At 44.4% G+C, this 72,089-nt stretch overlaps 1 protein-coding gene across 2 annotated transcripts; it reads right to left on the reverse strand.

Annotated features, from left to right (window-relative positions):
- Positions 1–9,708: 9,708 nt before the first annotated feature.
- Nlrp4 (NLR family pyrin domain containing 4) lies at positions 9,709–35,636 on the reverse strand. Of its 2 annotated transcripts, XM_052713664.1 has the most exons (9): positions 35,360–35,636; positions 30,108–31,680; positions 26,843–27,001; positions 26,288–26,455; positions 23,081–23,248; positions 20,187–20,357; positions 16,245–16,415; positions 14,639–14,809; positions 9,709–9,802 (listed from the first exon to the last, which is right to left on the reverse strand). In XM_052713664.1, exons 1-9 carry the CDS (start codon positions 35,634–35,636, stop codon positions 9,709–9,711), a joined length of 2,952 nt encoding a protein of 983 aa, XP_052569624.1. The 2 variants fall into 2 exon arrangements, with proteins under 2 accessions (XP_052569624.1, XP_052569625.1); XM_052713665.1 differs by lacking the exons at positions 16,245–16,415; positions 23,081–23,248 and having other exon boundaries at positions 30,120–31,680.
- Positions 35,637–72,089: the final 36,453 nt, after the last annotated feature.

Consider the following 72,089-nt stretch of genomic DNA (forward strand, 5'->3'; position numbering starts at 1 on the left):
GCCTGGCCTCTATGGTTAACTCGTGGCTAGCTCCGCCCTCTGAGCTCCAGGCAAGCTTTATTTGTCAGAACACAAACAAAACAGCATATAACATGTCCTCCATCGGTTTTCCAACTGCTCAGTTTTCTCCCCTCCAAGAATCTTTCTACTTTAACACCATATACGTATTTTTTCTCCCCTTGAGGCTCTTTCCATAAAGCTCTGGATGGCCTTGAACTCACAGCAATCCTCCTGCCCCAGTATCCACAGTGCTGCGATTATAGGCATGTACCACCATTGCCTGGTTTCATATATGTCTTTAGTCCACACGGGAGAGGAAATGTGTGCTCTCTGTGGAGTTTTTATGTTCCCATTACCTTCTCCTGTTACATCCTCCTCTGTAACAGTCCCCCTTCCTTCTCCTGTCATGACGTCTACAGCTATGTGTACCTCTGTCATCTGTCTATCTCCCCACCTGTTTATCCATCCCATATCTATTTATCCATCACCTATCATCCATGATCTATCATCTGTGCACCTATCATCTATCTCTATCACTTATATCAACCCAACTGTTATTTATCTACCAATTTTCTATAATCTATTGTCTGACATCTTCATCTAGCATTCATCTATCAACCATCTATTGAGTATATATATCATCTATTACCTACCTACCATCAATCAATCATATTTATTTATCTACATAGTGCCTACTTACCCGTCATTTATTTACTTATCATCAATCTATCATTTATTTATCTACTTATTACCTACCCATTAGCTATATATCTACCTACCTACTTCTCTATTTACTAATCCTGTATATCTGTCATCTCTATTTCTATCATTTATTATTTATCTACCATCTATCTAGATCTATTTATCAACTATTACCTTTTATTATCTATGTATATCATCCATATCTAGCTGTCTTTCTATTCATTATATGAACAGCCCATCATATATTATCTATCTGTCTAGATTCTGCATATGATAGAAAATGTGGTTATTTGTGTTTCTGAGTCAGATTTCTTTCACATAGCATTCAGAACGGTTTTGACTTTCAGCTGAGTGGTTAGGAGCAGCAGCTGAAGCCTGGCTAATGCCTAAAGGCTGAGCCTCAGAGGGGAACTAATGCTTTCCTTCACTAAGGAGGAATAGGTGTAGGGAGGTGGTATGAAAGCTAGCCGTTCTCAAGCCTCTGCTTCCTGCTCTTTGCCTCATTCCTGGCCTGTCTGATTTTTCTTTTTTCTTTTCTTTTCTTTTTTTTTTTGTTTTTTTTGTTTTTTTTTTTTGTTTTTCGAGACAGGGTTTCTCTGTGTAGCTTTGCGCCTTTCCTGGAACTCGCTTTGCAGACCAGGCTGGCCTCGAACTCACAGAGATCCGCCTGCCTCTGCCTCCCGAGCTGTTTGATTTTTTTTTTAACACATGTGCCAGTGGTTAACCTGGACCTCTGAGCATGAGAGAAGACGGCCTCTTCTGGGTCTTTAGGGGTTTGCCAGCTTTGGCCAGTCTCTTGGTGCCCAGGCTCTCAGAACTGGAATTTAGGACATGATGTCAGAAACTGGGATATATGGGGAGGTCAGTAAGCATTTTATTGGCGAGAACTCTCCAGTTCAGGGCTAGCTCTCAGGGCTATGTTTTGTATTTTCAACAGGGGTGGGTAAACTCCCTGTCAGTAGAACAAAAAAGTTGAGACAATGAGAAAGATTTGAACACTCACCCCTGAAATGGATCAGACTTCTAGGCTCCTTCTCACAAAACACATCTTCCCCACAGCAGACAGAACAAACCTTTCTTGGCTCCTCCCCAATCCTTTATAGGCTCTGGGTGCCCAAGCCGAAGGCATCCTCCCTTCCCGTTGGCTGGGGCAGGCTCAACATCCTCTTCCACATAGCACCGATTGGTAAGCATTTAGTATATCACACCCCAAACCCGCCCCCGCCAAGTTAACTGTCTTCAAGGTTTGCTCTTACAGGTGCGTCCAATGGGAGGCAGGACGTCTCCCCAACCACTCACGCAGGGGAACAAGCCGTACAAAATTAGCTCCTTGGAGAACTTCATCTACCCCAGATGCACTATTTATCCTTGCAGCCATCTTGAGCTATTCTCAAGGTGATCTTCCTTGCTCATTTGTCCTCTGCCTTTACACAAAGTATAACGTATTGAGTGGAAGGAGGGCTTCACAGTTCCCAGGGCTGGCGAGATGGATCCGTAGGTGAGGGCACTTGCTACCAAACCTGGTGACCTGAGTTCGATCCCTGAACGAGAGCACCGACTCCAGGCTGCTGTCCTCTGATGTCCCACCACATGAACACGGAGGCACGCAGTGCCCCCTCCAAACAAATAGGACATAAAACATAATTATAAGCAAGTAGATTGCACTTTGTAATACTCTTGTTTTTTTTTTTCTAACCTTTTCTGATATACTGTTTAAATATAAGGGTCAGTTGGGTGGGTGTAGATAAACGTGGTAGTCATTTGGAGAAATGCGCCTTCCCTCCCAAGAAGTTCACAAGGTGATTGACATTAAGGGTCAAAGAGGAAATACTTTATAAGTCATGTAGTTTTCAGATTCTCCCACCCCCAAATTGAAAGGGATGTTAGGGTGGGTAAGAAAGGATCTGTAAGGAATTAGGGAGGAGGTAATTATGATTGAAGTGCATTATACAAAATTCTCAAAGTACTAATAAAAACGAGAAAAAAAGACAGTAACATTACTCATCCGAAATATGAATATGTGAAATACTGAAATATATGTATTTCTTGGCCAGGAATGGGAAACCATGCCTATGATCCCATCACTTGGGAGGTCGAGGCAGGGGGATCCTGAATTTTGTCCAGCCTGCCTCTGCTTCACAGCAAGACCCTATCTCAAAATAATTCTTGGGCCCGAAAGATAGCTCATTGGTAGTGCTTGCTGGACACGCATGAAGACTTAAGTTTGATCCCCAGAATCCACCTAAAAATCGTGAGTGTATCGGACCATGCTTATAATCCAAGTGCTGGGGAAGCAAAGATGGGTCGATCTGGGGGTGGGGGTGGGGGGGTGGGGAGGGCTGGCTTGCTGGCCAGGGAGCCTAGGTGAATTCCAAGCCAGTGAGATCCCGCCTCAAAACAAACGAAGGGCAGCTGTGGTTGTCTGCACAAGACTGGCACAAGTTGAAGCCAGTCAAATTTCAGCACGGTGGGTGGGGGGCGGGGCTCTGAAAACCTTATCGCTTTAGACAGGGCTCTTGGTGACTGCTGTCTGCAGAGGGAGGGAGGCTCGTTTTGCTTTGGGAACTGGGACTGTCTGTCGGTAGGTTGTTCATACCCTAGTGTATGGCTCCACACTTCTGCACACCTATAGGCACATGGTCAGCACTAACTGGACTCGGGGATTGTTGATAATAACAATAATTTAAAAGGACACGAAGTGGGTCAGCTCAGTCACTCTCTCGGCCATGGCCGGTCGTCTATAGTGGAGATATTTTTGTGGATTTCTGGGGACCTCTCTAGCACTCTGATTCTTCCTATTCCCATGGGGTCTTCATTTGTCATGGTATCTCTTTCCTTGTTCTCCCTCTCTGTTCCTGATCCAGCTGGGATCTCCCGCTCCCCTAAGCTCTCTTTCCCCCGACCTAGGGCCTATGCTGAGACATTTGGCTCAGCCTTGGTGCAGGGGGGAGGGGACTGGAACTGCCTCAGCTGAATGTACCAGGCTGGGCTGACTCCCCAGGGGAGACCTTGCCTTGGAGGAGGTGGGAATGGGTGGTGGATTGCGGGGGAAGGCTGGGGGGTGGGAGGAGGGAGGACAGGGGAATCCGTGGCTGATATGTAAAACGACTAGAAAATATCTTATATAAAACAAAAAAAATTAACAAAAATAAATAAAAGGACACGAAGTCCTGAAGGAGCTGTTATCAATCTCTGTCATTCCATATCCTCCCAAGTGTAGTGCAACACCTCCAATGGGCACACCACTCTGCATTCCTTTTCTGTGGTGTGTGTCTGCATGTGTATGGGGGCGGGGGGGGGGGGGGGAGGTCTGCTCTCGAAGGCCAGAGGAAGATGTTGAGTTTTCTCTTACCACTCTCCTTCATTGCCCTGAGTCAGAATTTCTCTCCAAACGGGAAGTTCACTGTTTCTGCTAGGCTGGATGGCCGGCGAGCTCCTGGTGAAGGGACTCTAGCCCACTCGAGCATGTGGCTCTGGCAGGCTTTGCCCTTCTCCCCCATTCCCTCTGCCTTACTGAAAACTGTTAGATTACATTCCTAAAGCTAGCCACCAAGGTCTATTCCCTTATTTGGTCTCTGCCTCCTCCCGAGGCTGACTACCAAGGTCCAGCTATCAAAGTATTGAAGTCCAACAATCAAAGGCCCCCTTTTGGCTACCCCAATCAACATGCTCAATTAAAATTAAACACCTCATTTTAACATGGGGGTTCCTCTTCTACCTTTATAAACCACCATTTGCCTATGTTCCATGCCTGTCTCCTCTGTCTCCAGAGGCAGTCCTTTGTCCTGGGGGATGAATACCCCTTCTCCCCTTCTCTCTCATTCTGTCTCCTGCGTTTGTCTCTTATTTCCTGCCCTCTGTCCCTCTGGGGCAAATACATCTCCTTTGTGCTGAGAACTTGGTCTTGGGGGTCCTGAGCCAATACTTTTCCTTTCCTTTCACTTGGGAGGTCTTTACAACACTGTACACCATACCACACCCAGATTTTTATGAGAGTGCCAGGGATTTGAACTCACATTCTCTTGTTTTCACACCATGTGCTATATAAAGCACTGAGATGTCTCCCTGGCCCCTACTCCCCTTTCCTATTGACCTCTTCTGCCTTTGGGGTGTAGGTGGGTAGGAATTTGTTACAAGAGATGTTACTGTTTGCTGCTGGGGTTGGAGTGAACACTGCATCAGGCCATCTGCCCATTCTTTCATTTCCCTCTGCCAACCTCTCTCCTTACACTCTAATCTTCTTTGGTTGTTTTGGAAGATGTATCTTTGTGTGTGTGTGTGTGTGTGTGTGTGTGTGTGTGTGTGTGTGTGTGTGTGTGTGTGTATGTGTAAGTGTAATGCTCACGGAAGTCAGAAGATGGTGTCAGATCCATGGAACAGGAGTTACAGGCAGTTGTGAGACCCTTAATGTGGCTGCTGGGAATCAAACCCCCTTCCTCTCTGAGTGGCTGAGTCATTTCTCCAGCCACATTTGCCTGTCTCTGTTACTGAATGGACTCTATTTAAATCTTTAGTTACCTTAGGGAGACTCACATATCAGAAGTTCGTGGGGGCTGTATACTGCAGTGATATGCATAACGCCAAATAGTAGAAATAATCTAACTACTCTGGAAAATAGATATGGAAATCAAGTATCTGTATTCATCTACATTCTACATGTCTGGTTAAAAAGAATGAGGGTTAATACATTAATAATACATTTTCCTCATTTATTAGTTCTTCGAATATTTTATACAATGTATTTTGATCATATTCACCTCTCCCCTGACTCCCCCAGATCCAGCCTTCCCTTCCCCCGCTGTTGTGAAGCAGTTTCCTCTGAGGCTAAAACCTGCCATCTGGGAGAGGAACTTCCTCAGACCCAGGATGTGAAAGTGAGGTGAAAACAGGGTGTTTTAGGACAGGATTTTTACAAGGAAGTGAAACGAGAGAGTGTTGCTAAGAGGAGTTGAAACCTCTCCACCCCAGCAGGAATTCCTCAAGATAGGGAGGGAGTAACTCAAAGTGGCTTCAAAAAGTCCCCGACACTGACCAGATTCATGAGGCCCCTCCCTACCAAAGAGTAAACAGTAGAGACTGTGGGCCACCCCAAGCTTCAGAGATCACACCAGCCCCACCCCTCCAGAAGTTTCAGAGGTCACACCAGCCCTGCCCCTCCTGAGGCTTCAGAGGTCACACCAGCCCTGCCCCTCCTGAGGCTTCAGAGGTCACACCAGCCCCACCCCCAAGAAGCTTCAGAGGTCACACCAGCCCCGCCCCCCAGAAGCTTCAGAGGTCACACCAGCCCCGCCCCTCCTGAGGCTTCAGAGATCACACCAGCCCCGCCCCTCCTGAGGCTTCAGAGATCACACCAGCCCCACCCCTCCAGAAGCTTCAGAGGTCACACCAGCCCTGCCCCTCCTGTGGCTTCAGAGGTCACACCAGCCCCACCCCCCAGAAGCTTCAGAGGTCACACCAGCCCCGCCCCTCCTGAGGCTTCAGAGGTCACACCAGCCCCACCCCCCAGAAGCTTCAGAGGTCACACCAGCCCCGCCCCCAAGAAGCTTCAGAGGTCACACCAGCCCCGCCCCTCCTGAGGCTTCAGAGGTCACACCAGCCCCGCCCCTCCTGAGGCTTCAGAGGTCACACCAGCCCCACCCCCCAGAAGCTTCAGAGGTCACACCAGCCCCGCCCCTCCTGAGGCTTCAGAGGTCACACCAGCCCCGCCCCCCAGAAGCTTCAGAGGTCACACCAGCCCCGCCCCTCCTGAGGCTTCAGAGGTCACACCAGCACCCCCCCCAAGCTTCAGAGATCACACCAGTCCCGCCCCCCAGAAGCTTCAGAGGTCACACCAGCCCCGCCCCTCCTGCAGCTTCAGAAATCACACTAGCAGTTTTAAGTACAGACCAGAAGGACTACCTAAAAGAAATGAAGACCATCTGGCCCCCTTGAAGGGACACTCTCCAACCTGTTGAGCTGCCTGCAGGCTGTGCAGTGTGCTCCAGGGTCTCAGCTTTTGTGAGCGGTCACTGTGCTGGGGTGGGCTTCAGTGATGTTGCAGACTTTGAGTCATTTCTGCTCCTGGTAGGCAACGACAATAAAACTCACTGGATCACCAATGTTGGACTCGAGGGGCACAGACTTGGTTCTATCGTTGGTTCCCTATCTGGGGTGAATAGAACTTGTTCATGTCTCTCTAGGAATAGTGTCCCTCACTTTGCCACTAAACTTGATGTCTTTTTTTTTTTTTTGGTTTTTCGAGACGGAGTTTCTCTGTGTAGCTTTGCACCTTTCCTGGAACTCACTTTGTAGACCAGACTGGCCTGGAACTCACAGAGATCCGCCTGGCTCTGCCTCCCGAGTGCTGGGATTAAAGGCGTGCGCCACCACCGCCTGACAAATGTATAGCCCAGGCTGGCCTTGAACTCGTGATCCTCCTGCCTCTGCCTCCTTCAGCAAATCCTACCGGCGTGCGCCACCACAACCGGCATCCTTTTTCTTTGAATAGCTTGAAGTACAATTTGTTCTGCCCACATCTTTTTGGATGTTTACCCTCCCACTGGAGTGCAAGGCAGCCTCACCAGTGGCCACACCCTTAAAACCGACTCTCTCCCTCAGAAGGTATTTTGCTTGAGTCAGGGTCTCATGTAGCCCAGGCTAGCCTTAAATTTCTTATGCAGTCAAGGATAACCTTGAACTCCTGAGCGGTGTGCCTCTACCTCCAGAGTACTGGGATCACGGATGTGTGACACCACACTTGGTCACATAAACATAGTTTTTGTACATTTATTTTGTATGTCTGTGTGTGGCCAGAGGACAACTTTTTGGGAGTCAGTTTTTTCTGTTCATCTGACAGTTTCAGGGACAGAGCTGAGGTTATCCATCCTGGTGGCAAGAATACCCACTAAGCCATCTCACCAACCCCACATAAACATTTTAAAACATCACTAAAATGGTATTGTGTATACAGATACTTCATATTTACTTTTGCTATACACAGGTATAGCTATATGCACACATGTATACACACATTTAAACGTGTCATCTATTTTTTTCACTCAATCTGTGCTGATAAGCACAAGCAAGTAGCTACAGGGCCAGACTAACAATATTGACAACTTGAAGATGTGGTAACTTCTACATAATGGAAAAAAAAAAACCCTCAATCTTTTAAGTCATTGCAAGACTTGGTTAAGTATATATGGATGATGCTGTAAGGTCATCCACTTGCCTTATGACAGGGTTATTTAGGGAGATGGGAATAAGATAAGGTGTGATTTAAAAGGGCATTTGCCTTTATTTGTAGTGTTAGCTAGATGGATGAATGATTTCTAGAAAAATGTGCTTTTCACATGCAAAAGACCCACGTAAGCTCAAATCAGACCACATGCTAGCACGCAGATTTGGAGTTGGGCATGGAGTTCCCTAGGGGAGTTGCTCCAACTGTTGGCTGCTGGAAGGGTCCGTGTTCTTTAAGAGTGCAGCCCCTGGCCATGCTCCAGTGAATCCAAGAATATCCAAGAATGCTTGGGTAACATTGATGGGAGAGCTGGGAAATGACACAAAGTTGGGAGGAAAGAGAAGAGGGATGGATCTAGGAAGAGTCAGAGGAGGGAGGGTGAATATGATCAAAACGCAGTGTATGAGATCCTCAAAGAATGAATACAACTCTACAAATGTGCCTTTTAAATGTCTTCATCCAGAAAGAGAAGAGGAAAAAATCCTAATTGGATTCCTCGTAGGACTAACAGATCCATTCAGACCAGCCTTTCTCAGGCGCCCCCAGCATGACAATCATCTTTCTAAGGTTAGAGATGGCTCAGCAGCGAAGCTCACGTACTGCTTGTGGTGGCTTGAAAGATAATGGCTCCCAAAGGGAGTGGCACTGCTAGAGTGTGGCCTTGTTGGGGAAAGTGTCACTGTGGAGGTGGGCTTTGAGGTCTCATATATGCTCAAGCCATGTCCAGTGAGACAGACCACTTCCTGTTGCCTGCACAAGATGTGGAACTCTTAGCTACCTCTCTAGCACCATGTCTGCCTGCATGCCACCATAGCCCACTCTGATAATGGACTGAACCTCAGAACTGTAAGCCAACCACCTCAAATATTTTCTTTATAAGAGTTGCCGTGGTCATGGTGTCTCTTCACAGCAACAGAAACCCTAACTAAGACATTGCTCTTACAGAGGACATAAGTTCAGTTCCTAGCACCCATGTTGAACAGCTGGTAACTGTAACTCCAGTTCCAAGGGATCTGATGCCTTCTGGTGGCCTTTGCAGGAACCCACACTCGTGTATACACAACCCACACATACACAAAAGCATACACAACTAAGAAAACGTGCACATTAGGAAACTAGAATATGTAGATTAAATTCAGCTCTCAGCCTGTTTTTGTAAATATTTTTTTATTGCAACACACACAAATATTTGTATAAAAGTAAAAAAAAAAACCTAAGTATGTATTAACATTTGAGACTAGAAGTCAGGAGATTTACAAAATGCCTACATTATTATTTAATGTAATATAAACCACAAAACAACAGTTTCCATTATCTGAGTAGAGTGTCTGGTCTAGGCCCTCTGCTAAAGGTTTCTAATGCATAGCCAATTAAAATTTCTCCAACAACCCTCTAGGGTACCATTATTGCCTATATAACCATTATGGCTCTAGTAATCCACCAACATGCAAATCTCATTTTAAGAGACTGCCAAAGCATTTAAAGGTAAAACACTTTATATGGGGTGCTTAACGTTATCAATGTGGGGAAAATGTCATTACATGGTAGTAATTTTTAGCATGTAGGTCTTTGATTGTCCCGCAAACAAAAAGCCACATCTATCTTATGAAACGTCTGGATGGGGAGGGGGGAGGCAAAGAAATCCTATCTCATTGGAATGTTAGTGATCTGTTAATTTTTGTATACAAGTGGGCCAAAAGAAGGACCCCACTCTTGGAGGTTGTTTGGAGTCAGACTACACTCATATTTCTTGCACTGGAATGTCCACTCTTGTTTTCTGCTCCAGCTTATATACTGCTTAGGATGGTCAAGTAGGGATTTTTCTGCTCCTCGGCAATCAGAAACTCCTGGGTTTCCTTATCATAGTCAGCAATTCGCAGCCTAGAAAGACATACAAACAGAAAGCTCTAATTAATTCACTCTTCAGCTTTATAAGTTTTCTTATTTATGTGTCTGTGTGTGTGTCCCTGTATGAGTTTATGTGCGCCACATGTGTGCAGATACCTGCAGAGGTCAGAAGAGGTCACTGGATCCTCTGGAACAAGGGTTACAGCAGCTGTGAGCTGCCATGGTGGGTGCTGGGGACTGAAGTTGAGACCTCTGGAAGAGCAGCAAAAGCTCTTAACTGAAAAGCCACTTCTCCAGCTCCATCACACTTCCTTTTTGTGCTTTCCAACACTTCCTTTTCCCTCCATAATTTTTGTTTTCCAAGGTCAAGTTCGGGAGACCCCGACGTTGCCTCCAAGTGGGGACATATCCATGCTCTCCTGATTCTTTCACTAAAAACTGATTTGGGGACTGGAGAGATGGCTCAGTGGTTAAGAGCACTGGCTGCTCTTGCAGAGGACCTGGGTTCAGTTCTGCACATGGCAGCTGACAACCATCTGTAACTCCATTTCCAGGGGATCTGACACCATCTTCTAGCCTCCGAGTATACTGCATGCATGTGGCACACAGATATACATTCAGGCAAAACATCCATACACATAAAAATAAAAGACACAAAGGAAAAAATTTTAATTGACTTGTCGGTATTTGGGTGCGTGCATGTCTGCCAGAGGTCAATGCCAGGTTATTGTCCTCAGTTATTGCCCGTTGGATCTTCTTGAGACGGGGTCTCCCATTGAACTTGCCACTAATGAACTGGCTGGCAGCAAACTTTAGAACCCCCTCTCCGTCTCTACCCATGTTTCTTGCACTATGGTTACAGACACACGAGACCACAATCAACTAAAAAAGTTAATTGCTAGAATCTTAGATGGTCTTTTAATAAAAAATCCAGAGCCAGATATCAGGGTGAAAGCTGAAAGATCAGAGAAGCAGAGCAGCCAGCCACTAGTTCTTACCTCTATGAAATCCTCAGTCTAAAGAGAGAGAGTTTCTGTTTTCTCACACCTTATATACCTTTCTCTGCCCTGCCATATGACTTCCTGGGATTAAAAGTGTGTGTGCTTCCTAAGCAAAGGCATGAGATCTCAAGTGCTGGGATTAAAGGTGTGGGCCACCACTGCCTGACCTCTATGTTTAATCTAATAGATGGCTCTGTCCTCTGATCCTCATGCAGTGTATTAGGGCACACAATATATCACCACAAGATCCAAACCCAGGTCCTCACACTTCTGCTGCATGCATGTTACGTGGCTGAGCTTCCCTCCACATCTCTTACTTTGGCCACTTCTGTGGTATGAATTCTGCAACCCAACTGTAGTCTATTACAATGTGATGTCAACACCCAGAACAGTGAGTGGTGTAGGAAGCAATGATCTCATCTAAGCCTTAGGGTTTTGGATAGAAGACATGGAAAAAGGGCTTGAGAGTTTTGTTTTTTCCTTCAAGCCCCAAACAATTCTTTCCAAGATCTGAGTGTCTGGTCTTAGCCCTCTGGCTAACTTTCTCATGCATGTGTATCCACACACATACAATCACAGTCACACACACACACACACACACACACACACACACACACACACACACACACACACACCATGGTTCCGGTCTCCGTTTCAGTTCTGTATTAATTACTTTTCTATTATTGTAATAAAACACCATGACCAAGGCAAGACTTACAGCGGGGAGGGTCAGTTTGGGCTTACAGTTCCAGAGGGATAAGAGTCCATCACCATTGTGGCAGGGAGAGTGGCAGCAGGTGCAGCAGGCTGACGCTGATCTTGGGCCACGGGCATGAAGCTGAGAAAGCACACTAGGGATGGTACAAAGCTTTGCAAGCTCAGAGCCCGGCCCAGTGACATACTTCCTCAAGCAAAGCCACACCTCCTACACCTACCCAAAGAGCACTCTCAACTGGGGACCATGTATTCACACATCTGAGCCTATGGGAGACATTTTCGTTCAAAGCATCACATGTATATTCTTATGTTTCAAGTAGCTTTGTGGGAAGGACCCATGTTCCTGGGGCATATATATATTCATTGCAGCACAAGTCTCTCTGCGACTTTCCATGGTGCTGCAGGAGGGCAAGAAACAACAAGAGCAGCAAAAACTTGCCTGGTTCTGTAATATTTACCACATTATCTGACATCTATTTTTGAACTTCTCCTGTCAAATAGCGACTCCTACTTTGCAGATCAAAGCCTGCAATAGGCACAGCATAAACACGGCGGAGCTGGAATCCAGCGCAGGGCTGGATGGCTCAGGAAATGACAGACAGCTCACCTCTTTCTACCTCATTAGGCATCCACTCCGGCTCGGTACCCTTCTCAACCTCTAGCCAAAACCAAATAAAGAAATCTTGTAGGCACACAACATTTCCAGGGAGTGGAGGGGGGATTTGCAAGAGCAAATCTTCAGGAAGTGAGCCTGTATCTTCACGGGAGAGACAGCTGAAGTATAAACATTTTTTTTTTTCAGATAGGGTTTCTCTGTGTAGTCCTGGCTGTCCTGGAACTCACTCTGTAGACCAGGCTGGCCTCAAACTCAGAGACCCGCCTGCCTCTGCCTCCTGAGTGCTGGGATTAAAGGCATGTGCCACTGTCCAGTTGAGTTATAAACATTTTTTTCTTTTTTAAAGATTTATTTATTTATTATGTATACAGTGTTCTGTTTGCATGTATGCCTGCAGGCCAGAAGAGGGAGCCAGATCTCATTATAGATGGTTGTGAGCCACCATGTGGTTGCTGGGAACTGAACTCAGGACCTCTGGAAGAACAGCCAGTGTTCTTAACCTCTGAGTCATCTCTTCAGACCCCGAGTTATAAACATTTTAACCCAACATCTGGTAGGCATAGTCTACCTGCAGCCCATGGACCACATGCAGCCGAGGACAGCTATGAAAAGGTCTAGCACAAAATTATAAATTTACACAAAACGGTAAGGTTTTTTTTTTTTTGGTTTTTCGAGACAGGGTTTCTCTGTGTAGCTTTGTGCCTTTCCTGGAACTCGCTTTGGAGACCAGGCTGGCCTCGAACTCACAGAGATCCGCCTGGCTCTGCCTCCCGAGTGCTGGGATTAAGGGCGTGCGCCACCACCGCCCGGCCGGTTTGTTTTTTTTTTTTGCACACCAATTGCACAGGTTTTGAGTGTGAACTGTACATGTGTGGCCATGTGGCGATGTCAGGTTGGATACCTCAGAAGGTTTTGATTTTTCTAGAAAAGAGTGGCCTAATAAAGTATCTAAAATGAGCCCGATCTTGGGGTCTGGGGAGATAGCTCTCCCAAAAGAGTGTTTGCCACACACGCTTGAGGACCCGAGGTTAATCCCCAACACCCACATAAAAAGCTGGGGGCAGTGGCACATGCCTGTGGTCTAAGAACCAAGAAGGCAGAGACTGGTAGATTCTACAGAACTGGTTGGCCCCAGGTTCCAGTGAGGGATCCCATCACAAGAAAATAACTGAGCTGGATGGCATCTGATGGTGGATGGCATCTGAGGGTGTCCTCTGGTCTCCACACTCTCCTGTACACAATCCTCCCACGCATGTAGCCTGAACTCACCTATACACTTTCCAAGAGTTACTTTAACCTAGATAGGTTTGAAGACCATGGTGGGGAGGGGAGAGGGAATGAATCACAAAGATAAATGCTGAGGATTATAAAGATAATATATAATACATTCCATATTGATGAATATCTTATGCTGATATAAAGTGGTCTGAACATACTCGTTTGATATATATTTGTTTAGATGCCATATAGTCACGTGACAAATGCATAATATGAAGCTTTATCTAGAAGTGGACCACCCTAGCTCACTTAGTCTATCTTAAATGTTCTCAGAGCACCCCCATTAGTCTCTAGGTGAGCAAAAAAAATCAAATCCCTTAGCACAAAGCCCGTCTTATATTAAAGTGTTGAGTATTCATGCAGTTATTGACTACTGTGTTGGAAGAAAAAAATGAATGGCGGTAAGGCATGCCTTCATATTGTAGAGCTGAACAATCTTATGTCAGGACTGTCTGCATAAACGTAAGTTATATTTACAAGTATATTTATGTACTTTGTTATAGTAATGATAGTACCAAATGTCTCCAGTTCTTGGGCAAGAAAGGGCTTTATGCAATCTAATACTCTTGCAACAACAGCCCCAAGTGAGAGAACATTACCTGAATTTACTTTCAATTCGAATTTTTAAAGTATTTTACAGTGTCCCCTCCCCAAATACCAATTGACTGCCCATAGTCCCTCAGTGAGGGTGGGTTTCATGACAGGGATATGCCCGCTGCTGCAGCAGTCGCAGGATTATTATTGGTGTCACCAGCCACCTTATGACTGAATTATTTACACTTTTGATGTATGTGTGTATGAGCACGCAGAGGAAGAGGTCAACCTCAGGTATCACTCTTGACTTTTGAGATGGGGACTCTCGTTTGGCCTGGAACTCACCAATTTAACTAGACTGGCTGGCCACTGAGCATGAAGGACCCTCCTTCCTGTTTCTACCTCTCCAGTAGACTGACTGGCTGGCCACTGAGCATGAAGGACCCTCCTTCTTGCTTCTACCTCTCATGAAGGACCCTCCTTCCTGTTTCTACCTCTCCAGTACTGAGCAAAACCCATGTGTTTTTTCATGTAGTTTTTGGGGGACCAAACTCTGGTCCTCACACCTGTGTGGCAAGCACTCTATGGACCGAGCCATCTCCCCAGCCCTTATTCCTATCTTCAATTATTATGTTAAGTTATTAGCTGCACATTTCAGATCTCAGTTAATCCCTCCTTGGGCCGAAGGGCTCTTCCCATCAAGGAGGACAGAGGCCGGCTCACCCGAGTACATGCAGAGTACAGTTGTGTTGTTTCAGAGCCTCGCACAGCAGAGCCAACCCACTGCGGTCCAAGGCATTCTGCAGCAGGTTGACTCCCCACAGGGTCTTACTCTGGGTAAAAGTAGAAGCAAGGTCTTCACAACAGGCACTAGTTAGCTCACAGGCTTCCAACCTGCAACAAAAAGAACAGTTCCACGTTAATGGGTGAGCGGCGACTTGGTCATTTGGCCTACACTCACAGCACAGCCTCTCAGGACAGTCTCTTAAAAGCCCAGTGTTCATGACATCACATCCCCTTCTCTGGCAGATGTGACCACAACTGCCCATTCTCTGGATCCGTGCCTGTGGTGAAACGAACAAGTCCATTCCACTAATAGTCTGCTGTCCCAGCCCTTGAACCTGGGGGGAAACTGTACCCGGCACCAGGTAATACCTGGCTCTGAGCCTACACCTCAGGCATCTCGATTCCTTTTGATCTGGACCCCTGAAGATTCATTTTGCTATAAACTAAACTATGTCCCCTCAAAATTTGTATGTCAAAGTTCTAATCCCCAGTGCCTCATGGGACTGGATTTTGAGACAGGGTCTCTACAGAGGAAACTGAGTTATAATGAAGACAACAAGGTGGGATCTAATCTCGTATAACTGTGAAGACACAGGGAGAAGACAGCCATTTTCAGGTCAACGAGAAGAGCCTGGGACGTACTCCCTGTCTTAGCCCTCTAGAGGAACCCTGCGGACAGAACAGCATGATCTCACTTCTAGCCTCTACAGCTGCATTTACCAATAAATCTCTGCTGTAAGAGCCATCCAATCTATGTTTGTCGTGGCAGCCAAAGCAGTCGCCACATCAGTTAGTCCAGACAAATAAGTCAATGAGATGTGGGCTAGGCACATCTGTCATCTCCAGTGGACATCCATCCATGCATCCATCCAGCCATCTATGTACACAGCCATCATCCATATATGCACCCATCTATGTAATAGCTATCTATCCTATACATGCCTCAACTCATGAATACATCTATGCATGCAACCATTATTCATCCATCCACCCACCCACCTACGCATCTATGCATTCATTCAAAAATCTATACACTCATCCAACCAAATATTCAGTCATCCATGCACTCATCCAATAATCTATACACTCATCCAACCAAATATGCATCCATCCATGTAATAACCATCCATCCCATGAATGCAACCATCCCATCATCTACCCATCTACGGCATTCATTCATCCATCCATCCATCTTGGCATCTATCCGTGTATCCCTGCATCTATCTATCCATCTATACATCCATGCATGCACCATCCACCTCTCCTGCCTCTGTTCCCAACAGTGAGGTTGCCCCATATCACAGTCCCCCGGATGATCAAGTTTTACAAGTATGCCCAGTGGAGATAAATCAGACCTGGCTTGACTAGCAATGAGCCAGCATTACAGGCCCACCACTTCCGGTCTTGTGGTTTTGGAGTGGCTTGTTAACACAACCACTGCTAACTGCTACACTGTCCCTGTGAAGTTTTAATTTTTCTTTCTGCACACTAACCTCCCACCTCTGTCACCCTCAAGGACACAGCCATGACCTTGGTGACCCACCCGAGATTCTCCAAGTGACAGCCGGGTTGTTTGATAGCATCGCACAGAATCTTCACCCCAGTGTCTTCGATCTTGTTGTTGGAAAGCTGCAGACTTCTCAGGTTCTCGTTGCTGATGAGGACTTCAGCCAGGTGTTGGCAGCCGCTAGTGGTAATGAGACAACACCTCAAACTGCAAGGGAAAGATCACAGCACAGTGGTTATTCCCTGGCCCAAAGGGGAAGTGTTTCACAAGACTCAGCGATGCCGGAGACTGCAGACAGGACCGAGCCTTTCAGAGAACTTCATCTTCTCAGTGGCCCACAGAAGACAATGAGGTAAGCCAGGCACACCGAGATATTAATGATGGTGAAGCAGGTCCAACACAGTACAGTGTTATAAAGTTAAAACGGAACGGGGAGATGGCTCCGAGGCTGAGAGCACACTGCTCCTGCAGAGGACCCACGTTTGGTTGCCAGAACCCATGTCAGGCAGCTCACAGCCACCTGTAACTCCCGTTCCAGGGGATCTGATTCTCTCTTCCAGCCTCCTTGGGTACTTGCAGGCACGCGGTGCACACACATACACTCAGAAGCACACACGCATACAATAGGAGGTAAGTAAATATTTTTAAACATCAGAACAATATCCTATTAAATAATACTTTTGAGCAACTATTGACTATGGGTGACCCACATGAAAATGGAGTGGGAACACTATGGGTAACCCAAACCATTGCTAAAGCAGGAGTGGGAGGGGCTACTGTGCCACTTTCACGGTTTCTACACTTTGCATCAAGGGATGAAAGACAGTGGTGTTACAGCCTCCGCCACCCACACGGGAGGGTAGATGACTGGGAACACTTGTTGAAGTCTGCTCTTTTCCTGAACTATCTTACATCCACCTGCTTTTTATGAGCACCAGTGGACGAGATTGTTTCTGAGGAGCCCATTTCTGATTTACCAAGTACCTGTGTGAATCTAACACCGCTTTAAAAAAAAAATGTCTCCTTGTGTGTGTGCCTGCCACATGTCAGGAGGTGCCCTCGGAGGCCAGAGGAGACATTCAGATCTCCTGGAGCTGGAGTTACAGATGGCTGTGAACCACTGACTTAGGTGTTGGGAACCAAACTCAGATTCCCTTCAAGAGAGGCAAGTGTTCTGAAGTGCTGAGCCGTCTCCCCAGCTCCGCACACAACTAATCTGTGAAAGTATTTCAAGTGACGTTTTCTACCTCCCATTCTTCAGGTGTTTATATTTTTGGCTTTTTCAAAGTGCCATATGCTTTTTACTTACTCTTTTTTATTTATCTTTTTTTTTTTGAGGTAGGGTCTCATTCTAGCCCAGGTTGGCCTTCAGTTCCCAGAGAGTCTGCTAAGACCATCTCCCAAGTGCTGGGGTTACAGGTGCGAGCCACCATAAAAAGCTCCATATATTTTACAGTTTATTCTCCGAGGACGACAACCCGAATAAACCAGTGTATTTCTACTAGTGTTTCATTGAAACCCCAGTCCGTTTATGGAGATCAGACTTTCTAAAGACTACTTCAGCATTTGAACATGGATTTTTTTTCACCATTTACACTGATTTGATAATATTGCAGACAAAAGTCTCACCTGTTGTGACAGTCATATTTCTTCTAAGCAATTGAATTTGGATATTATATACTTAATTCTATCAGCTGATTTCTTGTTGACATATCGTATTGGTGGTTTGAAGGAGAAATGTCTCCCATGGCCTCAGGTATTTGAACACTTGTTTCCTAGCTGGTGGCACCGTTTGGAGAGATTTAGGTGGCATGCCTGTGCCGGAGGAAGTGCCTGTATATTTTTTTGGATTATGTATATTATATTATGAATATTATATATATTCATTCGTATCATCTACATAAAGTGATTTCCTCCTTTGTTGTTCTCTTCAGAATGGCTTCAGGAATTCCTTCCCACCTACCCGCCTGCCTAAAGAAACCTCTGGTAGGACTGCCAGGACTCTCCAATGGAAGGGTCTCCAGGCAATCTCATTTGGAAATGGAGTGGAAATTTCATCTCTGTCGTAAAATGTTTCACTTCAACTTTTTTTTTTAATTTTAGTATTTGGGATTGAAGGTGGGACCTGGTGCATGAAGGGCAAGCACTCTGCCAGTGAACTATTTCCCTAGGCCTCTTGTTCCTTTTGAGCTGGAGACGGGGTTCACTAATATATTACAGTTTTTTAGTCTCATGAATTTTTACGAATTCTTATAAATTCTTCTCTTCTCACAGTGTCTTCTGATCCACTGTGACCCATCTTCGGCTTTGCTGACACTTAAAGTATTTTTTTCTAACTTGCCAACCCATGCCATTAGGGTTTTAATAATGACATTTATATATTTCTACATGTTCTCTCTTATTCTTTTTTAATGATGTTGGGATTTATTGAAGATGTATTTTTAAAGATTTTATTTTTAATTATGTGTGTCTGTGGGGATAGGAACACGTGAGTGTGGGTGGGTGCCTGTGAAGTCCGGATGAGGGTGTCAGATCCCTCCCATGGAGCTGCAGTTAGTGGTTGTGAGCCAGCCACCTGACATTCCATGTCATTCCATTGGGGAAAACCGATTTTCCCTCTCCCAACCAACTTTTAATTAAGCATTCAGTATTTTCAGAGACCTCAAGTGGTTTATACTTTTTAAAATACTTTTTGTTCCTTCTTTATAATGCTGGGAAAATCGTAAGATACAATATATTTTAAGAGCATTAAAAGTATCTGATATTTTCAGTGGTTTTTAGTTCCTAAAAATAGCCAAAGCCATCATTAGAGGGGGAAAAAAACACATTGTGTTTTCATTTTGTTCCTTAATCCCTTCTAGGGAGGATAAAAATGTCGTGACTTTGAGGTTTCACAACAGATGACGTAAAATTGTCCTCCTAAGTCCCAGACATCTGGATTTCTTACAGAAAGTCATTTGATCGTGGAATACTAATCTACTCGGCATGGTCAAAACAACAACCACACTAAATTACCCAGACACCTCTCAATTTTATAATCTGTAATTAAGAGTCTTGTCATTTCTGTTCCCATTACAGTTAATTTCCCCCTACGTAGAATTTTCATGCATATTAACAGAGTTTCTTTGTGTAGTTTTGGTGCCTGTCCTGGATCTCGCTCTGTAGCCCAGGCTGGCCTTGAACTCACAGAGATGCGCCTGGCTCTGCCTCCCGAGTGCTGGGATTAAAGGTGTGCGCCGCCACCGCCCGGCCACACCTGTGTTTTGGGGCCCCTCTTCTATGTCTTACTCTTTCTCTGGGTTTGAAAAGTCTCCCTGTAGGCTCCTGTGTTCCAACACTTGCCCCACATGGGGGCGCTGTTTTGGGAGGTTGCGGTCCCTCTGGTATGCTGGGGTCTGACAGGCAGACACGGGCCACTGGGTGTGGGCTTAAGGGTTCTTCTATCCTTACCCCCACTCTCGGTTCCACTCTTGGCTTCCTGATGCACAAAGATGTGAAGAATTTTTACGCACACTCCTGCCACCATGAGGCCACTCTACCACGCTTTTTCTCCACCAGGAGAGATTAGAGCATTCCATACCATAACCCACAATGAACCCTGACTCCCTTAAGTCCCTTCTGCCAGGTATTCATCACCTACGATGAGAAAAATCACAAATACACCCTTCTATATCCAGAATTTAGGGTCCAGTTTTTCATGTGATGCCATCCATTCATCTTCTAGCACCCACTCCAAACATCTTAACCATCTCTTGTACCGAAGTCACAATTCCTTCCTTCCTCTCAGCCCCTTGTGTCTGTATTCTGAGTGGCTGTCCGTCGCATACCAGAACGGTGACACAGAAGTCAAGGTACAGCTCTGTCCCGGGGAGAGGCTCATCGGGAAGCTGAGGTGGGCCACTGTAACCTTCCTCCTCTTAGGCATAGATGTCAGGATTCCTAGACAGGATCTCCACTGCCAAGCTCGAAGGAACCTACCAGAGCGACTTCAGGACACTGTCCGGGAGACTCAGAGCCTTACAGAGAACCTTCAGTCCGTTGTCCTTCAGGTTGTTGGTGCCAATGTCTAGGTGGCTCAGGGTTTTGTTCCGCCTAAGAACGTCAGAAAGGTAATCCCAACACTGCTCACTGAGGAAGCAGTTGGCCAACCTGTGGGAGGGGAAGATGGGCACATGAATGGGGCGGGAGATGTAACATTTCCACAACTTTACACACAGTAACAAAATATTCAAGCAAGACAAGGAACTTCTGGCTTATCGTTTCTTCTGACGCACATCAGATCTAGTATCAAAGCAGAGTAAAATTCACTGAAAATGCTTACGTTTGGAAGACCTTCTCCAATGTTAACCTAAATCCTTTGTTAACAATGCCTACCTGGACTGAGTCTACCAGGTTGACCTCAGTCTGTGGGGAAGGCTTTGCCCTGGAGGAGATGGGAATGGGGGGGGGGTTGGGGGGAAGGTGAGGGGGACGGGAGGGGGGAGAACAAGGGAATCCGTGGCTGATATGTAGAACTGAATTGTATTGCAAAATAAATTAAAAAACAAACAAACAAAAAAAAAACAGAAAGCAAAAAAAAAAAAAAACACAAAACAATGCCTCAATCACCTGGCTTTAATGATACTTTTTATGGCTACATGATTATTGTAATATAGGCAACTACATCCATGTTGTCTTATATAATAATATGAAAAATATGCAATATGTTTTAGTTTCATGTCTGTTGCTGTGACAAAAATATCCTTACAAAAAGCACCTTTGGGGACAGGGGTTTTATTTTAACTCAGTATTCCAGATTGCAGTCCCTTATTATGGGAAGTCGAGGGGAGCAGGAAGTTGGAACAGCTGGTCACACCACATCCAGAGTCAAGGCCAGAGAGAATTAATACATGCATGCCTACTGCTCAGTTCAAGTGTCCCACTCTTAGGTAATCCAGGACCTAAACCCAGGGAATGGTGCCGCCCATAGTGGGCTGGGTCTTCCCACATCAATGAACATAATCAAGACAATCCTTCACAGACAAGCTCATGGGCCCACCTGATCTACACAATCCTTCACTGAGACTCAGGTGAGTCTACATTGTGCCAAGTTGACCATTAACACTATCCCAGTATGAAATATACAGGAATATATGATATGAAAAATTTTAATCACTTGGTCTCCTCCAAGGCACCAACCCATCTGTCTTTCTCCTCTGTATTCTAAAGACCCTAATCTTCTTCCATGTTAGCCTTCTCACTTACTCTATCCACAATGACATCAGAGGACCATTCAGTATGAAATGAGGTCAAGGGGCTCGCAAGCATTCTCCTGACTGTCCCAGCTTACAGCCCACTCTGCACGTCAGAAACAAGTTATTGACACAGGTCTATGTGTCTGTTTTAGAGACTGTAATCTGATCTAGCATCTTTTGAAGCCTAGTAATCAATCCTTTGGGTAGCAGGGGTGTGTATGGGGGGCAGGGAGGCAGATTCACTGTGGATGCAAAATTACACAGGTGCTCAAGAGCTGTATGTACAATGGTTCAGTGTGTGTCCAGAACCTGTCCACACTCTCCCATATACTAGCTCCAACCTCCTCCAGACTCCTTATAATACGCAATACAATTTAAACACCAACTCACTGCTGTGCCATACTGGTTAGGGAATAACTAGAAAAATAAATCGGCAGTTGTTCAGTTCAAAGCCAATTAAAAAATTTAAGTATTATTGTGTGTATGTGTCTTTGATGTGTGCAGGTGCGTACCACAGTATAGAGAATAGATTTATGGAGTTGATTCTCTCCTCCCACCTTTACGTAGGCTGTTTCGAAGGTTGACCTTGAACTTGCAATCCTCCTGTCTCAGCCTCTTGAGCAGCTAAAACCACAGGGATGTGCCACGGAGTGTGTTTTAAAGATTTTTATTTTTAATTATGTATATTCATGTGTGTCATGAGTGGGTGTGTCTGTATGAGTGAGGGTACCTGCGGAAGCCAGCAGAGGTTGATTCCTCGGGCCTAGAGCTACAAGCAGCTGTTAAAGTTGCCTGACCTTGGTGCTAGGAAACAAATGGGTCCTCTGCAAGAGCAGTGTGTGTGTGTGTGTGTGTGTGTGTGTGTGTGTGTGTGTGTGTGTGTGTGTGTGTGTGTTCTTAACCACCGAGCCACCTCTCCAAACCCCCTCAGCTTGTCTGCGATTCTTAGGTGTAGGCTTTGAAATTTCTGCTCTGGGCTCTTTCAATGGGCAAATATCAGAACTAATTAATTTCTCTGTGTGGTGTGTGACAGAATGCCTCGGTCACCGGACAGGATTCCTACAAATACCTCACTCTGGTACATGGGTAAGCACAGAATGGTATGACAGTTCAAGGAAAGAATGTGGAACTGTCCAAGCACCCTATGGCTGCATCCTAAGCCCAAGGTACAGTCTTAGCCCAATATGGATGCCAACAACACCCTCACTCCACCCCTATGAAGACTCACAGCTACCCACACAGGTGCCCCTTTCTTTTCCCACAGGAGGCTGACTGTCCTCTGCCGGTTTGGAATAAACAGGCCAGCCTGTCTCTTTTCCCACTGTCTGTCTTGCTATGTGGCCTCAGAAATCTAACAGCGTGTATTATGCTGTGTGTGCGCCCCTGTGGAGGAGGCCAGAGGCTGTCTCTGTGTCTTCCTCAGTTGCTCCCTGCCTCGTTTTGAGACCGGAGCTCACCAATACGGCACCACCTTGAGCATTAGGACCCACCTATCTTCGCCCCTCTGCTCCGGTTACAGAGAGTGTCACGCACTCACCCACTCACCGTCAAGCACCGCGGTGAGTGCTCTCACCCACCGAGCCATCTCCCCGGCCGGCTGCAGGTCTCCGCAGCGCCCCTCCCACCACGGCCACTTACACTAAGTGCTTCAAAACACAGTCCGGGTGGCACAGAGCCTTGCACACTGAGTATATCCCTTTGTCCAGGTTGTTGGATGCGACGTTAAGATGCCTCAGTGTCTTGCTGCTGATCAGGATGGAGGCAAAGATCTTGCAGTCATCGGGCGAAAGCTGACAGTCTGCCACCCTAGGGGGTGGGGAGAGAAGAATGTCATATTCTTCTCTGGCTTCACAACAATTTCCCTGGCTATCCCCGTGAAGGTTTGGGACCTCGCAGAACTTGACACTGTTCTTAAAAAAATAAAGGTATTTTTAATGTGTGTGTTTGCCTGCATGTATGTATGCACATCACATGTGTGCCTGGTACCTGTAGAGGCCAGAAGGGGGCATCATACCCACTAGAACTACAGGTGGTTGTAAGCCATTCAGTGCGGTTGCTGGGACTTAAACCTGGGTCCTCTGCATGAGCAGCAAGTGCTCTTAACTGCTGAGCCATCTTTCCAGCCCAGTATTTTTAAAATTAGATTTATTTATTGAAGAGAGAGTGTGTGTGTGTGTGTGTGTGTGTGTGTGTGTGTGTGTGTGTATGTGTGTGTGTGTGTGTGTGTTTAATGCCCTTGAGTTACCAGCTGTAATGTACACTACACTGGTAAATTGTGATGTGCTGTTTAAGCTTGTTGAAACTGGACTCTGGGAGTGAGGGGGTTTTCCCGCCCCAGACTCCAGTGTGTTTATTGCAAATGTCCCCTAAGACTTCTTGTCCAGGGAGGGGCTGGCCCCTCTGGGTCTGTAACAGAGACAGGAGAGAGCACCCATGGTGTGAAAACACTGTGTTCCTGGGAAGGTAGGCCAGTGTCAACAAGGTTACTATTGTTTACTGTTTAATGCTAATGGCCTGCAGTGGGAAAGGAGGGTCGAAGGGGGAGGGACTCACGGGTGGAGAGGACGCTTTACTCTGCCTAGAACTCTGTCTCCACCGGCAACTCCTATGGGGCTGTTTTAGGCTTCCCCGGTCATTTCTGCTGGACGAGCATAAGCACCTGTCTCGCTCATGTTATTTTCAGACATTATCTATCTGCTATCATTTCTTCTTTTACTTGGGGGCCCCAAAGGAATTCCCTCTGACCGCTTCAGTGAGGTTTCCCCAGTCAATTTCTGCTGGATGTTTGCTGGTCCCGACTGGATGCTATCTTTAGTTTTTTCTCTCACTGGGCTAGCCTTGTCTCTGAGAGACGTGTTGGTGCCTGATCTGACGATAATTTGCTAGTTTTCTGTGCCTTCTTTCTGCTGCTTGCTACGGATTTTTTGTTTTAGTTTTTCGTGCTATATATTCAATAAACTCAATTATTCAAAAGCAGAAGCCTGGCTACCATAGAACCATACAGAACACCAGTATCCAGGGCAGAAAAATAGGCCAAGGACTGCACATATCAGGAACTGTACTCCTCCATATTCATCCCCTGTCCCCTTTTCCGTCACTAGCCCCAAACAAGGAACCACTGTTCTCACCTCTAATACCACACAGTCTTGTCCATCTTTGAACGTTATATGTGAACCACAGGATAGGCTTTTGAATCCAATTCATTCCACAACAGTACCTGAGATCCATCTAGATCTGATCAATAGCCATGGAGTTTCTCATCTAGCTTCCTGCCCGTCAGAATGTCAACTTTTCAGGTATGAACACCTGCCATGCATGGTTCTGCATGACATCTTCCAGCAAATGGAGTCACGCAACCATCGAACGTACACTTAGCAATCAGTGAGCGCTCTGAGTTTTAAGGCATGTCAGAATCCACGGAAGCTGGGCAGAGGCAATGGTTTCCTAAGTGGCTGTAGCTATCTAGAAATCAACTTTCACATCCCATAATCAGTTTAATTAAAAAAAGGTTTAAAAGTAGACTTATGCATTTATTTCACGTGTTTTTGCCTGCATGTGTCTGTGCGTCACACGCATACTTGGTGCCTGCAGAGGTCAGAAGAAGGCACAGATCCCCTGGAACTAGAGCTACTGATGGCTGTGAGCCACCACGTTGGGTGCAGAGAATTGAACTCGGATCTTCTGGGAGAGCAACAAGTGCTCCTAACAGCCCAGTGTTTTAATTTTTTAAAAATGATATTTACTAATTTATATGCCTGTGGAGCAAAAGAGGACAACTTGTGGAAGTCGGTTCTTTCCTTTCTCCACGTGGGTCCTGGGGACAGAACCCGGGTTGTAGCTTTGGCAGCAGGTGCCTTAACCCACCGATCCATCTCACCGGCTAGTGTCGTCAGTTTTTAAGGTGACTAAGTTTGCACATGAACGGTAGAAAAACAGGGCCGGTTGTGGTGGTGCACGCTGGTAGAATTTGCTGAAGGAGGCGGAGGCAGGAGGATCACGAGTTTGAGGCCAGCCTGGGCTACACATTTTAGTCAGGTGGTGGTGGCACATGCCTTAAATCCCAGCATTCAGGAAGCAGAGCCAGGTGGAGCTCTGTGAGTTCGAGGCCAACCTGGTCTACAGAGCGAGTTCCAGGACAGCTACTGGACTGTTACACAGAGAAACCCTGTCTCAAGCAACAACAAAACAAAACTGTAGTCCTCCTGTGGTTTTGACTGTCAGCTTGACACAATCTACAGTCACCTAGAAAGGGAGTCTCAATGAGGAATTCTCTAGATAGGGATGACCTGTGGGCATGTCTAGGGTGATTTCTTTCTTTCTTTTTTTTTTTTTTTTAAGATTTGTTTATTATGCATACAGTACTCTGTCTGCATGCATGCCTACATGCCAGAAGAGGGCACCAGCTCTCATTACAGATGGTTGTGAGCCATCATGTGGTTGCTGGGAATTGAACTCAGGACCTCTGGAAGAGCAGCCAGTGCCCTCAACCCTATGGGCGATTTCCTGATGAAGTCAACTAAGGTTACGGTAAGACCCACCCACCGTGGGTGGCGCCCTTCCTCAGGAAGGAGGATCCTGAACTGTACATAATGGAGAAGGTTGGCTGAGCACTAGCATGCAGACATTCATCTACTGCTCTTTGCTCTGGACTGCGATACGGCTATCTGCTTGGAGTTTCCGCTACCCTGACTTCCACCAGCGGTGGCCCCATGAGCTGGAATTCTGAATTCAATGAACCCCCTTTACTCTAACGGTGCTTCTGCGGGGGTGTTTTTTGTTTGTTTGTTTGTTTGTTTAAATCACAGCCAGGAGACGCCGGCGAGCCAGGCAGACGCCGAGACTTACAGCAGCTTTTCTATGTTGCACTCCGTCTGGCTCAAGACGTCGCAGAGCAGTTTCACGTCGCTGTGGGAGAGGAACGTGAGGCTGAGGTTCAAGTGCTGCAAGTTATGGTTGTGGGTCAACAGGTCGAAGAAGAGGTGGTTGTCGCACAGGAAGGACACGTTATTCACCCTGCGGAACAAAGAGATCCGTCAGTCCCCATCCAGCCCGCGCTCCGTCTCTGACCGTCTATGTCCCATAATGACCCAGCGATCACAGCTCACTGGTTGTCAAGGGGGGTGATTTTTCTCTTCTACGTGGAACTCTGAGCGATGTCTGGAGGCAAGGTTGGCTGCCACAAGAGGAAGCGGCCAGCAAGCAACTAGAAAGAGGAGCCCGCACGCGCTCTTCTCATCCTACAATTCACGGGACAGCCCCCAGTGAAGAATGGTCGGCAGCGGCCGCTAGCGGTGCCACGCCGGCCAGACTGTAAGCCTCCATTTACGCAGTTAGCTGAAAGGTAGTGGGGGCTTAGTTACTTCCGTGATATGACCGAATCAAAGTTGACCTTTAACTTACTCAAGAACTTGAGGGGCACAGCTCGGATGCTTCAGATGATTATACAAAACCAAAAAGGCTGACTCGTCGAGGTTGGTGTCTTTCACCTGGAGTATCTGGATGTGGTTACTCCTTACGAGCACGGAGCACACCTCTTGCCAGCAGACGAGTAGCTTTTCCCTGGAACGGAGGAGAAAGGAAGACATTCCGTTGTTGAGAAGTTAATTCACGGGGCTAGAGAGATAGCTCACTGGATCAGAGCATCTGCTGTTCTTGCAGAAGACCCGAGTTCAGTTTCCAGCCCTGACATGGTGGCTTACAACCATCCTTAACTCCAACTCCAGGGCAATGACATCCTCCTTCTGGCCACCACAGGCACCGTATGCACACGATGTGCATGTAGGCAAAACATTCATACACGCCAAACAAAAATAAATGATAAAAGTCTGCCAGTGCTTTCAAATCCCACTCATTTACAAAAACAGTTAAGTCAATCCATTCACAGCGCATGAGTGTAGCAAACTGACTCCCCAAGTTAGGGTAGCCACCTAAGTTCAGGCTCGAAGTTCTTAGCCAGACACGGGGCAAGGTCTGTGGGGATTCTGTTGTTATAGTTTGAGGGTAGAGGTACAGTTCGTATCTATTGGGTAAAGGCCGGAAGTGTTTCTGAGAACCTTAAATGTTGGGAACCAGGTATGGCTGGGACATTCACCTACACTCCCCGCTCCCAGGGCAGGATAGACAACCCAGATGCCTTGGTGGTGCTGAGGCTGAGAATTCTGCCTTACAGATAACCTTGCTGGTCTTAGAATGAGAATGAGGCAGGATGCCAGAGCCACCCAGTCAGAAGTTAGAGCAAGAATCTCCTGGGCTCAGGCTTAGCTGTGACTATGTGCTGGGCATAAAATAATAAACCTGACTTCTCTGCCCACTTTCCCCACCTCTAACAGGATAATCAAATTTGCCTTCTAACAGTTCTTTCTCTCCTTCCCTCCCTCCCTCCCTCCCTCCTTCCCTCCCTTTCTCTCTCTCTCTCTCTCTCTCTCTCTCTCTCTCTCTCTGTGTGTGTGTGTGTGTGTGTGTGTGTGTGTGTGTGTGTGTGTGTGTGTGTGTGCGTGTAGTTCAAAGGACAACTTGTAGGGATCAGTTTTCCTACCATACAGTCTAAAGGACTGAACTTAGGTCATCAGACTTGAGTACAGCTACCTTTAAGTGCTGAGCCATCTTGCCAGTTCACCTTACATGATTTCTGAATGAGTCAGTTTATAACATGTTTTTGTGTGTGCATGTTTGCGAGTGCATGCACCTGTCCATGTGTGTGCATGTATGTGCTTGCATGTCTCTGCCTCCCTAGTGCCGGGATTATAGGTCTTTGTTGCTACGCACAGCCTTTTTTAAAACAATGTGGATCCTGGGGTTCTCATACTTGTATAGCAACTGAGCCATTCCCATACTCCCAATAACATTTTACTTTCAAAAGGCAGTTTGCAGTTGGGAGATCAGGAAAGTCTGAGGGGGGAGGGGGAAGAGACTGAGTGTGACCCTCATATCTCGGAGGGGCAGAAAACACACGGGACAGAGACCACCACACTCCATCCTCACAATAGGGTGGGTTAATACCACTGCTGTTTTGATGATGAGGTCACTGGAACTAAGAAAAGGGAAGTTCCGAGGGTAAATTCCAGGGCTCCTAAAGAGTCAACCTAGCCTGTGCTGCTGCCAAAGGCTCAGAAGTTTGCCGCCAGCCTTGATTACAGAATGGAGAGAAGGCTAGACCGTGTCTCAAAAAAAAAATGAGCTGGGGCCACAGTTCCTGGTAAAGTGTTAGCCTAGTATATACAAGGCCCTGGATTCTAACCTCAGGATGGAAAATAGAGCCAAGAGATCACAAATTATACACATGTATTTCTGTTGTTTGACTTTTTCTTTTGGGCAAGGGGGAGACAGGATCTCACTCTTTAGACCAGACTGACCTGGAACCTACTATGTATGCAGCCCAGACTAGTTTAAAATGCTCAGAGATCCTCTTGCCTCAGTTTCCCCAAGTGCTGGGGTTACAAGTGTGAGACTCCATATGTGACTCAGCTTGATTACTATTTTTTATTCTTTAGATATACTGTCTTATGGATTCTAGGCTTGCCCTGCACTTGCTATATAACCAAGGACGACCCTGAGTTTCTGATGGGCCTCCACTACCTGAGTGGCTTGGCTTACAGGCATGGACCACTGTACTCAGTTTTCTATGATGCTGGGGAGCAAACCCAGGACCTGTGCGTTACTATAGTAATACTATGCCAACTGCGCCACGTCCTTGGCCCCTGGATGTGACGAACTGATACATCACCTGCTACTCTATAAATAGGCACAACTAGTAATAATCAAAAAAGCCAGGCATGGTGGTGCATGCCTTTAATCCCAGTACTCTGGAGACAGGCAGATGGAGATCTGAGTTCCAGGTTTGCCACAGCTACTTGTCTCAGAAAAAAATTAACAAAAAATAAGCAGTAAGATCAAATAGCCTACCCGGGCTCAAAATGGAGCCCACTGGACTGGAGACAGTGCACCGGTAACTGAAGAGTGCTCGTGTTCCTTCAGAGAGTAAGAACTTGGATCCCAGAACCCACACTGGGGCAGTCCACAAACCGTCTGTAATTATAGCTCCCGGGGACCAGATGCCCACTTCCAGCCACGGAGGCCATCTCTACACATGTGCAGACTCGCACACAGTCACATACACATAAAATAAAAAAAAATCTTCGAAGAACGGAAGCTGTCGGGCTGGGGAGGTGGCTCAGCCATTAAAGGCGAGGCTCACAACCAAAAACGTAAGAAGCTGTTGACAAAAAGTGGCTTTTGTGTTTTTCCCCTTAAAAGCTCTATTTTGTTTTAAAACGTATTGTTTAAAGATATATTTCTATTAATTGAAACAGAATTATATCGCTTTCCCCCTCCCAGCCATCACGCCCTCCACTCTCAAACTGATAGCCTTTTAATTTATATATATATATATGTATGCACAAACACACACACACATATACACACATGTATATATCCATATATATGTATAAAATGTACACACACACACACACATATACATATATACACATACATACACACAACCTGCTGAGCCTGTTTTTGTTGTGTGTGTGTGTATGTGGTTTCTGGGCTGGACCCTCAGCATTGGATAACCAGTTAGGGTGAGTTTTGAACCAGGATTCTCTAGCCATCATCAATCCACAGGGGCAGAGTCCGAGCACGAGATGGAAAAGACAGTGAATGGACTCACATATAGCTATACTCCTGTTCATGCTGCAGGACATCCTGGGTTGAAAAGGAGAGTTTCCTCAGTGTAGAACAGTACTTTAAGCAGTAGGCGGCGACAATCAGATCAGAATAATCCTTAGCCACGAACTTGATATGCTGCATGAAGCTCATGGCCTGCATGGTGAAGACGTCGTCCTCCAGCTCATACAGGCAGTAGAACAGCTTCATGCCGTCCACTTCTTCTTGAAGGTCTTCGTTGACGCTTATCGTTTCCAGGCACTCGTACAGCGTCTCCTTTACCTTCTGGGACAGCTGGTAGCCAAAAAACACCTCTAGCTTTTCTTGTTCCGATTTGTGCAAAAGGCCAAAGATGAAGCAGCCCAAAAAAATCCACTGTACTTTCACTTTCTTTAGAAACGTAAAGAGGAGTGTCTTGATACTTCGGACATCCTTGCTCGGGTGGTCCCCATGGCTCTTCACCAGGTAAAAGAGGGCGGCACAGAACTCCTGGATAGACGGGTGGAAGAATGTGTAAAAACGCTTGGATTCCCTGCTCTTCAGAAGCAGCTTGATGTCCAGCAGTGCCGAGATGTCGCCGCTGAGGATCCCCCCTTTCCTGAGGTCCTCCTCACTGAATGCAAACTTGTCGGTCCACACGCCCTCGGCGGCCAGGTGACACAGGCTCTGCAGCAGCTCCCGGCTCCGCTCGCTTGGACGATGGGCACGTTGGGGAGTAAACAGACTCAAGATGTAGGCGGTATACACGGAGGTGGTACGTCGGCAGACAGAGACCGGGTCTCCTCCCTTCTCTATCTCATTTTTCAGACAAGTAGCCACCACCCAGCAGAGCAAAGGGACCTGGCATATACTGAACACCTGTTCGTTTCCTCTCACCAGCCTGAAGACCTCTTGGGCTCTGTTCCTATCTTGGAACAAGCCTCGGATATACATCTTCCTACTGCTCTCATCGAAGCCCATCATGATTTTCATTTCTGTGTAGTCTATCCTGTCCTCCAGTTTATCAAAAGTCTCTGGGGTAGCTGTGAGGAGGAGAGAGGCTTCCGGGAGCATCTTCCTCCTGAGCAAACTGCTCAGCAGTATATTCACTGGCCGCTTCTCCACCCAGTTATCACACAGCTCCAGCTCTGGTTCGGTCAAGTCACAATTCAGCCCTTCCAGGCTGTCAATGATGAACAAGAGTTTCTCCGGTTGGGAGAGTATCTCCGCTATGGGAGCTGAGGGGCTGGGCCACTCCCTGGATATCAGTTCGGCCAGGCTCGTTGTCTTCAGTTGCTTCACGTCTTGACAGCAGAGATAGAAGATGTAGGAGAATTTACTCTGAAACACCAGGCCTTCTGACCAGGCCAGCATTAACTTTGCCAACATCAGCGTCTTGCCGATTCCTGCCACTCCTTTCAGAAGCACCGTGTGTGTTTTCCTCTCGGTTATCTTGGAAACAAAAAGGTGCTCAAAACGATTACATTCATCCTGGGTGAACTTCTGCTTCAGGAAATCCTGAGTTGGGATGTTGAACTTTCTGGACCAATCCTGGGTCAACTTATTCTTCAAATGAGCCTGATAGATCTTTGAGTGTCCTGAGAGGAAAAAAAAAATCCACAACACATCAAAGTTAAGCATTCACACATATATGATCTGACCTTGACATTTTAATTCTCAGGATGTACCCTTAAAAAAAACACTATGTGTGTGTTAGTGGTTTCTTGTGGTTGTGGAGCTCAGAGGCATTGAAACCCCTCCTCCCACTGAAGGAGATACATCTGGCCATGAGCCACCCCACATGGGTGCTGGGAATTGAACTCGGGTCTTCTGCAAGAGCAGGGCATGCTCCTAACCACTGAGTCATTTTTTCAGCCTGCTTACGATGGATGTTTTTAGGAATCTGTAAGCTGTGGGCCCAGAATAATGCTGGTTAATGTGAGCTTTTCACTGGCCCTGGGCACAGCTTCCATGTGTGTGTCTCATGAATGTTAGGTTAACTATCATGTGCTGTTTCAGCAAGCACTTACACATCCCGGGTCTTAAGGGGTCCCCATCTCAGCCACGCCCCAGGGGCAGGTCATAGGCAGGTGTGGCAGTTACTTGTTGCCACACTAGGGGCAGTGCTTGGAGGTCAAAGCTGGAACAGTGACCCACTACACTCAATTGGGAGTATCACTTGAGAGGATACGCTCTGCCCTGCTTGGGACTCTCCCTGTCTGGGAACCACAGATGGCTCTCTGAAAGAGGCCTCCCCAGTCAATTTCTATGGAATGTTTTGTGTGCCCATTTTGATGATGTTTTGCTATGTATCTACCCACCTATCACCTCTCTACCTACCTATCACTTACCTGCTATTTATGATTTTACTTTAAATTGCTATGGACTTAATCATTGTATTCATTCAAAACCCAAAGCATGGCTATCATAGATAATTCTCTAGGCCATACAGAACCCTGTGCTGTGCATAGCTGTTCTCCTGGGACAGCAGAAAGACCAACTAGGTATGGAAGACTGCATGGCCCCCCAAACTTGTCAACCTGGACCACATACATAGATGCACATACCAAGAGAGTGTAATTGCACATGGTTACCATGACAGCACCAAACTGTAAAAAACTGTATCACGGTCAATGGAAGATTGACTCCATTGCAATGAAAACAGGTACTATCACGCTGACATTAAAAGTTTAGAATTAATGGGGCTGGAGAGATGGCTTGGTAGTCAAGAGCACTGGCTACTCTTCGAGAGGACCCGAGAATGGTTCCCAGCACCCACATCAGGTAGCTCACAATGGCCTATAACCCAGTTCCAGAGGGATCCAAGGCCTCTGGCCTCTGCAGGCACTGCACTCAGACATGTAATCCCACACAAAGACCCACACACATACATGTACTTTTTAAAAGTTATTTTTAAAATGTCCAATATATACAACCTCCTACATGTAAGGCGTAAAAGTGAGAAGGAGTCTATTTAGGGGGCTAGAGGGAACTAGTGGGAGGGAAAAAAAGAAGAAGAGCCACGGGGGCGGGGCGGGCAATACTGTAAGCAAAGCACAATGATAGACACACACACTTATGAAAATCTGATACTGAAACTCATGGTGTATGCCAAGTATAACCATTTTTCAAAGGTGTTCAATAAAAATGAAAGGCAGGTTGGGTGATCAATGGAGACTGACGAAAACCAAGACAAACTGCATATGTAAAATGTCTTAATGAAATTTAAGAATCAACGAGTTGGGGTCTTAGGAGGTAAAGGCATTTGCCCTCAAGCCTGATGACCCTGAGTTTGGTCCCCAAGACCCAAATGACAGTAGCAGAATTAACTACCCAAAGTTGTCCTCTGACCTCCACCATGGTATGCAAGTGTATGTGTGTCCATACACAAATAATAATGTAAGAAAAAGTCCAAAGAAGCCAACAGGTGGGTTTGTTATTGATTATAAGTAGCTGAACAGGGAGTGAAGGGAACAAGGACAGTTAGAAACAAAAGCCAGCCTAAAGCACAAAAAGATAAAAAGATATACATAAGGCATCGTATGAAGACCTAACACATGGGGCTCCTAACACTGAGATGGCTCAGTGGTTAAAAGCACCAGGAAGATCTCTGTGAGTTCGAGGCCAGCCTGGTCTACAGAGCGAGATCCAGGAAAAGGCGCAAAGCTACACAGAGAAACCCTGTCTCAAAAAACCAAAAAAAAAAAAAAAAGCACCAGGAAGACCTGGGTTCAGTTTCAAGCATTCACAGAGAGGCATCCACATGACTGTTCAGTACCAGAAGATCTAAATACCCTCTTCTGGCCTCCTTGGGTAGTGTACACACATGGTACACATACATACATCAAGGCACACTCACATACACATGAAGTAGTTCCTAATTGTTCTCCTACACTTTAATCCTAAATTAATGATTTACTCTGTACACCTGGAGTCTTCGGAACAAGTGGGAATAGAATTAACAGCACAGAGACAATTTTTAAACAACAAAGACTGGGGAGTAAAGACTATTTTGTAGCTGCAGATCTAAGATTATCACTGACTCACAAACACAATGAGCTTGGGGGAAAAATTCTATCTAGGCTTCTAAAGTAAGACACCAGAACTTCAAAGACAAGAAATGAATCGAACCCTAAAGCATCCATATTATTATTTTTTTTCCTTCAGTTTTTCGAGACACGGTTTCTCTGTGTAGCTCTGCGTAGCTCTGCCTGTCCTGGAACTCGCCCTGTAGACCAGGCTGGCCTTGAATTCAGAGATATGCCTGCCTCTGCCTCCAGAGTGCTGGGATTAAAGGCGTGTGCCACCACTGCCCACCATAATATCTTAAATCAGGATACATATAGTGCGTGGCTCTTAAAAGAGTACACTGTTTATGAAACATGGCTTTTCTGTTATAGAGTTTTGCTTGTTAAAGATCGAAACTGACACACAGAGACTGAGGACTCTTGTGTTACACCAGATTACACAGTTGTTTCAAACACAGACAAGACGTGTACGTAGGGGGTGAGTAGGGGGAGGGGCACAGTACACACGCAGAGGCTGACACTGGGTGTCTGCTTCAGCTGCCCTACACTTTCATTTTTTTTTTGAGAGATTTGTTTTATTTTATGCCTAATGGGTGCTTCTGTCTGCACACATGTATGTGTACCACATGTGTGCAGTGCCCTCAACGGACAGAAGAGGGCGCTGGATTCCCTGACACTTGGGTGTTGTAAAACCACCACATAGATTCTGGAAACTGAGCCTAGGTCCTCTGTAAGAGCAGCAAATGTTCTTAACCACTGAGTTACCCCTCCAGCCCCTCCATTTCATTTTTTGGAGACGAGTTTCTTCTCAGCTGGCTTAGAACTCACTACGCTGAATGGCCAGCTTGCTACAGTACCTGGCTTTTACACGGCTGCTGAGACGTTTACCCAGATGGAGCCACCTTCCTGGCCCCCATGATGTGATCTATAAGCAGGTGCTTTCTGCTGCTGCTAGCCCAAATCCACAGAGCCACCACCTCACTCTGGAGCTAAGTCTCCAGTTTTGATGCAAGGGTAAAATCACTGAGGTCCTGAGGTAGAAGTTGAACAATCTAGGTAGGTTAGGGCATGAAGCCCTCACACATTTGACTACACAGATCAGAGCTAACATGTCAACATGAATCTGCCTCCTTCCTCAAGAAGCATAATGTCCCCCCGACACCTGCTGGTCCTATGGTAGATGGGCATGAGGAAGCGTTATCAAAACTATGACATGATCCGCACTGTAAAGACGCTTGAACCAACTCACCAGCAATCTCTCTTGCTGCCCTCTCACTGAGATCATTCCTATTGATGTTCTGGAAGATTCTGAAGGTCACATCCCAGGCTTTCTTCTCCTCATAGTATTTCACCAGGAGGTTGGCAAGGCTTTCCCGAGAAGCCTTCTTTACTTCGGTCCAAGGAATCTGCTTCAGCCCGTATTGTATGATCTCCTGCTTGAGGACCTCCTTAAACTTCATAAATTCCTTCTTGTTTAGTTCTTCCAAGTACCACATAAGGCCATAATCAGAAAAGAAAGATGCCATTCTGTCTTACGGAAGAACAGACGCGTCTCCAGAGAGACGAACTCCAACAGTGAGAAACAGATCGGATCTGTGGGAAAATCAGGCAAGCAGTGAGTTGTTAAAAAAAATGGGGCCAAGGGATTGCGGAGGTGGCTGAGCTGGTGACTTGTTTGCTGAGCAAGTTTAAGGACATATGTTTGGATCCTCGGCACTAATGCAGGAAGCAGGGTGGGGTGGCATAGCCCTGTAATCCTACCACTGGAAAAGCAGAGACAGGAGGATTCTTCGGACCTGCTGGCCAGCTCGTCTAACCAAATTTGGTGAGTTCCAGGTTGACAGAGAGACTAGGTTCCCAGTACCCGCACCAGTGTGTGTGTGTGTGTGTGTGTGTGTGTGTGTGTGTGTGTGTGTGTGTGTGTGTGCTCACAGCTGCCTGTAACTTTTAGCTCCTGGGGATCAAACACCCTCTGTGGACTCTGCAGGCATGGCCCACATGTGGTGCACAAACACACACTCAGGTACACCCACACACATAAATAAATCTTAAGATCACCTCTGACCCGGTGATCCCGGGTACAAGGCTAATATATGGAACAGTATTTATGATGATGGTATAGGATACATTTATGGCATAAACCAGCTCTAAATGTAAAGCAGTAGCTAAGCATAGTGGCATGGGCCTGGAATCCCAACAACTTCAGAGGCTGAGGCAGGAGGATTACAAGTTCAGGGTCTGCGTACAGAACACAGTGAAGTCAAGGCAGGCAACTGAGTGAAACCCTGTCTCAAAAAGGACAGAGGGCTGGAGAGATAGCTCGGTGGTTAGAGCACTGGCTGCTTTTCCAGAGGACCTGGGTTCAATTCCCCACACCCCATGTCGTGGCTTACAATGAGGGTAGGGTGCAGCTCAGGGGTTAAGAGTACAGTGCCCGCTGACCATGCAACTCCACTTTTAAAGCACCTGGCACCCTCTTCTGGCCTCCATGGGCACCAGGCATGCATATGGTGCACAGATAAAACACACTAATACACATAAGTAATGAAGATGTAATTTTTAAAGTATATAAAAATAAAAAAGAGTTATGGATCAGTGGTAGAGTGTTTGTGTAGTATGTGCATCGTACTAGGTTCAGTCTTCAGTACTGCACAAAACCAAACCAAAAAACAAATCAAAACAACAACAACAAACAAAACCAAAAAACCCCCAAACCAAAAAACAAAACAAAACAAACCAGATTGCCAAAAGCATCCAAAGGAAGTCTTAATATAATTATGATGTCCAAGACTTTTCACTTTAAGAAAAACATACAGAAAGGATGATGTCAGATGTGGAAATAATAGAATCATCCAGAAAATATGAGAATCTTAACCTATATCCACCTAGCATATCTACAACCTAAAAAACAGATTTATCCGTAAATAGTGGGAACTTACACGAAGTAGTGACTTTTAGACAAGTGATACTAGAAAATCAAACAGTCCATGTGTGAACTAAAATGAACTGGCGCCCAAGAATGATTCTTGAGGCTGTCTTCTGGTCCCCACATATACCTGCATGCAGGTGTGTGTGCGTGTACACACACACACACACACACACACACACACACACACACACACACAAGCACGCACGCATTCACACTCTCACTAATGAAAAGATGCTAAACTATACTCATCACTGATAAAATGCAAACAATGAGCTAGCCTCATGTACCTACAGACATGATCGAGAGACTGTGGATACAGCTCAGTTGGTAAAGCACTTGGCTGAATTCTAGAACCCCAGCCACACTGAATGAATGAATGGATGGATGAATGCAGAGCCCAGTCCTGGGTGACCTTAGGATTGAGATGTGCATACACAGTAGAAAGAGAAAACCAACTTGTATAAGCAGGCCTCTGACTGCACAGACACTATGTGGTGTCTGTGCATCCCTATGCATATACCCACACACAGATAAAATAAATGTAACAAAATTAGAAGTCCACATGTATTTTCAATTTATGATACTTCCTATGTCCACTTGGGTTTACTGAGATGCAACTTCAGTGTAAGCTGAGGAATCTACGTATTTGAAAAGATCACTACTGAGTCCTTTGAAACGACTGATGAAATCATCAGTCTACTATACTGAGAAGCCCAGGGGGAGAAATTAAGCCACATCTAGGTTCGAAACAGTGAAACCGAGAAATGAAGACACAGAAAAAACTGGAGAGAATTCCAGATGGCTAAGTCGGGCAAGTGGATGGCAGACATTTCTCTGAAAAGTATTGTTAGATGGACAGCCTGAGGCAGGGTGGGAAGATACAGAATTGGGGCGATGTGGAGAGAGAGGAGTTTGTATAGGATAGATGCCATGCTCTGGAGACCCAGCCTGCTGTTTTGATGGCTAAAAAAGACACATGTCATGTCAGACCCCGCTGACAAGGACCTAAAGGCCCACTGACACCGTATGTGTTCTCCAAAGGACATCTCGTCTAAGAAGCCAAATGAACTGCCATCATTTAGAGCCAGGGGATGCCTTCCTGAAGACACCTCCATCAAGGACAACACAGACAGGAATTAGGCTTTACTTCTGTTTAGTTCTGGCTAAAATAACATATGATTTTGATTCTCTAGCACTTTCTCCTGTCCTAGAAGATGGACTCAAAATACCATCTGTGCTGAGAAAAATGTCTTTAACATTTAATCTAGTTACAAATAACATTTTAAAGTATTTTGAAATCCGTGTGTGTGTGTGTGTGTGTGTGTGTGTGTGTGTGTGTGTGTGGTCTGCAGTGGCCAGAAGAGGGCATCAGATACTCTGGAGCTGGAGTTACAGGTGGTTGTGAGCCATTCATGTGGAAACCAGACATGGGTCCTCTGGAAGTGTTCTTAATCACCGAGCCATCTCTCCAGCCCCACAAATTACACTTTCTGGGCAATGTCAGAAAGAAGAGGCGGGGCAGGGTACTTTTTGGCAACCTTTACAGATGTAACCTAAGAGCCATGAAGATCCTACGTATCCCCACCGAAAGAAACCCAACTGTGAGTCTCCTTGAGAAGTCCACGTCCTATCTGGGGCACTCCACCCTCTTCTGGAGCACTGCTTTATTTTAAACAAACCCAACTTTGCTTCCCATCTGGCTTGCTCTGAAGAAATTTCTTGGTCGAAGCCACAAATCCTGGTTTTGCCTGGGTGTGTGTGTGGGGTGTCTCTGAGAAGAATTCCCCAGGCAGCTGCTGGTGTGGTGTGGAGCTATGTTCCTCTCGCTAGTCAAAACTCAACGGGATCAGACACTGCAGGAAGAGGTAACTGTTAGAATCCAGACCAGATTCCTGCTCAGGCCACCAAGCCCGCAGCAGCCCCTTCTCTTGTGTGGTCACCGTAAGAAATTGCTAGGGTCCCCATTTTCAGTATGCTGCCAACTCAGAGATCATAAAAAAAAAACAAACCCACGGATTGAAACCAGGGGAGCCTGCTCCCCCTTCTAACTGGTGGCAGCATTCTGCAGAGTTGCAAAGTTACAGGCAGTCTTCTTTGTGATCAGAAAAGGGGGCACTCTCCACCATGAATACTCCTTAGATGAGACTTTGCGTCCTGCAATAATACGATGGGGAATTTGGGGAAGAATTTCAATGCCAGGCGAGCTGCTGCTGCACACACCAACTCACACGGGCTGTGGTTGCCAGAATAAGACCAAGCCGGTCTTCATTCTGGCGTGGATGGGAGGAGGGGTGGATACTCGCCCCACCCCTAACTCAAGAGCTATTGACAGCTACTGAGGAGGAGAATTGTTCTTCCTTGGGGTGGGTGGCCACTGGCGGGTTGTCCGTGTTCAAGTGAGTGACCCCACAGCTGTGCACATATGGACAACACTAACTGTACGGTACTTAGCTTCACATTTCATGAGCCAACTATACACCATAAGTGAGAAATAACAGGCCAACCAGAACCAGAAGAAAATACTAATGATCAAAGCAGAGAGAGAGAGAGAGAGAGAGAGAGAGAGAGAGAGAGAGAGAGAGAGAGACAGAGACAGACAGAGAAAGAGACAGAGAGAGACAGAGAAACAGACACAGAGAGTGAGTCAGTAGATTCTTTGAGAACTCCCATCAGGTCTAAATAAAAAATAAAATAAGCCAGGCAGTGGTGGCACACACCTTTAATCCCAGCACTCAAGAGGCAGAGGCAGGCGGATTTCTGAGTTTGGGGCCAGCCTGGTCTATAGAGTGAGTTCCAGGACAGCCAGGGATACACAGAGAAACCCTGTCTCAAAAAACCAAAATAAATAAATAAATAAATTGACGAATAAATAAATAAATAAGGTCACCATGGTGGTACATACCTTTAATCCCAGCAGTCAGAAGGCAGAGGCAGGCAGATCTCTGTGAATTTGAGGTAGCTAGGGCCACAAAGTAAGACTCTGTCTCCAAATAAATACATACACAGACAGACAGACAGATAGGAATGAGACAAAAAAGGAAAAGTGAATAATAAGCGAACAAGAACCGTCAGTCAGCATTCAGAAACCTCACGCGACACGCTCTGTAGGTATCAGAGGCAGAGGCTGTCACGGCTTTCAATCCAATCCAACAGGATGGTTTTGCTCCAATATTTGGGTTCTTAGAAAATGACAGCCTTCCCCTTCTTATCTCTTTTTATTTAAGGGGTTTTTGGTTCCAGCTTTGGAGATCAAACCCAGGGCGCCTTGAACATGGCAGGCAAGCACGCTAAAGCTTCAACCCTGATGGAAAGGTTGAAAGGGTAACTTAACAGGTGAAACAAGTTCCTCCCGTAGACTTCGGATTCCAACATCTTCATCAGAAAACTGGGTCAAAACAAATTCACTTGGTGCCACCCAGAACTTACTTTACACCCACACCCATGAACACAAGCCCATGCATGCATGTATACACACACACACACACACACACACACACACACACACACACACACACACGAGTGCGCGTGGGGTGGGGCTGGTGAGCAAGCACACAATTGAGTGCCCGAACACCACCCATTTCAGGCACAGGCTGCATGTTGGAGGTGTTAATATTTAATGTAAAAACTCTAATGAAAATACACCCAACCATTTAAAAACAAACTATAAACATTAAGCCTTTTTTTTTTTTTGGAGTCAGGGTCTCACTATGTAGCCCCAGCAGGCCTGGAACTCACAAGGCCTGCTCTTCCTCCCAAGTGATTATATTTGTTTATTCTTTTTGTTTTTTGGTTTTCTGAGACAAAGTTTCTCCATATAACAGTCCTGGCTGTCCTGGAAATCACTCCGAAGACCAGGCTGGCTTAGAACTCACAGAGATCCACCTGTCTCTGCCTCCCGAGTGCTGGGATTAAAGGCATGCACCACCATGCCTGGCTGATATTTATTCTTAATTAGACCCTTTGGGGTCTCTCAATCTACTGCCTTTGACTTTTTTGTTTGTTTTTTGAGACAGGGTTTCTCTATGTAGCCCTGGCTGTCCTGGAACTCTATCTGTAGAACAGGCTGGTCTCAAATTCAGAGGTCTGCCTGTCTTTGCTTCTTGAGTGCTGGGATTAAAGGTGTGTGCCACCACTGCCTGGTGACTTTTCTTTTCCATTCCCTATTTTATCTGGTTTTGGTGCTGGGATCAAGGGCATGAGCCACAACATCAGGCTAAAATAAGCATTTTTTTTAATGTTGGCCAATGGTATCTTGTTACTGTTAAGTTTCCTGACTTTGATATACCATGGTTCTGAAAAACAGCATTTTTATTTTCAAAACATAACCCTGAAGTTATCTATGGTAAATATTAGAGGTAAATTTGCATGGGTCTCTGTAACAAAATGACATAAACTAAGTGATTTAAAACTACAGAAATTCAGTTAGGGATGTCAGTTGATTGGGAGGACGCTTGCTTAGCCCTGGGTTCCATCCCTAGCAACACAGAAAATCAGGTGTGGTGGTGCACACCTGTAATCCAAGAATGTGGGAGGAGGAAGCAGGGGGTTAAGAAGTTGGGGGTTACCCTTGTCTATACTGTGATTTGGAAGCTAGCCCACAATTCTTGAAACCCTGTCTAAAAAAAACCAACCAACTCCAACAACAACAAAAAACTGTAAGAACTGAATTGTTTTGTGGGTGAGGCTAGAATTTCAAAGTCAGGGATCAGAGGGCTCACCCTCCCTCCTACAGGGAACCCCTGGCCTGCCTCTGCGGAGCTCTTGGTTTCTTGAAAATCTTTGTTCTCTCTTTCTTTGCAGCTACTTAACTTCAGTATCTGCCTTGATTATCACACTGCATCTTCTTCCCCTTGGAGAGGATGCAATGGTTCTCCACAGGGTTACCCTTCGGACGACTAATTAAATCCACAACAATCTCCTTTTGCCTCCTTTGGAAGTATTAGAGGTCAGATGTATTTGTTTAGCCCAGCAGCTACCACTCAACACCTCAGTCAACAGCAAAGACCAGCTTTTATTGATATGCAAAGATACTCTTTGCCCCCACGCCTTGACCTCCGTAGCCAAAAAAAAAAAAAAAAAAAAAAAAAGGCGAGTCTAAAGGATTACACCAGGCAAATGGAACATCAAAGACCTCTCTGCCATGCAAGAGAGAACTCACGTGAACCGTGAACCGCTTAGATAAAACGACTGGGTTTGTCCATACCCCCCTGCTTCTCTATGGGTTCTCCTGGTTCCGGGCCTCACATCCACGAATACAAATAACGTAAGTCTATCTCCACCCTCTAAATTCTCAGGTCTCCAACCTTCACGACGCCGACCCATGCTATTATTTTCTCTTTGTATCGGGGGAGGCCTCACGAGCACCCGCTCCCCCGAGGTCCCCCAGCTCAGCTAACCGTCTCTTGTGGTCCCTCTACTTACTTCGAAGTCGGAAAAGAGTCGGATGAAAGTCGGCGGGATTGTCCACGGATCCCGCCGGACGGAGCAAGCGTTGGAGGATTCGGTCTAGCAGCGAGTTGTGTTTTTCCTTAAAAAAAAAAAAAAAAAGTTAAATGTAAGTACCGCCAAGTGTCTTGGCTACCCTGCTTAAATTAAGTCCAGAGAGCCATGGCTTAGGACGCCAGCTGGTTCTGGTGGGTCAAGGCGTGAGGGAGAGGAAAAGGGGAGAAAAAAACGAAGCGCGCACACACCCCTGCCTCAAATAACAGCAGAAAATAAATGCATACACGATGAAAGCCGCAGACAAGACTTGCTGACTCACCACCCCGGGGCTTCCACGTTAGCCCTTTAATACATGGCAGCTGGAACTGGGCAGAAAAAGTCTATGGTGCCATGTGATTGGCCAATGTGTCACTCCCTCTCATTGGTCCGGGGGGCCTTTGGCGAAAGGAAGAAGGACGTGATTGATGTTGGATGCTGGGTGTGGCTCCGAGCCCCCGGTTCCTGGTATTCTACAGGGCAGCGGATGTTGCGGTGGATCTGGGTATAGGATCCCGGATGAGTTCCGGATATGGGATCTCCCGGGCTGCTGACTGTACGGAACCCCTCCAGCATCTCCCAAACGGGAAGCAGAGATGGATCCCTTCATCACTTTTGTGTGTCGTTACCTTTTTATATGCGTGCCATCATTGTCTAGCATATAAATGGGGGTAGGGCAGCCTCTCTGTCTCCCCTCCCCCAATATGTAGACCAGGCTGTCCTTGAACTCGGGTTCCTCCTGCCTCAGCCTCCTGAGTGCTAGGATTGCCGGTGTGCACAACCACTCGTGGCTAAATTTCAAGTTCTGACGACGGTTGCCAGCGCTCTTCCTTCCCTGGCTTTGGCTGCCCTCTGTCAACCGAGGTTTGAAAATATTAAGTGGTGGAGGGGATAGCAGTGAGACCGCTCAGCAGGTGACACTTGATGTCAAGTCTGGAAGACCCACACGGTGGAAGGAGGAAACTGACGCCTGCAAGCTGTCCCCTGATCCATTCGCCACGCACAATAGATAGATGAATAAATAAATGTAGGAAATTAAAAAAAATTAAGTGGCAAATTTCAGCAATAACTCGATCGTATTAAATGACTGTACAGTGTATAATTAATGTTCTCAATTTTGTTGTTATTATTATTAATCATTTGTTATGCCTAATGTATAGATTAAGCTTCTATAGGCCTATATATGGAAAAAAATACAGGGTTCCATTCTATCTGAGTCTCACACATCCACTGGGCAGCTTTGAAAGGACATAGGAAACCGATGTAAATATATATACATAGTTTTATGGGAAGATGGTCAGGTTTTTATATTGACTTTGTGTTGATCAAATCTGCCTTATATCTTTTAAAAAAATTATGCTGGGTGTGGAACACATGCATAGTCCTCCAAGCATGCCAGGCAGGTATTCTACCTCCGAGCAAGGGCTTCACCATAGAGCTAGAACTATCCCCCCCCCCAAAAGCTGTTTTGAATCTTTATAGTTATTCTATGGTTGGGAGGATTTACATAGACTTTCAAATTATCTCCAATAATGCTAATGTTGCTCCAGATCCTCTCTTTTTGCCCAACAGAATTAGCTACACATTTAGACCTATGTGGATTATCAATAAAAGGAGAGGGTACATTTGTTTTGTGTCCTTTAAGAATGGCATCTTGGGCTGGTGCAAGGGCTCAGCAGGTAAAGGCACTCAGCTGCTGAGCCTGAGGACTTGAGTTTGATCCCTGGGGCTCACTTGGTGGAAGGAGAGAACTGACTCTCCGGAGTTGTCCTCTGCCCTCCACACATGGACACACACACACACACACACACCACACACACACACACACACACACACACACACACACACACACACACACACATTAAAAAGGCATCATTTTAAATGATCTTTTCTTTCATCATGAGGTTTTTGGTGTTTTTGTTTTGGGCCGCTTTATTGGGTTGTTTGCTACTTTACAAAGACCTGGGAGTGCACACAGAGGTTGTATCTTTTGTGTCTTCCCCCTTTGGCGTCTACTGGGAGGACCACCATTTTCCCTTTGTTGGGTGTGACGGGAGGAGTCACAGTCCCCAGTAGTACCCAGAACTCGTGGCTGATTTCAGCCGAGTGCTGCAGGTGGGAACAGGTCCTCGGAGATGGTTACGGATGCTCAGGTGTTTCCAGCCTGCTGACTCCTGGGTTAAGGATCTAGGACAGTGGTTCTCAACCTTCCTCATGCTGCAGCCCCTAAATACAGTTCCTCATGTTGTGGTGACCCCTCAACCATAAAATTATTTTCATTGCTACTTCATAATTGTCATTTTGATACTGTGATGAATTGTAATGTAAATATCTGATATGCAGAATATCTGACATTTGACCCCTTTGAGAAGGTCATTCGACATTCCACCCCCACCCCCGCGAAGGGATGGAGATCCATAGGTTGAGAACTATTGATCTAGTGACTATTTCTACACCCCCTCCCCTGCTATGATCCCACACATTCCACAAGTATTTATTTATTTATTTAAAAAAACATCTACTTATTTCTTATTTAGTGTATAGGAGAGATCAATTTGCAGGTTCACAGGAATTGAACTCAGGTCATCCGGCTTGATGGCAAGCACCTTTGCCGAGTGAGCCATCTTGCTGGCCCTCGCAATCATTGATGACATTGCTTGGACTTACATGGAACCTTGGCAGGTGATGACATAGCTTTTCTCTGTGGACTTTATGGCGTTCTTAGCTATGTGACATGGAGATTGGTGTGGAGAACCCTCCAGATCTCTTGCACAATGCCCCAAGAATTCTGACATCATCAGCTGGGTGTGGACCGTCTCTCAATCATGAGATCCTGTGAAAACCTGCAAAGTGCAAGATGTTCGGAGCTTCCCAGTCTGGGTAAGAAATGCACAGGTGTGTCAGGGTTCTCTTTTGTTCTGTTCTCTGTGAAGTTACTGTGACCTTGGAAGTGTGTCCAGCCTGTGTCCTGATGGCTGCATGCATCTAGGGGAGAGCTGTGAATGTGACCCAATACAAAATTGTGAACTTAAAATGCACGCACGCGCACACACACACACACACACACACACACACACACACACACACACACACGAATATGGAGAAAAATAGAAAGCATCAATTAAAGAAATACAGTCTGAAAACTTTCTGATATTAGTCAACCGATGATCAAAGTAGGAACCCCAAGTAGGAAAAAGTAAATGTAACACTCTCATATACAAACCAATCAAGTCTGAAGTTAGAGAGGAAAATCTCAAAAGTTACTGGGGAAAATGATGATGAGGGCTGGGATATATTTTGTTTTTTGTTTAGTTGAAGTGAGTAAAAAAAAATTGGAAATAAAAATTTGAAATCTCCATATCAAGGCTGGACGAGGCAACCCAATTGGAGGAAAAGAGTCCCAAGAGCAGGCAAAAGAGTCAGGGACACCCCCATTTCCACTGTTAGGGGCCCCCGCAAAAACCCCAAGCTAAACCACCACAGCATGCATGTGTGCAGAGGATCTAACGCAGACCCGTGCAGGCTCCCTGATTGCCACTTCAGTCTCTGTGAGCCCCTATGAGCCCTGCTGAGTTGATTCTCCTGGTGTTCATGACCTCCGTGGCTCCTACAATCCTTCCTCCCCTTCTTCTGCAGGGTTCCCCAAGCTCCTCCTAATGTTTGCTGTGGATCTCTGCTTCTGCTCCCATCAGCTGCTGGAGGAAGCCTCTCTAAGGACACTTGGGCTAGGCACTATGAGTATAGCAGAATATCATTAGGAATCATTTCATTGACGTTTGAAAAAAAATTTTTTTTGTCAGTCTGGCTTGGTTATACCCTAGGTCTTTGAGCTATCCAGCTTCCGGATCCTGACCATCCAGGCTGTGTCAGGCCTGGCTCCCTCTCATGACTTAGGCCTCAGGTTAGACCAGGCATGAGTTGGTCACACCGACAAGCTCTGAGCTACCATTGCCCCCGCACATCTTGCAGGCAGCACAGGTTGTGGTTTGAAGGTTTTGTGGCTGGGTCGGTGTCCCAGCCCCACCACCGGGAGTCTAGCCCGGTTACAGAAGATGGCTGGCACTCTCCTGGTACTCTCTCCCCCTCTTCTACCAAAATGTTCCCTTCCGTACCTGTTCCCAGTCCACCCACAAGATGTCTTCTATTTCCTCTTCCCAGGGAGATTTGTGCATCTTCCTCTCACCAGACCCCTTTGTTACTTAGCCTCTCTAGTCTGTGTACTGTAGCATGATTATCATTGACTTAACAGCTAATATCTATTATAAGTAAGTACATGACATGTTAGTATTTCTAGGTTTGAGTGGCCTCACTCAGGATGATTTTTTTTTATAGTTGCATCCATTTATGTCATGATGTCATTTTTTCTAACAGCTGAGTAACACTCCATTGTGTAAATGTACCACATTTTCCTTATCTATTCTTTAGTTGAAGGACAACTAGGTCGTTTCCAGTTTCTGGCTATTATGGATAAAGCTGTAATGAACATGACTGAGCATGTGTCCTTGTGGCAGGATGGATTGTCTTTTGGGTATATGTCAAAAAGTGGTATGGTTGGGTCTTGAGGTAGATCAATTCCCAATTTTCTGAGGAAACCCCATATTGATTTCCATAGTGGCTGTTCAAGTTTGTACTCCCACCAGTAATGGAGGAGTGTTCCTCTTGCTCCACACCCTCACCAGCATGAACTGCCACTTGTGTTATTGATCTTAGCCATTCTGACAGGTTATGCCTAGTCTTATTGCATCTTGTTATGCCGTGTTTGGTTGACATCCCTGGGGGGCCTGCTCTTTTCTGAAGAGCAAAAAATGGAGGAGCAGTGAATCTGTTGGGGGGGGGGAGTTGGAAGTAGGGGAGGGAGAGGAGGCTGCAGTTGGGATATAGTGTATGAGAGAAGAATAAAGAAAAAGAAAAAAAGAGACAAAAATTAAAAATCTTATATGTTATTAAAATATTTTCACTCGGGTCTTATCCATAAGTCAGTATGCATATATTTTGTGTACGGTGTTTGGGCATGCAGAAACAAGCATTTGTTCTAAAGGTTGCCAGAGTGTGGACTAATGATGAGTTAAAAAAATTGAAACCCCCAAATGAAAAAAGGCAAAAGGGACCATGGCTGTAGAGGGGTCACCCTTGGTCTTCAGTAGAAACTCAACTCCCCTCTTTTACTTCTTAATTTTACACACACACACACACACACACACACACACACACACACACACACACACACACAGAGTTTCTAGTGCATGTTCCATCCCTTATTCGCCAGAGTCCCTGTAATCTCTGTCTTCATTTCTTTACTTTTTACCCACCTCCACACCTTTCCCCCATTTCAATTTAGCTACATTGATTACATCCGCCTTTTAAAATGTTTTGGGTTTCTACTTGTTCGTTTCCTATTTCATCCATTTAAATGTTGTTTCAAGACAGGCTCTCATGTGGCTCAGGCTGGTCTTGAACTCTGCATAGCTAAAGATGACTTTTCTCCTTCCTCTCTAAGTGCTGGGATTGCAGATGTATGCCACCACCCCTGGTTTATGCAACACTCAGACTTTGAACTCAGGGCCTCATGTATACCGGGCAAGCCTTCTCCTGAACTACATCCCAACTCCTCAATTTTTGTTTCACTTATTCACGATTTTTTCTTTTTTATTTATTTTCCCTCATCTATTACATCCCAATGGCAGTTTCCCCTCCCTCCTCTCCTCCTAGTCTCTCTCCCCCTCCTACCCTCTCTCCCAGATCCACTTCTCCTCCATTTCCATTCAGAAAAGAGTAGGCCTCCCAGGGATGTCAACCCCACATGGCATAACAAGTTACAATAAGACCTGGCGCATCTCCTCATAGTAAGGCTGGAAGAGGCAACCCAGGAGGACGAAAAGGGTCCCAAAAGAAGGCAAAAGAGTCAGAGACACCCCCACTCCCGCTGTTAGGAGTCCCACAAGGACACCAAGCTACACAACCATAATGTATACGCAGAGGACCTAGGTCAGACCAATATAGGCTCCCTGATGGTCCATTCAGTTTCTGCGAGCCCCTGTGAGTCCTGGTCAGCTGGTTCTGTGGGCCATTTTCTTGTGGGGTCCTTGCCCCTTCTGGCTCCTACAATCCTTCCTCCCTGTCTTCTGAGCACTTCCTAATGTTTGGCTGTGGGTCTCTGCATGTGTTCCCATCAGTTGCTGGATGAAACCTCTCTGGTGACGATTATGCTAGGCTGTGGTCTACAAGTACAGCAGAATATCATCAAGAATCATTTTTTTCTCCAGTCTTGTTTGGTTCTCCCCTAGGTCTCCGGGCTGTCCAGCCCCTGGTTCCTGGCCATCCAGGCAGCATCAAGCATGGGCTCCCTCTTGTGGCATGGGCCTCAAGTTGGAACAGTCATTGGCTGGCCACTCCAGCAAGTTCTGTACTATTAATCTTTCTTGCCTCTTATTTATTTATTTACTCGCTTATGTTCTTTGATTATTAAAGTAATTTTCATTGTTATTTCCATTGTACATGGCTGTATTACAAAGGACACTTTCATGCAAGCATATGGTACCTTAAACATATTCCTCCCATACTGCCTTACCCTCTCCTTTATTGCCTCTCCCCTAAATTTTTTTAGTATCTTTCAAATATGTTTGAATTTTAAAAGTTTTATGTGCATGGGTGTTTCGCCTGTCTGTAAGTCTATGCACCACATGCATACAGTTCCTGTAGAGCCTACAAGAGGGCATTGGATCCCCTGGGACTGGTGCATCATATGGTTGTGAGCTGCTATGTGAGTGCTGGGAATTGAATCCTGGTCCTCTGTGAAAGCAGCAAGTACTCTTAACTACTGAGCCATCTCTCCGGCCCAGGGATTAATTTAAAAGGATTTATTTTATTATTTGTGTATATGTATGTGTGGGGTGTTTGAATCCTCATGTGGGGGTGCCTGCAGAGGCTAGAAGACAGCTTTGAATCCTCTGGAGCTGCTCTTATAGGTAGTTGTGAGCAACCCAAGATGCATTTTGAGAGCTGAACCCTGAGAGTCTGCAAGAACATCAAGTGATCTTTTGAGATCTTCTCTCTGGCCCTTTAAAGTAAATGTTTTAGTTAGCATTTCAAATAATGGGTTTCATTATAGCATTTTATACATGCACGTCATGGTACTTTGTTTCATCCATCCTCCACCCCAAACCCTCCTCCCTGCCCACCTTTCTCTCTCTCTCTCTCTCTCTCTCTCTCTCTCTCTCTCTCTCTCTCTCTCTCTCTCCCTCTTTCTTCCTTTCCTTTTTTCCTTTTATTGAAAAGAATTTCTTTTTCTCACATAACTTATCCTGATTATGGTTTCCCCTCCCTCTACTCCTCCCACCTGGATCCACTCTCTGCCTTTCACTAGAAAAAAAACAGGCTTGTAAAGGATAATAGTAAAGTATAAAAAAAAAGATTAAAAAAAAACTATCAGAGCTGTTACATGGAGAAACTGTGTCTTTAAAAACAACAAAACTAACCGGGCAGTGGTGATGCACATGCCTTTAATCCCAGCACTTGGGAGGTAGAATCAGGTGGATCTCTGTGAGTTCAAGGCCAGCCTGGGCTACAGAGTGAGTTCCAGGAAAGGCGCAAAGCTATAACAGAGAAACCCTGTCTCAAAAAAGAAAAAGAAAAAGAAAAAAGAAAAAGTGACATTCTGTATGGTGTTCTGGGGCAATGATGGCTCAGAACTTGTGAGAATGGCCAACAAATGTTTGGTTTAGCTTGAGACCCATGCCACAAGAGGGAGCCCACACCCTATACTGCCTGGATGGCCCAGAGACCTAGAGCAGACAAACCACACAGGCAAAAAAATCAATGATTCCTAAAGATATTCTGCTAAACTCACACGTCCATAGGTGTGTGCATTTATGTCTGAGTCTGCAATTTGATTATTGATCAATATATCTGTTTTGTGCCAATACCATGCTGTTTTTATTACTATGGCTCTGTAGTACAACTTGGATTTGGTGAGCATGATATTTGTAGTGGGAATCTAGTAGAGTCTTTGTATCTAGGGTAAACATTATAATGAATTAGTTGTTTCTCACTGTATCTAAGGTAACAGCAGATGTATTAGTGTTTGTTAACGGTACCCAGACCTTGAAGAAATCATACTAGAGAACAGTGAATGTTTTCTATGATTTATAGAGTTATTTTTCTGGGGAGGTTTTCCATTCATTGCATGACTTTTGTCACAAGACTATCCAGGCACACTTGCAGGTCTTGAATTATTGGGTACTACAAACAGTACACAATAAAGACTAACTAAAGGTTGCAGGAGTGTGATGATATCCTTCAGGGAACATATGGAACAGATCAAAGGGGCTTTGGTATGAAGAACTTGTTGTACCCCAAACACAACCTTTGTGTACAATCAATAAATATGCTTCTGAACAGAGGTTCTAGGTTAAGTTCACAGAAAGTGTTCCTCTCTGCTGCCAGAGAGCCTAAAACTACATTCTGGGGTGACTCTCCTTTGAATGGCCTGCACAACACAGAACACCCGACAGATACCTCCAGCAGTTCTTTATCATTCAGATTGTTTGAGCTATCCTTGGTCTTTTGCTTCAATATGAAGCTGAAAATTATCCTTTCAAGATCCGTGAAGAATTGTGTTGGAATGTTGATGGGGTTTGCATTGAATCTATAGATTGCTTTCGGTAGGATGGCCTTTTGTTTTGTTAATCCTACCCATCCATGGGCATGGGAGATCTTTCCATCTTCTGATCCCTTCTTCAATTTCTTTCTTCAGTGTTTTAAAGTTTTTGCCACACAAGTCTTTCACTTGCTTGGTTAGAGTTACCCAAGATATTTTATTTGATGCTGTTTTGAAAGGTGTTGTTTCCTTGATTTCTTTCTCAGTCCATTTGCCATTTGTGTGTAGGAAGGCTACTAATTTCCTTGAGTTAACTTTGTATCCAGTCACTTTGCTGAAAGTATTGATCAACTGTAGGAGTTTCTCAGTGGATTTTTCATCACTTATGTATACTATCATATCATCTGTGGATAAGGATACTTTGATTTCTTGCTTTCCAATTTGTATCCTTCTAACATCTTTCAGCTGCCTTATTACTCTAGCTGGAACTTCAGGTATCATATTGGATAGGTATGGAGATAGTGGAAAATCTTGTCTTGTTCCTGATTTTAGTGGAATTGCTTTGAGTTTCTTTCTATTTAAATTTATGTTGGCTATGGGCTTGCTAAAAATTGCCTTTATTATGCTGAGGTATATCCCTTGTATCTCTGATCTTACCAGTACTTTTGTCAAGAAGGGGTATTGGATTTTGTCAAAGGCTTTTTCTGCATCTATTGGGATGATCTTGTGGTTTTTGTCTTTCGGTTTTCTTGTACCATGTATTACATTGATCAGTTTGCATATGTTGAATCATCCCTGCATCTCTGGGATGAAGCCTCCTGATCAAGGAGGGTGATCTTTTTGATGTGATCTTGGATTTGGTTTGTGCCAAAGTCCACCTTCAGGAGGGTTAACAACCCAAAGAGGAGGATTGGAGTCAGCAGGGGAAGAAAGGGTTGAATGCACATCTAAGGTGAGGGTTGAGTAGCTCTCTCTCTCTCAATCAGAAGGATTCTTATTTATGTAGCATATTGACTAGATAAGTCATTTGGCAAGCATCAGAGCCCTGATTTCATTTTTACTTCCCCATTCAATGTCCAGGGTGAAAAAGCAAAGTACAAAACAGACAGCCTTATCTGAAACAACATCTTCAGACTGCATCTGTCAAATCAGGAAGCTACAAATTTCTCGGGGTCTGTAAAGCATGGACAGATGGACCTTTGAATTTTACAGCCTGTGCCTAGGCTGACTGTTCATGCGGTTACAATATGTTAGTCTGAAACTATTGTTACCTTAACCAAGTTATGTGTAGAAGCATTTGATGTTTTCTAAAATGCAAGCTTTACAAAATATCTCATGATAAGCATTTAACTGGCTGATTATAGCATTCTTCTTTTCTTATTTTTTTGAGACAGGGTTTCTCTGTGCAGCTTTGGAGCTTTTCCTGGAACTCACTCTGTAGCCTAAGCTGGCCTCGCACTCACAGAGATCCACCTGCCTCTGCCTCCCGAGTGCTGGGATTAAATGCGTGCGCCACCACCACCCGGCTATAGCGTTTTTCTGCTCCTTAATTTTATATTAGGGACCTGTTATTTTCATACGCTCCCAGAAAGGAAGAGTCTGGTATCTCATTGTTTTTCCATCAACCCACACTATTCTTATTCCCTCTATATAGGCTCCAGCATAGGGCAATGGATACACTTGTGACATCTTGTATCCAGAGCTGAGCAAGAAATTTTTCAGAATCTACACGACTGGTACCACAATCCTTGGGGCACAAGGAAGACGCTTCCTCCTGTGACTCTCCTTTCAGGCTATGATTTCCTGTCTTCAGAGTTTTCCTCAGGAACATGAATTTATTTTCCCAGGGGCTGCATAAGCAGAGAAGTCCCCATTATGCAGACAACTGCTCCTAAAAGTGAAAGCAGAAGCCAGGATGCTCGCAAGTGAATCCCTTGGCGAAGTTTCTCTGGAACTTTGTCAAGCAACGTCCTGTCTTCTGCCTCAAGCTGCCCCTTGTGCCGTGGCCCAAGGTATTTTATTGAAAAAATAAAAAATAAAAAAATCTATGATCATGAGGAAAATTGGTCTGTAATTTTCTTTTTTTTGTTGAGTCTTCATGAGTTTTGTATGTTAGGGTAACTGTGATCTCATAAAATGAATTTGGCAATGTTCCTTCTGTTTCTACTTTGTTTAATAATTTGAGGGGTATTGGTGTTAGCTCTTCTTCAAAAGTCTGGTAGAATTCTGCACTAAAGCTGTCTGGCCCTAGGACTTTTTCGGTTGGGAGACTTTTCATGGAAAATTATCCATTTCTTTTAGTGATAGTACACGTCTTTAAAGTGTGTCCATATGATTCCCTTGATTTAATCAATGTCTGTTATTATGTCCCCTTTTCCATTTCTAATTTTGTTAATTTGGATCTTCTCTCTCTGCCTTTTAGTTAATTTGAATAAGGGTTTGTTGTCAACCTTACGGATTTTCTCAAAGAACCAGCTCTTTGTTTCATTGGTTCTTTGTACTTTGTTTTTATTTCTATTGTACTGATTTCAGCCCTGAGTTTGATTGTCTTTTGCAGTCCACTACTTTCGGATGTGATTTCTTCTATTTGTTCTAGAACTTTCAGGTGTGCTGTTAAGTTACTAATATAAAATCTCTCCATTTTTAAAAACGTAGGCACTTTTCCCAAGACCTTGTGTCTCAGAACTGCCTTGTATCCCGAAAGTGTGTTCATTTCCAGTCAATTCGAGGAAGTCTTTAATTTCTATATCAATTTGTCTTGACCAGTTTTTCATTCAGCAGTGAGCTGTTGAGTTTTCATGAGTTTGAAAACTTTCTGTTGTATCTATTGTTGTTATACAACCTTAACCCATGGTGACCTGATAGGATGCAGGGGGTTATTTCAGTTTTCTTGTATCTCTTGAGATTTGCTTTGTGATTGAGCACACAGTTAATTTTAGAGAAAGTTCCATGAGGTGTTGAGAAAGCGTGTGTGTGTGTGTGTGTGTGTGTGTGTGTGTGTGTGTGTGTGTGTGTGTGTTTGGATGAAATTTTCTGTACATATCTGTTAGGTCCATTTGGTTTATAAAGTCCATTAGCTCCAGTAGTTCTCTGTTTGGGTTTCATCTGGATGACCTATCCATTGGTGAGAATGGAGTATTCAAGTCTCCCACTTTCAGTGTGTGGGGTCAGTAAGTGATTTAAGCTGTAGTGGTGTTTTGTTTACAAATTTGGGTGCTGTTTTGTTTGGGGCACAGATGTTAAGAATTGAAGTGTCATCTTGGTGGATTTTTCATTTGATGAGTATATACTGTCCTTCCCTATCTCTTCTGATTAATTTTGTTTTAAAGTCTATTTTGTCAGCTATTAAAATGGCTATACCAGCTTGCTTCTTAGATCCATTTGCTTGGAAAACCTTTTTCCATCTTTTTACCCTGAGGTGATGTCTATCTTTCATGTTAAGGTGTGTTTCTTGGATGCAGCTGAAGGATGGATCTTGTTTTTACATCCACTCTGTCAGTCTGTGTCTTTTTATTGGGGAATTTAGACCACTGACATCGAGAAATCAATGAGCAGCATTTGTTGACTCTTCTTATTATTAATTATTTGTGTATGTGTGTGTTTCCCCTGTTTTTATTTTTGGCTTGGGATTTTTTTTATTTCCTGTGTTTTTTTTTTGCATGTGTTTAGCCTCTTTAGATTGGAGTTTTCCTTCTAGCACCTTCTGTAGGGCTGAATTTGTAGGTAGATATTGTTTAAATTTGGCTTTATCATAGAATGTCTTATTTTCTCCAACTATGGTGATTGAAAATTTTGCTGGGTCTAGTAGTCTGGGCTGGCATCCACGGTCTTTTAGAGTCTGCAGCACATCAGTCCGGGCCCTTTTGTCTTTTAGAGTCTCCGTTGAGAAGTCAGGTGCAATTCTAACAGGTCTGCTGGTGTATGCTACTTGACCCTTTCCCCTTACAGGTTTTAACATTCTTTCTCTGCTTTGTATGCTCAATGTTTTGATCATCAGGTGCTGAGGGGTCTTATTTTTACATCCAGACTATTTGGTTCTGTAAGCTTCTTGTACTTAGGCATGTCTTTCTTTAGGTCAGGGAAATTTTCTTCTAGGATTTTTTTTTTGGTTTTTCGAGACAAGGTTTCTCCATGTAGTTTTGGAGCCTGTCCTGGATCTCACTCTGTAGACCAGGATGACCTTGAACTCACAGAGATCTGCCTGGCTCTGCCTTTCAAGTGCTAGGATTAAAGGCATGCGCCACCACCGCCTGGCTAGGACTTTTCAAAAAAAGTATTTTCTTTTCTTTTGATTTGGGTCTCTTTCTTTCCTCTATTTCTATTATTTTTCATTTTGGTCTTTTCATAGTAGTGTCCCAGATTTCCTAGATGTATTGTACCAATAATTTTTTTAGATTTAATATTTTCTTTGACTGAGGTATCATTTCTTCTATTGTGTCTTCAGTGCCTGAGAGTCTCTCTTCCATCTCTTGTATTCTGTTGGTGAGGCTTGCCTCTGAGGTTCCTGTTTGAGCTCCTAAATTTTTCATTTCCAGATTTCCCTCAATTTGATTTTCCCTTATTGATTCTATTCCTACTTTCTGGCCTTAAACTATTTTATTCATTTCCTTCCACTGTTTCTTTTTGTTTTCCTGGATTTCTTTAAGGGATTTATTCATTTTCTCTTTAACGACCTTATCGAAATTTTTGCCAGGGCCCACCCTGAGAAGATTTCTCCCAGAGTCCTGGGGAAGTTGCTACAGCCGGAGATAGGGTTATCTGAGGGAAAAGAATCTATGTACACTAGTTTCTTACGTCCATTACTTTGTTTCTCTATAACAAATTTCTATCTACACAGCTTCAGTTCTGTTCTGACACTCAGTTCCTCTCTGTCCCTTCTTTTTCTGTCCTCTCATAGCCCTAGAATGAATAAGTTCTTATGCTCTTGACTTCATCTTTGTCCTCTGTTCCTTCATCCTCCATCTTTCCTTCCTCTTCTCCTCTCCTGACCTGATTCAAGTCAGCCTACAGTCTGCAAAACTTTTCCTTGCTACTTGGCCTGACCCAGTCTACCTTGCCATCTACAGAAACTCCACCTTGTTCTCTCCTCTCTGGCCATGCGACTCTGCCTGTCCCAGAAATTCTGTTCCAGTCTTTACTACACCTCGTTATGCAATATGTCTTGAGTCAATAGCTCTGGCATGTCACTAGGCCTGAAGGAAGGGAATGGTCTGAACTTCATTTGCACAAGAAACAAAGCTATGCATCTACAGTCTGTCTTTCTCCTAGGCTCTGTAGGGATGTTACCTAGTAGATCAGCTGTAGCTGAAGATTTCTCCAGTCCTGCCGGGAACTTCAGCCACACAAGCCCAAGTGAACACACAGAGACTTATATTACTTTTAAACTGTATGGCCATGGCAGGCTTCTTGTTATCTAGTTCTTATATCTTAAATTAACCCATAATCTATAAGTTTCCATGTGGCTTGTGGCTTACCAGTACTTTATATCTTACTTCTCATGGCAGTGGCAGCTGACAGCGTCTCCTGACTCAGCCTGCCACTTCCCAGCATTCTCCTGTCTATCCTGCCTATATTATACTTCCTGCCTGGCTACTGGCCAATCAGCATTTTATTTATCAATCAATCAGAGCAACACATTCACAGCATACAGAAAGACATCCCCAGCAATCAGCAATGGGTCTGAGAAGCTTATACTCTTTGTCATATGACCTACTAGTATATGAGCACACAAGAAATTCATAGCAGAAGACAGCTGATATATTAAAAGCTGAATAAAAGTAAATATTCCCTGATAAATGGTTTCCCTCTAGAAAGATTCCTTGACCTTTCTAGGTATAGCTTTGTTATATACATCTGAATCTCTATAATATATTCTTGTGGCTTGCAGCAGGACCTCTATCAAATCCATCCAGGCTGTTTTAAGGTCTTTTCCTTGTGCTTCAGCTGTGTTGGAATCCTCAGCACCTGCTGTGGTAGGGTTGCTGGGATCTAATGGGGACATATTGTCCTGGCTGTTATTATGTTTTTATGGTGGTGTTTAGGCATCTGATACTGGGAAGATTGTAATTCAAAGGTGCTGATATCTGGTCTTATCTTTGTTGGGTGGGTATTTGTTCCTTGGTTTCTGTTTCTTCTCTGGTTCTCAGGAGAATGTGATGGCTATGTGCTGCCTGTAGGAAATTCTTCTGGGGTCCTGATAGGTGTGGGCACTGGAGGTTCCAGGTAAAATGTGTTTCTGAGTGTTGGGAGCTGACACTGAGGAATGGGAATGGGCTTGAGGAGGTGAGGGAGTCCACAGGAGGGAGGAAAGCAAGGTGTTCCACCAGAATATGCTGAGTTCCCTGGGAGTGGGGGCAGAGTGAGGAGAGGCCACAGCAGAAGGTCTGCCGCAGTGCTGGGGAGAGACCTGGATGAAGATCTGTAGGTAGCCCACTTGCTTCCCTGGCTAGTAGGGCCTGTGGGTTCCCAGGGAATGTCTGCTGGTGTTGGGTTCTGGGATACAGTATTGAGTCAGGGAATGGAGATTAGGAGGGGAAGATCTGTGTAATCCACTGGAGATGGGGGTAGTGGGCTGTGGAAGGGAGGCTGCAGCAGGTGTTCTGCTGTAGATTTGGGGCTGAGACTGGGGGGTTGGATTTGGAGAAGCAGATGGAGAGGTGAAGATCTGCGGTCAGCCTCCCCACCTCTCTGACTGGAATGGTCTGTGGGTTCCCAGGGTATCCCCTCTGCTTTCTACCTTTCTTTGCCTCTCTTCCTCCCATTATCTCTTTGTCCTCTTCCTTTGCCATTGTGTCCTTTCTGCTTTGATCACACACACACACACACACACACACACACACACACACACACACACACTAAACCTACACACACACATACACAAGCACACATACACCACATAATGGATATACACACCTACACACACAGACACTCACACACCTACAGTCATGCACAGGCATGCATGCATGCACACATCCATACCAACATATGTGCACACTCAAACACAGGCACACAGACACACACACACTACACACACAAGCACATACACATCACATAATGATATACAAACATATATGCACACACACTCACCTACAACGATGCACACACCCACACATACACATGTGCACACTTAAACACAGACACACAAGCACACACACACACCACCATGATTATACACACACATACATGTGTGCACACACACTCACACACCGTCAGACATACACACACCACACCTGAATACACACACATGCATGTGCACACTTATACATACACACACACACACATACACACACACACACACATACACACATACACACATAAAACCTAGGTTCCATACATCAAAAAACACATGGTATGGTAATTTTTCCTGAGTCTGGCTAATTTGGCTTATCAGGTCTCCAGTATAGAGATGCAGATGAACTGACTGCATTGAAAACCAAGATCCAACTGCCTGCTGTCTCTGAGAAACACTTGTTTCTGTCTAAGACACTCAGGGACTGAGAGTGGAAAATTGGAAGTCAGTTTGTCAAGGGAAAAGAATTTGAAAAAGAGACTGGTGTACTTGCTCTGGTGTCTGATTAAGTAGATTTCAAACCAAGATTAGTAAGAACAGATAAAGAAGGCCATTACAGATTAATGAAGGAAATAATTCCTCAAGAAGATGTGATGCCTACACACTGCATATTGGAGCTCATGGTTTCATAAAAAAATAAGTGAGTGGCATAAAACCTCACATGGGTCATTTAGGCATGACCCAAGGAGGCAGATTTTGGTTCTCCAACTTACTTATGTGTCCTCTTTTATTTATTATATTATTATTGTTGTTGTTATTGTTATTATTTTTTTGAGACAAGGTTTCTCTGCATAGCCCTGGCTATCTTGGAACTCTCTCTGTAGACTAGGCTGGCCTCAAACCCAGAGAGATCTATCTGCCTCCCAAATGCTGGGATTAAAGGCATGCACCACCACCACCTGGTTAAAATAGGCTTATCTTATTACCCTTAAATTTAAACTTCAATATTAAAAACACTCAAATGTCTTAAAATAAGGCAATCTAAAATACAAAGTAGAACCAAGAGCTGGTTCTTTTAAAAAATGAACAAGATTGACATACCTTTTGATGGGTGATGTCGTTCTGTGTGTTGCTCTGATTGGGTGATAAATAAAGCTGTTTGGCCAATGGTGAGGCAGAATAAGGTTACGTGGGATATTCTAACTAGAGAGAGAGGAAGGAGAAAGACAGAACCGAGGAGACACAGCTGCCACCAGGAGAAGCAAGATGTAAAGTACCAGTAAGCCACAAGCCACATGGCAAAGTATAGATTTATAGAAATGGGTTAATAAGATGTAAGAGCTAGCTAGCAAGAATCCTGCCATGGCCATAGTTTAAAAATTATATAAGCCTCTATATGTTTATTTGGGTCTGAGTGACTATGGGACCGGCGGGTGAGAGAGATTTGTCCTGATTGTGGGCCAGGCAGGACATAGGAAAACTTCAGCTACAACCTTTGGCCAATTTAACCAAATGAAAAGAAAGATGATCCAAGTTCATAAAATTAGAAACAGAAAAGAGGAGGCTGTAACAGGTTCCAATGAAATCCAGAGTATCATCAAAGAATACTTTAAATAATTATATTCCTCAAACAAGGAACATCTAAAAGAAGTGGGGAAACTGAGACACATGTCAACTGCCAAACTTAAATCAAGAAAACAGAAGCACTCAAGCAGGTCCCTATGAAAAGCAATATTAGAGAGGTATTGAAGAGTCTCTCCACCAAGACAGGCCCAGGACTGGACAGGGTCATCGTCAAACTATGCTGAATGTCTAAGGGAGGGCTAACGCCAATATTCCTTGTGCCACTCCAAAAACAGAGGGTGAAGGAACACTGCCAAGCTCACCAAGCCAGTATTACTTTGATACCCAAACTAGATAAGGATAAAAACACTCTCCATAGCAGTTTTCCCAATGAACACTGATGGAAAAATTCTCAGTGACATCCTTGCAAATTACTGGGCATGGGGGTGCATGCCCTTAATCCCAACACTCAAGAGGCAGAGGCAGGTGGATCTATGCGAGTTCAAGTCTGATCTACATAGTGAATTTCAGGCAAGTCAGGGATACACAGGGAGACTCTTTTTCCAAAAAACCTTGCAATTTTATTCGAGAATATATTCATGGGGGTTGCTGGCTGGTTAGTCATTAAGAGTGCTGATTACTCCTTTAGAGGACCTGGGTTCAATTTCTAGTACCCACACAGCAGCTCACAACCACTTGTAGCTCCAGCTTCAGGAGATCTGACGCCCTCTTCTGGCCTCCACAGGCACTGCACCCATGTGCTCATGCACACACATAGATAACTGAAATAATAAAGAATTAGAAAAGAATTTTGACATCTATTTGTTTTAGCATGCATTTGGGCGCATGTCTCTGTGCATGCATATTGTGCATGCAGGGACACACATGCTGCAACAAACAAGTGGAGGTCAGAGGACAGCTTGCAGGAGTCAGGTCTCTTCTCCCACTTTGTGGGTCCCAGGGATTGAATTCAGGTCCTCAGACCCATCAGCCAGTACCTTTACCTACTGGGCCATCTTGCTTGTCCTCAGAGCTCATAAAAAGGTGGAATGAAGAATGAATCAAACTCCCATAACCTCAACTTTAGTGATTTCCAGTTAATGTACAACATTTATGGATTTCATCAGACTTGCAAATAGTCCTGTAGGAGTAATGGGTACAACGCCAATATTTAAGGCCGAAGGAGTAGACTAATTCTAAGCATAAATGCAAATATAACCAGAGGCATTATGTACAGCATGGCAAACAGAAACTTTCCTGGTGCCAGTTATCTGTAAGTGTGTCATCCCAGACAACAGTTCCAAGCTGCCTGAGCACTTGAAACGTGCTTGGGCCCATTTGTATAAATGATACCTTAAAATATAGTGGTTAGGATAGCTCAGAAACATAGGGTAGAACCAAACATGACTGGAAAAAAATCGATGAAATGATTCCTAATGATGTTCTGCTGTACTCAGATTGGTGCTCAGTCCAGTCTTCATTGGAGTGGCTGCCTCCAGCGGCTGACGGGAGCAAACTCACAGCCAAAACATCAGGCTAGGAGGAGGAGGAGGAGGAGGAGGAGGAGGAGGAGGAGGAGGAGGAGGAGGAGGAGGAGAGAGAGAGAGAGAGAGAGAGAGAGAGAGAGAGAGAGAGAGAGAGAGAGAGACTGGCCTTGGGTGGGCTTTTGAAATCTCAAAGCCCATCTGTAGTGACACATCCCCTCCAACAAGGCCCACATCCCCTTAACAAGACCACGCTTCCTAATTCTTCCCAAACAGCTCCACTAATTAGAGATCAAGCCTTCAAACATATGAGCCCATGGGGACCATTCCCATCCAAATTACCACAATCTATCTACTTTTTCCCATGTCAGTTGCACCGTTTTATATTTCCACAAAAAATGCTTATGAAATTTTCAATACTCAGTTCCCTAAACCCTGTCTTTTGTGGAGCTTAGGATGCATAAATAGGGGTGATGAATTAAAATACTGGTCAAAGTAAGTTATATGTTTGAAATTACAAAGGAGTAAAAAAAGAAAAAAAAACATTGCTTAAAACAAATATTGACTATTTGTGATCAATTTAATCCTCGGTCTGCCTCCCCTGTCCACAGGTTAAGGAGTGTGGCTGAAAAATCCCAATCCTCTAATTGTGCTGTAGGGATTCAGGTGACCAGCTTACATCCTTAGGCTTTTTATGGGGCATGGTCACTTTTTTTTTACACACAGAAAACCTAATTCAGAGATTACCTGATATTAGGAGTTGCATGCTAGGAAAATTGGAGATAGACTCTATCTATCTATCTATCTATCTATCTATCTATCTATCTATCTATCTATCTATCTATCTATCTATCCATCCATCCATCCATCCATCCATCCATCCATCCATCCATCCATCTATCTATCTATCTATCTATCTATCTATCTATCTATCTATCTGTATATCTATCATCTACCACCCTATAGACTTACTTACCTATCTAACATGGTCTTAGACTGGTCCTGAGGCACAGATCCCTACATCAAGTAACTGTGTAACTGAAAAGGCACCCGCACATCACTATTCTGTCATTACTAATTAGCTCAGCCCATTATATTTTATGACTGTGTCTCTCAGGGAAATGTACCTCTTTCAGGTTTCCATTTGCTCTTGTCAGTTTCTAAATCTCGGGGTTCTCTCAAGAAACACAGAGCTTCTCTCTCAGCCTGGGGATGGGAAATGTTGAGAATGGGCAGGAGATGAGGTTGACTCAGGGCTCACTCTCATTAATTGTCAGACACTGAGATGGACGAGACTTGAGCACTGCTTGATTTCCAGTTGGCTCTGCCATTTCCAGGTGTGTGAACGTGAGCACACTTTCTCATTCATGGCACCTTATTTTCAGACAATAATTATTTGTCCTTCGATAGTGTCTTCCCTAGAAATACCCTGAAAAGACACAACTTTGGGGAGAAATGATTTTATTAAAATGTACAGTTGCGGGTTTCAATCCATCATTGAGAGGAATTCAAGGCTGAAAAAGCAAGCAAGCTAGTCACACCACATTCAGGGGCCACGTAGAAATGACTGCGACTTTCTGCCTGCCTTCTCTGGTCTCATACAGCTCAGGAACTCCTGTCTAGGGAATGGTGCTGCCCACAGTGGGCTGGGTCTTCCTATGTTAATTAACAACCAAGACAATCCCCCTCAGACCAACCTGATCTAGATAATTTCTCATTAAGACTCTCCCTGGAGGGATGAGAAATCTTGAAGTGAGTTCATGAAACCAGAAAGCATCAAGAATAGTATCAAGAAGACAGGCTGGCAGGACAGGGTGTTGGGGCAAATGCTGGAGCTTTAAGCAAAGCTCTAGATCCCTCTCCCCACTGGGATAACTTTCAGAGCATCTTATAGTCAGTGCATCTAAATCAAAGCTCATGACCTTGTCTATCCTGTCCTGTAAAATGATATTTTCACCTCTTTCATCTCACTTTCATCTACATTGAAAGGATTCTAGCACTTTAAAAAAATAGTTTGTGAGATGGGTAAGAGAAACAGGGATGAAAATTTTGGCAAGCATTATGACTCATTTTGAAGAAAATGGGCCTTGGAGAAGATAAGTATCTTGCTTAGCCTCTTGAAGTCAATAAATGAAGGGACTTTGAGTAAATCCAGGCATTTTTCATTTCAAAAGCATTGATTAAAATACCTTAACCAGACATTCTAGACAGCTTGCTCTTTTTTTCCCCCATAAAGCAAGAAGTAACACCAATAGCTTATTCCTGACATTTGGTATTATGAGCATCTTTTCATTTGCCAGAAGTGTATGCCTTAGTACTAACACAAAGGACCATTTTCAAGCAATATGCCTTCTTTCTTTCCTGGTGCACTTATATTCAGATGTGAGAACTGGTAGAAAGCTGAATGTCTCCAAAGAAACTAATATTTTTCGAACTAAAAACAAAAACAAACCAACCAAAGACTTTTCCCCCAAGTACTTCTCGGCTCTGTGAAATTGAGAGTTGTAAGGATCACAGTATCCAACCAAGCTGTTGCAAATATATGCATAAAATAATATAGAGGTTAAAATGAAATTAATGTGGTTTATGCTATCGCAGGGCAGAAGCAGAGGGTGGGTCAGGAGGGATGTCTGACCCCTTTTTCATGCATTTATCTAAGATACAAGATTTCTCATCTCTTTTTATTCGGCTAATGTCTTCGTGAAGCCCTGGTAAGTCTATGGCACTCCATATAACCCTGTATGAGGTGGGATGGTAGGAGAGCAATCAGACTGCTTGTACCCTCATTACCAATAAGCCAAGCATATCTCTTGAATTTTTGTTATCCTGTTCAGATTTGATTAGATAGACACAGAGACCAGGGGAGAATAGGTAGGTAGAAGAAAGTTTGACAAATCTATATAAAACTATAATTAGATAGATGAGATAATGTGGTATGCTACTCACAGTAGAATAGCTATAGATTGTTGTTTTTAAAAAAAAACTAGAAAAAGTCATATTCACAAGAGTCAACATAAAGATATGATATCCATCTGAAGAGGTAGATATGTTTAAAATGATATAAAATTGTGCAATATCTACATTACATTATGCTACAGTATTTACACAACTTTTAATATTTCTGTTAAGTTTAATGTGAGTAGAGAAAGTAAGAGCTAATGAGGGGCAGGTTTGGAGAGATGGCTAGACTGTTAAGAGCACTTTCTGCTCTTGCAGAGACCTGAGCTCCATATCTACATATGGTGGCTCACAACCATCTGTAACTCCGATGTAAGTCCTTGACTTTGGGAGCCAACACAGGAACTCAAACAGGTTAGGAACCTGAAGGCAGGAACTGAAGCAGAGGCCATTGAGGGGTGATGCTTACTGGCTTTCTCCTCCTGGTCCACTTTCCTTTCTTATACATTTTAGGACCACTGGCCCAAGGTGGTACTGCCCATAGTGGGCTGGTCCCTCCTACATCAATCATTAATCAAGACTGTGCTCCACAGGCTCCCTACAGCCCAATTTGATAGTGGCGTTTTCTCAATAGAGGTTCCCTTTTCCCAGATGACTCTAGCTCATGTCACATTGACACAAACAAACAAACAAACAAACAAACAAACTACCAGTAGTGGTGGTGGTGGGTTAAAGGTGGAGGGCATAATAGAACACAGGCAAAAGGAAAGTAGAGAGGGGTGATACTGTGGGTGAAAAGGGTTTTTTTTTGTATCTGTGTAGTTTTGGTGCCTGCCTTGGATCTTGCTCTATAGACCAGACTGGCCTTGAATTCACAGAGATCCGCCTGGCTCTGCCTCCTGAGTGCTGGGATTAAAGGCGTGCACCATTGCCACCCAGCAGGCGAAAAATTTTAAACAGGAATGATGTGAGAATTAGGGATATAAATTGAGATTGATGGGTGAAGTTGCTCTGTATGCTGTGAATGTGTTGCTCTGATTGGTTGATAAATAAAATGCCGATTGGCCAGTAGCCAGGCAGGAAATATAGCCAGGATAAGCAGACAAGGAGAATTCTGGGAAGAGGAAGGGTGAGTCAGGAGTCACCAGCCAGACACAGAGGAAGCAAGATGTGAAGGCAGAACTGAGAAAAGGTACCAAGCCACGTGGCTAAACATAAATAAGAATTATGGGTTAATTTTAGTGTAAGAGCTAGTCAGTAATAAGCTTGAGCTAATGGCCATACAGTTCGTAAATAAGCTTCTGTGTACTTACTTGGGTCCGAGCTGCTCTGGGACCGGTGGATGAGAGAGATTTGCCCTGACCTTGGGCTAGGCAGGATACAGGAAAACTTCAGCTACAAAATGGGAGTGCAGGAACGGAGGAAGGATTAACCAGGATTAAAAAGTACAATGAAGCCACGTGGAAGTCAGCTGCCTTGTATCCAAGCAGAAAATACAAAAAGGAAAACCTAAGAATAAAACCAATAAAAATACCTTCATCATTCAACATATGAAACATTTTCTTTACTATGATAATGTAATGTAATTTGATTGTTCCCATTTTCTCAGAACCAGGAACACACTGGATGATCGAGATGGTCAGTCTGATTGTCTCCAAAGGGGACCCTACTTGGGTCCAAAGTGTCAAAAATTCTGCCAGGTCTCCAGGGATCAAGTCTAAAGATGGCAGAAACTATTGCTGGACCAAGATGAACCGCGTCTCATGAGTACACATCTTCCCATACAATTGTTTCCCAAGTCTTACTTTACATCCAGTGCTAAGGTGAGTGGATGCTGGTCTCTGTGATGGAATCTTAGGAGGACCCTCTTTCATTTGATAAACTGGCACACTCAGGGATGTGTCCAAATCCATAGCCTGTGCACCAATCATCCTAATACTTGCTTGTATGGAAACATAGCTGAACTCACAGTGCTTCATTAACTGGTTAATAAATGATTCATGTTAATGAATGCTTGTTAACTAAGAAGTCAGCTTTCAACTTCACATTTTTCCTTTTCATGTGTGTATAAGTGGTGTGCATGTATGTGGGCATGGGAGTGTGGGGTGCACAGGCACTTGTGGATGGGTGTGTGTGTGGAGGCCCAATGTTGATGTTTAGAATCATTTTCAATCACTCTTCTACCTTATTCTTTTAAAATCTTTGGTGTGTGTGTGTGTGTGTGTGTGTGTGTGTGTGTGTGTGTGTGTGTGTGTGTGTGTGTATGTAGGTGCCGTGGCTCAGTTACCATTGTGTGGGTCCCAGAAATTTAGCCTAACTCATCAGGATTGGCACCAAGTGCCTCTACCCAGTGAACAACGTCACCAGTTCCCACCTCATTCTTCTTGAGTCAGGGTCTCTCAATCAAACACAGTTCACTGGCATGACTTATCTTGGTAACCAGCATGCTCTGGAGATCTCCTGTCTCCACCTTCTAAGGGAGGAATTACAGGCAAGCTTCTCACTTGCCTGGCATTTACGTGGTATATTAGTCAGGGTTCTCTATAGTCATAGAACTTTTGGAATGAATCTCTCTCTCTCTCTCTCTCTCTCTCTCTCTCTCTCTATATATATATATATATATATATATATATATATATATATATATATATATATATATATATATATATATATAATATTGGAATGACTTCCAGGCTGCAGTCTAGCTAATCTAACAATGGCTAGTGGTGAATGGAAAGTCCAAGAATCTAGTAGCTGCTCAGTCCCATGAGGCTGGGTGTCTCAGCTGGTCTTCTGGATATGCTGGAATCCTGGAGAAGTAGGCTTCAATGCCAGTGAAGGAATGGATATGCTGGCAAGGTGAGGGCAGGCAGGCAAAGAAGAAGCAAGCTTTCCTTCTTCCATTGTCTTTATATAGGCTTCTGGCAGAAGGTGTGGCCCAGATTAAAGGTGTATCTATCGGTGACCATGTCAGAGGAGCAGCAGATGGCAATTGACTTCAGGGGATCGGTCCACCAGCATGCAAGGCACTGATGGACGAATCTTGGATAGGCAAGGCCCCAAGAGCCTCAGCCCCAGAATGTTTCTTGCTACTGCTGTGTCTTTACATGTCTGTCACTGCCATTTTTCTCTGGTATCTGGTATGGTGTGAATGAGGGTGGAGAGATCCCCACTGCCCTTAATGTAGTATGATCATCTCTTGGAAATGTCCTGTTTTACTGGGCATTTTTACCTGTGGATTATTACGAAGATGACTTCCTCCTAAGCTGTACTGTTTAACTGAAGCAATGATTTTATACAATAATAGTGTTAGTTTAGATAGGATTTTGATGATTGAGGGTTTTAAATAAATACAGTAAGGCATTATGGTAGAGGTTATTTTAGTGGAAAAATTAACATAGGTAAAGGTAGGATAAAATGCTGCTTCTGCCTCTGATAAAGCAGGGGCTGCAGAGGCTAAAAAAATAAAAGAACAAAGTGTTACACAGCTAGACCACGTGAGTTTCTACTGAAGAAGTCAAATAGACTGTGGCTTAGGCTAGTGACTAAGAAAAACAACCGAGTCCCAGTAGCCCAGCTAGTTTAAATTCCTTTAATCTTAATGTTGGGCAATGTGTTCACAGTTTCCGAGTGCATCACAGCTGAAACAAAGCTTTGAAAACAAGAAGTTAGACTAAGATGCTTTTGTGTGAAAAACCCAAGAAGACAATCTGAACTTTTAGAAAGGCGCACAGTCGAGTGAGGGACTCCTTAAGGTCAGGACACAAGAGCCAAGCAGCCCAATTATTATTAGCTGATGGGCCTTCCTTGCCAGGATGAGCAGTTGGCCAAAGGTGACGATTAACTCCTTGTCCCCATTTCTCCCCTCAGCTTCCTGATATAAACAACTGTTGATGAACGGGTACGCACCCTGAAGACTTAAAATAGAGCTGATGGGTTCTTGTTCATATCGTATAAAAGTTCAGATTCTTCTAGGTTTACCTTCTGAGATGAATAATACAGTGATTGTTCCTTTCTTTGTATCTGTAATATGCAGCCTGCCAGTAGAACTAGCTTGACAAATACTTTTGCTTACTATCTCCTAATATATAATGAGTTGTTTGGATACGAATGTATGTGGGTTTTGGGGGCAACCTGTTTTTCACCTGTAATGCATAAAATGTTTAATCACGTTGGGGAAATGGAAACATTTTCTTTTCTTTTCTTTTCTTTTTCTTTATTTTTTGGTTTTTCAAGACAGGGTTTCTCCATCTAGTTTTGGTGCCTGTCCTGGATCTCGCTCTGTAGACCAGGCTGTCCTTGAACTCACAGAGATCCGCCTGGCTCTGCCTCTTGAGTGCTGGGATTAAAGGTGTGCACCACCGCTGTGCAGTGGAAACATGGCTTTTTAAAACCTGTATTCATTGTAACCATTCAGTGAAAAATAGAACATAACCACATTGTGATTTTTATATTGCTTGAAAGATTTTGGTGGGGTATATAAGCTGCAAGAGAAAAAAATTAAGTAAGTTAGAAGGAAAACATCAAGAGTTAGAAGGAAAACATCAAGAATGAGAGAAGGAGAACACCAGGAAAGATGTAGAGGAAGAATACAGAAGAAGAATAAAGAAAAGTCAGAAGAAAACCATCAAGAGAGTGTGTGTGTCTTTTCCTTACTCCCTCAGATAAAAAAGACTTAGTATGCAGTCTCCATGGATTCCCTTCATGCCCTGCTGTGCTGGAGGCTGGTCCTCATGGCAGCACTATGTGTCTTCCCACCTCAAAATCTGGATCAAAGACAGGTTGTCTTCCTGCCTCAAGATCCAGATCATAGGTGTGCCCTCCATTTCTGGATTGTATTTCATTCCAGATATAGTCAAGTTGACAACCAAGGACAGCCATCACATGTGGGTTTCTGAGGATCCAAACTCCATATTCATTTTTTTATGCAGCAAACATTTGAAGCTAGTGGTTCTCAACCTTCCCAATGCTGAGGCCCTTTAATATAGTTCCTCATGTTGTGGTGATCCTCAGCCGTTAGATTAGTTTCACTGTTATTTCATAACTATAATTTTGCTACTGTTGTGAATCATACTATAAATATCTGTGTTCTTTGATGGTCTTAGGGGACCCAGGCTGAGAAACCCTGCTTTAACCACTGAGTCATTTTTGCAGCCCCTCAACTGTTCTTACAACAGTGAACCATGCATGTCAGTGGCAGCTATGTACACTTTCTCAGATGGAAGATCAACTTGGCATCCTTTATCTCAGAGTCAAGGAAATGATGGAAGAGAAGGCAACCTTACATTGAGAGAGTCATGGATGTAGGGAAAAGGTGCAGCTTATCCTTTGAACTCCACATGTGTGTTGTGGCTTTGACTTAAGAGTTTGGTTCAGAATGTGTGGAAATATTCAGTGCTGAAATGAAGACAGACATTTCTTTTTTTTTTTAATTTATTTTAATTTATTTTGCAATACAATTCAGTTCTACATATCGGTCACGGATTCCCTTGTTCTCCCCCCTCCCGTCCCCCTCACCTTCCCCCCAACGCCCCCCCCCCCCATTCCCATCTCCTCCAGGGCAAAGCCTTCCCCACAGACTGAGGTCAACCTGGTAGACTCAGTCCAGGTAGGTCTAGTCCCCTCCTCCCAGGCCAAGCCAAACAATCCTGCATAGGCCCCAGGTTTCAAACAGCCAACTCATGCAATGAGCACAAGATCTGGTCCCACTGCCTGGATGCCTCCCAAACAGATCAAGCCAATCAACTGTCTCACCCATTCGGAGGGCCTGATCCAGTGTGGACCCCTCAGCCATTGGTTCATAGTTCATGTGTTTCCATTCATTTGGCTATTTGTCCCTGTGCTTTATCCAACCTTGGGAAGACAGACATTTCTAATAAATGTTTTTTCTCTCTTTTAGATTATCTGTGTCATCAGGAATCCAAGAGATGTTGCTACATCTCACTATCATATAAGAAAATATTTTCACCTTTTGAAGAATCAACAGACTTTTGATGAGCATCTTCGTTCATTTACCCAAGGTGATGGTGAGTGGAATCTGGACTACTAATTTTATATTTTGAAATCAAGGCAAGACCAGAGATCTCTGTTGCATGTTTAAAAGCTAAATCTGTGGGTCACAATGTTTAAAATTTACTCAGTGTGGTACTTGAAGGATGGTTTAGCTGTTAAGAGTGTGCACTACTCTTGTAGATGTCCAAGTTTGGTTCCCAGCATCCATGCCAGGTTTCTCGCAAGGGCTTGTGACTCCATATCCAGGGGTCTAGTGCATCCCTAGACATTGCACTCATGTATGCAATACCCACAAACAGATATACATATGCATGAAACTTAAAATAACAAAAAACAATGTTTTAAAATTTTACTCAATGTGATGTCAATGATTTTATGGATATCCAGATGCAATCTGATTTTCATTTTATGCATTTTTTCACTTAGAAAAATCCAATACTTGTATGATATACTATATAGATATGAATGATCATCTATCCTTCATTTTTATATTTATCAATTGATTGTTTTCAGATATTGTATTCATTAATTTAGTGTGTATGTGTATGGGGTTTCACACATGCCATTGTACATGTGTGGATGTCTGAGGACAACTTGTGGGAGTCAGTTCTCTCCTTCAACCATGTGGGTTTCAGGGATAAAACTCATATCATCAGGCTTTGGGTCAAGTGCCTTTACCCACTGAGTCATTTCATCAGTTCTTGGTATTTTACTTACAATGAAGTATTATTTAATAAATCTATGATTGCTTCATAAAATAGTTCTTATATGTATTTGGATTTTATCCTGCTCTTTTTATATACTTTTCTAGTTAGAGGTTCAAAGAGGCAAGGCTGGAGATGTAGTTCAGTGGTTAAGTATTCTTTCTGCTTTTTCAGAGGACCCAGTTTCAGTTCTCAGCACCCATATGATGGCTTAAAACCATCTGTAATTCCGGTTCCAAGAGATATTATACCCTCTTCTGGTCTCTGCGAACACTGCACCCATGTGATGCACATACATACATATCAGGAAACATTCATACACATGAAATAAGGTTTAAAAAAATCCGTTTAAATATGTAGGTAGTAAGCATGCATAATTTTTTCCTCTAAAATCACATGTGAGCTTTCTTGAACAATGTCATAACTGTGTGATAGACCTCTAGAGGTAGAAACTTGACATCTCTTACCTTCCTCAAAGTAAATGCCATTCTCCAATCAGGAATAAGAATAAATATTCATGAGGTGCAAAGTTCAGTAATAATTTCCTTTTCCTCCCCTATCTTCGTAAGGGCTTTTGGATCCTGGTTTGATTACACACTTGGATGGTTAACCAGCAGAGACACAGAGAACTTCCTACTAATGTCCTATGAGGAGCTACAGAGGGTAATTCTCTTTTACTGTGTTTCCTACATTCCCCATATCTGCCTTTGTCCCTTTCCTTTGTATTTCCCTAGGGGTAAACAATTGAGTAAATGAGTGGGAGACTGTCATAGTTAGCATCGTTGTCAACTTGACACACCTGTGAGAGGGGCTATCCATGGAGAAAATGCCTCCACTGGATGTCTGTGGGGAATTTTCTCAATTAATGATTAGTAGGAGAGCCTCGCCACTCTGGGTGCTATATCCATAGGCGGGTGGGCTTGGGATGTATAAGAAAGGTAGCTGAGTAAGCTAGAGGGAGCAAGTCAGTGAGCAGCATTCCTCTGTGGGCTCTGCTTCAGTTCCTGCCTCAAGCTCCTGCCTGGCTTCCATCCATGATGCTCAAAACCCAGAAGCCGGTTAAGTCCCTCCTCCCCCAGGTTGTTATTGGTCAGTATTTTATCACAGCAACAGAAAAGTCAAACCAAAACAGGGAAGGTGTGTAAGACCCAGCCTTTCATTGCCTGCATAACCTCAGCACGTTCTAACTCATCCTGTGACTCACTAATCTCCTGAAACTGCAAAAACAGTAGTATTCAACTAACACAATAAAAGTGACAACTATCTAGAACAGTGAATGCCATGGTACGTGTGGTTGATAAGTCTT

This window comes from Peromyscus californicus, unplaced genomic scaffold (assembly GCF_007827085.1).
Source record: "Peromyscus californicus insignis strain IS unplaced genomic scaffold, ASM782708v3 Scaffold_4__1_contigs__length_199733344, whole genome shotgun sequence".
Lineage (NCBI taxonomy): Eukaryota > Metazoa > Chordata > Mammalia > Rodentia > Cricetidae > Peromyscus > Peromyscus californicus.

Coding starts and splice junctions, on each gene's coding strand:
- Nlrp4 (XM_052713664.1), bottom strand. CDS start 35,636: ATGGCATCTTTCTTTTCTGATTATGGCCTTATGTGGTACTTGGAAGAA. Junction 16,416..20,186: donor AGTGTCCTGAAGTCGCTCTG/GTAGGTTCCTTC, acceptor TTTCCCTTGCAG/TTTGAGGTGTTGTCTCATTA. Junction 9,803..14,638: donor TGTACTCTGCATGTACTCGG/GTGAGCCGGCCT, acceptor ATGTCTTTCTAG/GCTGCGAATTGCTGACTATG.